General features: G+C 43.0%; 1 protein-coding gene across 1 annotated transcript; it reads right to left on the reverse strand.

Annotated features, from left to right (window-relative positions):
* Positions 1 to 24,930: 24,930 nt before the first annotated feature.
* Positions 24,931 to 42,906, reverse strand: LOC126329804 (brachyurin-like). Its single transcript, XM_049996875.1, has 7 exons — positions 42,806 to 42,906; positions 41,842 to 41,935; positions 38,173 to 38,332; positions 35,521 to 35,699; positions 30,993 to 31,091; positions 30,752 to 30,909; positions 24,931 to 25,244 (listed from the first exon to the last, which is right to left on the reverse strand). Exons 1-7 carry the CDS (start codon positions 42,872 to 42,874, stop codon positions 25,071 to 25,073), a joined length of 933 nt encoding a protein of 310 aa, XP_049852832.1. The 5' UTR covers positions 42,875 to 42,906; the 3' UTR covers positions 24,931 to 25,070.
* Between the last annotated feature and the right edge of the window lie 29,183 nt (positions 42,907 to 72,089).

The following is a 72,089-nucleotide window of genomic DNA, read 5'->3' on the forward strand; positions in this document are numbered from 1 at the left end:
ACATTTCTACGTGTAACTAGCGCCACTTTCCGAATCACAACGTTTATCGTGAATATGATTTATGGAGCTCGGAAACTGACTAATAAAAGGGCAAACCGGTTCAATAATGGCCCTGAGCACTATGGTACTTAACATCGGGGCTGCGGGGAGGGCAGTCGATTTCAGAAATGTCATATCTGCAAACGGTTGTCTCACAGATTCTGTTTTAGAGCGGTGTGCCTTGTCATGCTTATGCAAACAATTATGCTCTCCGAAATGTTCCTCTACTGTACACAACACATAATGCTGCAACATCTCTTCACACCATTCTTCACTCAGCATTTTCTTGAGCCCCATAGGGGGACAACAGCCGAAGTACGAAACACCACGTCCTCCGTGCTTAACTGTTGGCACTACACATCAAGGCAGACCCAAACCCTCCCACCGGATTATCACGGGGTACAGCGTGATGCATTACCCCAAACCACTCCTTTCCCGTTATAGACTGCTCAGTGGCGCCGCTCTTTGTAGCACATTAAGCGGCGCTCGGCACTGACTACAGAAATATGAGGTTCCTAAGGAGCTTCTCCACCACGTACGCCCGCATCTCGTGGTCGTGCGGTAGCGTTCTCGCTTCCCACGCCCGGGTTCCCGGGTTCGATTCCCGGCGGGGTCAGGGATGTCCTGTGCCTCGTGATGGCTGGGTGTTGTGTGATGTCCTTAGGTTAGTTAGGTTTAAGTAGTTCTAAGTTCTAGGGGACTGATGAGCTAAGATGTTAAGTCCATAGTGCTCAGAGCCATTTGAACCATCCACCACGTACCTTGTACTTCTTAACTCCCTGCATAGAGTCACGTGCTAATTGGTATGATGGTAGCACTTCAGAACTCACGGATGATTCCTTTCTTTGATTCCATGCGATTTTTTTAGAATCATCTTCCGCAATGCTCTATGGTCCCTGGTCGTCAGAAAATGAGGTTTGACTGGTCGTGATTCAGCTGTGATGGTTCCTTCGCTTCCATGTCACCAATACTCGACTTGGAAAATTTCAGAATGGTTGAAATGCCCCAGATTGATTTGTTAATTCAACTGGCATCTAATAACTAATCAACGTTCGAAGTAACTGAACGCTGCTGACCTACCCAGTCTGCAGTTGCTGTTTCTCCGACCCCTTTTACACTGGTGCGTCCGCCTCTCACGACATCTGGTGCTTCAAAAATGGTTCAAATGGCTTTGAGCACTATGGGACTTCACTGATGAGGTCATCAGTCCCCTAGAACTTAAAACTACTTAAACCTAACTAACCTAAGGACAGCACACACATCCATGTCCGAGGCAGGATTCGAATCTGCGACCGTAGCGGTCGCGCAGTTCCAGACTGTAGCGCCTAGAACCGCTCGGCCACTCCGGCCGGCATCTAGTGGTCAATTCCGCTTTACATACGAGTGTTTGCTGATGTAGTGCAATTAATTGCCTGATAGTCTGACAATGACTGAACCTACAAATTCATTCGTGATGAACTCTGTTGGTTATAACACCAAAAGCCTTCTGATTTACTGAAATGGACGGAGATAAGAATCAATTGATTTACCTTCAGTTATATTGTCCTTAGAAACAACTGTTGTATGACTCAGCCGTCTGTCTTCTTTTATATTTATTTTGTGTCGTTTCTTCTCTCTTTCTCTACGCTTTTTATTTTATTCGGATTATGTGCGAGCCTATTGTATGGAATATTGATGAACTATGAACCTCCTTTACTGCTACCTTTTAATGAAGCGGATATTCGCAAAACTTCTACGTAACAGCTGCGTTGATGAAGAAGTACGATGTATGTACAATATTTGGACTCGGAGGCTGTAAAGTGAATTTCAGTAGCTCTGTATTTTACGCTTCATTGACTACAGTCCGCATAATACATTGACATAAATGTGTAAGGTTTATCTGGGTAGTTTATCGCAGCTCTGCGCTGCAGCACTGTTTAATTTTGAGCACTGCATCACATTTTCTGGTTCACCGACGACACACTTGTTGTCCGCTTCTGGGATTAAATTCATTGCGCGCTAATCGCTTCTGTCAGTCAAGTGGAGTTCCATGCGATTTCCTGTGACAGATTAGAGTGACAATGGCAACGTATTCACAGTTCGTTACAACTTCTTATCTGCGTATCTCTTTCACTGTGGGAAAGTTCACTGCAACGTTATCAGAGGTGAGACACATGCCTTACAGAGAACGGATGACAAAACAGATTTCATTCGGTGCTTTGACCTCTTATCTTTAGCGTGAAGAGCAAAACTGGAATTCAGGAATACTATCTTTGTTACATCCTCGCAATAACATAGCTTTACTGTGATATGTCCACACGGACAGAACTGTAACTACACATAATAGTGCTGTGAGACGATTCACTGTGCAAAATGAAATAGACAGCATTGTACGGCCGCTGTCATACAGTAACTCCTTAGCATTGTTTCCATTGCTATCAGGTAGCACATGTTGTGGAATAAGCGGGCGAAGTAGCGCGGTGGATAGCACACTTAGACTTGCGTGCGCGAGGACGACGGTTCAAACCCGCGTCCGGGCATCCTGATTTAGATACTCAGTGGTTTCCCTAAATCGCTTCAGACAAATGCCGCCATCCATCCCTAATTCTAGCTTGTGCTTTGTCTCTAATGACTTCGTTGGAGACGTTGAACACTAATCTCCTCCTCTTCCTCCGTGCTGAAAAGTAATGCCTCCGATTTTTTTACGTGTGAACTCTCAAGTCCTTCTAAGTAAAACAAACGTTATTAACACTCTGTATCTTTCTTGTTCATGATTACATATTTATTTATCGGCTTAGTCATGCTGACAACTGAAACGTCCCCTTAGAAAAATTATAAATGACTGTGCTTAAACTGACACACAATATTTTTAGCGCAACTTAATCTAACTTTCAAAAATCCCTACAAAATAATGGCCCTGACTAACAATAACCTATACCTTTCATGAATCACTTACCTCACAAAAATCTTCGTTACTCGAACTACTGAAATACAGTGTGCGCCAATGCTGCCAGCTAAATAACAGATTTTAATTACTGAAGGCACCAACTACTGATAGGCATAGTTAGCAAATGAAAGATTTTGGTAGAGAACAAACAATGTATTTACCTTAATAGTGTCAAAAGGTCATAATATATTTGTCAGTTCAAGACATCCAGTCTTACAAATTTACTCTTTCTGATGGACACACGTCAGATCTTCCGCTCTCAAAACACCCCCATCTCACGCCCCACATCCACCACTGCTGGCGGATCACCTCCAACCAGTGTTGCCAACTCTAAAAAACCCGAGTCGCTAGATTCAATCTCAAAAGTCGCTAGAAAGTCGCTAAAACTGATTTTACTGGGGGTGTACTGAAAATTTCAAGCTGTGAATGGTGCAATAAGCCAGTTGGGGCGGGGGGGGGGGGGGGGGGGGGGGGGAGAAGAGGTAATAAAATATTAATATCGCTTGCAACAACATACATATAAAATACGCTAACGTTTAATAAAACATGTCATCATAATTAACGCAACACATAAGTTGTTGTTTCAATCACAGTAGTCAAATATACCAGAAATATATAACCTTATTTATAACAAAAGAAAGCAAAAACTCAAATTATGTTACAAAATATATATATACCGATATGTAAGCTATTCATCGTCGTCACTCAGAAGATCGAATAACTCATCTGTTTCATGCTCTGGCAGAACTGTAGTTGATGTAGAGGGTTGAATGTCGCTCAAAAGATGATGTTGCAGTTCGACTGATATTGTCGCAAACGAGTAACTTTTGTTCGTTCCAATAAGCTCCAATACCTCTGACGGTATGTCAAAAGATGCACAATCTATATTTTGTTTCTTCAGCTGGTCTCTTAATATGATCAAAGCATTAATTGTCTTTAACGATAATCTGTTACGTTGTTCAGTTTTTATAATGTTCATAGAACTGAATATTCTTTCCACGTCTGCATTTGAATGCGGTAGGCATAGAACAGTCATTGCTAGCTGTGAAACTAAAGAAAAAGTATTCTCCCCTGCGGCATTTTTATACTGCAAAACCTCACTCCAAAACTGTTAGTAGTGTTATTCCACCTAATGAAGTTGATATTGTGCCATTCTTGCAGCATACCGTCTATGAAATCGCCACTAAAGCCCAATTCTTTGGCTACATCCGCTACATCATTATTTTTATTCACTTTTAGCGTTTCTTCAACATTCAGCTTTGAAATTTTTTTCAGGATCGTAACGTTACTTGGCAGTCTTTGTTGAAATTCTTTTATGAGTTTCAGACTAAACTGAATGCATCTCTTATTCAAATAAACTTTATTTTCTTCAGACAAACTCGACTCAGACAATTTCTGTTCAAACATAAAGCCAAGGTTCGGATTTGCGTACATACATTCGCTTGGAACTGGTGTTGTCAACAAATCAACAGTTGGAAAAAAACTATGTTTTGTCCGAGTGACTGCATGAGAAATACAAATGTATCTAGTAATTAGTGGGGTCATTGTATTCTCCTTCAAAAGCTTTTATTGCTATTTGTACGTCTTTTAAAGCATGTTTAAGATAAAACATGTAAAGACAATTTGAGTCGTCACAATACACCTTGTACAAAAGATCGGCAGTGTAACAATTGTCTCAAACCACTGCAAGTGAAAAATGTAGCTTTAATTCTTCCCACTGCTCCAGAGTTCTTCGTATTGCTGGTTCAATTGAAATCCAACGTGTTGCACAGACCTTCAAAATTTTTAGTGGCTGTTTTCCACAATTTATTGTCTCATAAACATTTTTATATTCCTCTTGTCTTTTGGGTGAAATGGAGAACCAATTATAGGTTTCCCGTACAAGAAACGCTATGTTTCCAGGTATGGTATTCACTGAGGCGTGCGAAACTTCAAGCTGAAGACAGTGACAAAATCAAAGGATCAATACCAAATGCTTCAAACCATATTCTATCTTGAGTTGTTCGAAAAGCCCATTGTTTATTCCAACAATTGCAGAAGCATTATCTGTGCCAATTCCTACCATATTAGCTATTGGAAGTTTGAGATCTTTCAAAGAATTCACTAGAACAGAAGCCAGATTTCTTGCATTTGCAGTTTCTACTACAGCGAGTTTGACAAATGCTGATCTAATGGCTTGGTTGTTTACACTATAGTACCGTAATACGATACCTAGCATTTCAGATATTGATTCATCTGTGGATTCAACTGTTAGTAGACTGTATTTTTGGTTACCTATATCTTCAACCAATGATAGTATGAAATATGGAGCCAAAACTTCAGTTATAATGTTAGTGCACTTTGTACAATGTAATTGCATGGTTTTAGCGCCCTCGTCACTGGAAAACACATTCTTGCACAATATTCCTAAATGATCTACAGCTAAAATAGAGCAATGTTCAGCAATAAATAAAGAATGGGCGCCTTCCGCTCTGCTTGTTATTCTAACTGTAGTTTTCGGAACAATTTTCACAGGTAAGGTGGTTTTTGTTTTTTTAAATCACTTTTTTGTTTATGCGTAATAGTTTTCGAATACTTTCTAATATCACGCAATTTAGTATAAAACTCTGTTGCACATAATTGACATATTGCGTTGGATAAGTCTCCAACGTCTGGTTTCAGCCACCCATTGAATTCAGGTTCTACTTCCCACGCATCCCGATATTTTTGAGCGTACTTCTTCTTCCTCTGCGGTAAATCCATTATGTAAGCCACCACAATATAAGTTTCACAAATTTATGATCACTGAAAACACATTAAAACTCAGGCGAACTAGATGTCATGAAACAATCTACTCACTCGGTAACTCGATATCAGTCCTATTGTTCATGTCTGAGATACCCCCACCGAATTGTTCTTGCGTTGCCACTGTGCATGTGGTAATAATTTGACTGCGAGTTAACATTTCGAAAACTTAGATGTTGCTGGACAGAAATGTGTTTTATTATACTTATATTACGTATGTTTTTTGTCAATTCGAAAAATAAAGGGAGTTCAAAAGTTAATGAAATATAGATCGATACGCTATCGACAATAACAGGCTAGTGAGTAATGAATTGTTCTATAGTCAAGGTTTTCGTACTCTGTAGGCAGTTCCTACATTCAGGTTTAGTAAATGCTGAACAATGCTACATGATCTGCTAAGAACTTAATTTAACTTAGTAAATCTAGAACAAAGTCAGTGTAGTACCCATTCTTTAGTTAAAATCTTAGTTTTGTTGATGAAAATACTGGCCCAAAATAGTTTTGATTTGTACTTCAAAAGTCGCCAGTACTCCAAAAGTCGCCAGTTAGGTCGCTAAATAATTTTTGTCGCTAAAAAGTTTTTTTTGTCGCTAAGACGAAGGCAAAAGTCGCCATTTCTAGCGACAAAGTCGCTAAAATGTCAACACTGCCTCCAACTGTGCAACGCTACAAGCTGTTAACAACCAACTGCCTACACTACAATAGCAAATTCCAACAATGCAAACCAGCCACACACTGCACACAGCACAGCCAGTGATTTTCATACAGAGCGCTACGTCGCGTTACCAGTATAAAAACCTAAGCAGCCTACTTACGCAACAAGGACACTTCCAGCGAGAAACTGTAGAATGTTTGTCGACGGAGCCACAACCTCACCTCTGCTTGCACCGCTTCATCACTATCAATGTGTCTTCATCGAAGGTGTACTTCAAGTTTTGGAATCAGCTGACTGAATCCAAGGCGTAGGGTTGCTGCAGATGTTGCAACAATCGACTTTGGTCTCGCTTTGTCTTGCTGAAGAAGAGGGTGCTCCAACTGTGGATGAAATCTTCGAATTCGAAATTTGATTACAGCACACTGTTTCTGATGCACTGACATATTTACCTTAAACACCTCCATTTCACACGCTACAATTCGGAGCCCTCTGTCGGCAGAGAGCTGCTAGTATGAAGACATGATAAAAAAAGATGTAGACTGTCAAAAACGTTTGTTTTACTTAAATACTATAAGAATTTTCCTATAAAATGCACAAATTCTGAGGCATTACTTTTCAGCATATCCTGTATTACCTGAATGGCACCGGGACATAACTCTATCAACTGCACATTTTTACTCATAGCAAGTGAAATAAGGAAGCATTAGACTGATGCCTAAAGATGTTCAGATAGCTCTAAGCACTATGGGACTTAACATTTGAGGTCATCAGTCCCTTAGAACTTAGAACTTTGTAAACCTAACTAACCTAAGGACATCACACACATCCATGCCCGAGGCAGTATTCGAACCTGCGACCGTAACAGCATGTTCAGAAGCTAGGCCATGTAAAGACGACCACAGACAGGTAAGTTCCCAGGAAAGGGAATTAAAGCTGGCTTTGATATGTGCTACAGCTCCAACATCTAGGGCTCCAGGATAGTCCCAAAGTTTGACACCAACTTAAAATACATGAGACAAGACGCAACTGCTGCCAGTCACCGAGAGCGTGGAACAGCATGACACCCAGTTACAGTGTAAGAGACAATGGGCAACTGCATCCAGAGCCGCTGAGAATGCACTTACAGCATAAAGCATCATTGCAAGCCATGAGGGACTTAGACAAACACACAATTCAATTCACACAATACCAATGAAACAGTTGAAATGTATTCGAAGTCTGAATATGGACAACAGTCAGATGTATAATGGAATGACGACAATGAAACTTTGTACCGAACTGGGAGTCTAACTCCGATTTCCCGCTTATTGCGAATGGCCGTTTTACCATTGCGCTATCAGAGCACTCCCCACGGTCAGACCTACACTTCCATATGTCGTCAAATATTTGCCAATAATTTGTATATTTATTATGTATATTCTGAACAGAGGAGAGTTTTAATTGAGAGTCACTTGCCAGGTGTCTGCAGATAGATACCATAATGCAGTGCCTGTGTCGTCCAGACGTATAAGTACAATGCAACGTGTTTTCAGACATGCATGCTTGTCCGGAGGAATGGGCGCTACGGCGGCTACAGCCACTATGCCATTTTCATACAGGCACTACGAACCACATGACCGGCGATATGTTGCGTGCATTTTATTGTTGACACTCACAACTAATGCGATAGTTATATCGTTCTGAATAAGGGCACTAGGTACCTCAAACTGGCTAAGAAATTAAATATCTTTTATGCAACTGGTTGCTGATGATTTCAATATACAGGGTGTTACAAAAAGGTACGGCCAAACTTTCAGGAATAATTCCTCACACACAAATAAAGAAAAGATGTTATGTGTAAATGTGTCCGGAAACGCTTCATTTCCATGATAGAGCTCATTTTAGTTTCCTCAGTATGTACTGTACTTCCTCGATTCACCGCCAGTTGTCCCAGTTGAAGGAAAGTAATGTTGACTTCGGTGCTTGTGTTGGCATGTGACTCATTGCTTTACAGTACTAGCATCAAGCACATCAGTACGTAGCATCAACAGGTTAGTGTTCATCACGAATGTGGTTTTGCTGTCAGTGCAATGTTTACAAATGCGGAGTTGGCAGATGCCCATTTGATGTACGGATTAGCACGGGGCAGTAGCCGTGGCGCGGTACGTTTGTATCGAGACAAATTTCCAGAACGAAGGTGTCCCGACAGGAGGACGTTCGAAGCAATTGATCGGCTTCTTAGGGAGCATGGAACATTCCAGCCTATGGCTCGCGACTGGGGAAGACCTAGAACGACGAGGACACCTGCAATGGACGAGGGAATTCGTCGTGCAGTTGACGATAAGCCTAATGTCAGCGTCAGAGAAGTTGCTGCTGTAAAAGGTTATGTTGACCATGTCACTGTATGGAGAGTGCTACGGGAGAACCAGTTGTTTCCGTACCATGAACAGCGTGTGCAGGCACTATCAGCAGCTGATTGGTGTCCACGGGTGCACTTCTGCGAATGGTTCATCCAACAATGTGTCAATCCTCATTTCAGTGCAAATGTTCTCTTTACGGTTGAGGCTTCATTCCAACGTGATCAAATTGTAAATTTTCACAATCAACATGTGTGGGCTGACGACAATCCGCATCCAATTGTGTAATCACGTCATCAACACAGATTTTCTGTGAACGTTTGGGCAGGCATTGGTGGTGATGTCTTGATTGGGCCCCACGTTCTTCCACCTACGCTCAATGGAGCACGTTATCATAATTTCAAACGGGATACTCTACCTGTGCTGCTAGAACACGTGCCTTTACAAGTACGACACAACATGTGGTTCATGCACGATGGAGCTCCTACACATTTCAGTCGAAGTGTTCGTACGCTTCTCAACAACAGATTCAGTGACCGATGGATTGGTAGCGGCGGACCAATTCCATGGCCTTCACGCTCTCCTGACCTCAACCCTCTTGACTTTCATTTGTGGGGGCATTTGATAGCTCTTGTCTACGCAATCCCGGTACCAAATGTAGAGACTCTTCGTGCTCGTATTGTGGACGGCTGTGATACAATACGCCATTCTCCAGGGCTGCATCAGCGCATCAGGGATTCCATGCGAAGGAGGGTGAATGCATGTATCCACGCTAACGGAGGACATTTTGAACATTTCCTGTAACAAAGTGTTTCAAGTCACGCTGATACGTTATGTTGCTGTGTGTTTCCATTCCATGATTAATGTGATTTGAAGAGAGGTAATGAAATGAGCTCTAACATGGAAAGTAAGCGTTTCCGAACAGATGTCCACATAACATATTTTCCTTCTTTGTTTGTGAGGAATGTTTCCTGAAAGTTTGGCCGTACCTTTTTGTAACACCCTGTATACAACCTACAGTTGCTAAAGAAGATAGATGAAATACTAAGTGCAGGTAGTGTATTCACAGTTGCGAATATGGAAAACCATCAGCTCTATAATGGATGACATCAATGACAATTTGTGCTGGACTGCGATTTGTACGCTGATTACCTGCTTATCGGCAGCAGTAGCCATATCTGAGCACGACCTGCAGCGAGACCCATATTTTCATGCGTCGTCAGCCATGTGTCTACAACCTACTATCGTACGTTCTTATTGTATATTCCCATACAGGGGAGAGATGTTTCGTAAAATTCGCTTGACCGCGATCGGCGGATAAATATGATATTGTAGTGAAAGGTCTCTGTTGGATTCCTTTCATGTTAATTTCTTAAAACTGTTGTCATTTACGGCATACTTTCCACTTCTAAATTTACTGTGGTCTTTCTGACTATCTGGGAGGAGACTGAGCAGTGGAACGTGTTACTTTTACACATAAACAAGAACGGTTTATATGTAATTCATGTCACACAGTCTCATACAGAACCTACAACCGCTTTCTTTTATGTACTGTATATGATAAGATACTGTCATTCCCCTCCCCTTCTGTGTGAAAGTATGAATGAGAAAATGTACTTCCAGTTGCGTGCTTGATGGTAGCAGACAAGCCTGTCTGCTAGAGAACAGTAGGACCAATGTTGGAACAGGTAGCTACGCTTTCTAAAAGAAAAGTTGTTTCTATTCTTAGTATGGTTCTGTCAGTCCCTTGTCATGTTGGTATAGGAAGCTCCCTCTCTGGTCACTTCCGTTTGTATTTGTGAAGCACGCTCGGTAGCGGGCCAGGGCAGTCTGTCCGCGGCAAGCGTCTGAAGTGGTAAGACCTCCGGCTAAGAGCGTCTCTGCTAAGTCTGTAGGACAATGGATTTCTTAAGTTCAGCCCAACTGAAAATTTAATCACCTTTATTTCAGATTTAGATCTAAAATATGTTATCTTAAATTGCAACGCAGTGTAGTTCGAGTGTTAAGTTCAGAATATCTTCCAGCAGTTGCTTTGTCACTACTTTGTGAGTAAAGTGGTACCACGTGTGGATGATCCGTAACTCTAAGATCATCAATCTTAAATGCGTATGTGCGTGAGATTATAACGTCTCGTCTTGACAATATTTTTCAATGTAGCAACTTTTCTTTATGTTCAACCCACGTGGGGTGTACTTTGTGAGACCAATACCACGTGCTTATTTTAATTATCAAAATTATTGTGGAATTACACTCTTTCTGTAAACCAAGTTCACAACGTGAAGCATGTGGTGTAATCATCAAAGTAGCCCTCAGATATTCTTTTCGGGAAGATTTTACAGAGAGTTAGTATGAATTTAGTATACCAGTGTGTGGTAATTTCATGACGGACAGGATTGCGCTACGAACGTAACTTCTTTGGGCGAAAATTGAATCGGCTGGTTGTGGTTAATTTCCTCTTGCATATGTTTCAACGTTCTTCGTGTGTTATTTTATGAATAGAGTATTGTATGCAGTCTCCCAATCTTGGCTCCATATTTGATGTGTTCCGTAAGATTACAAAACTCAGTTTCACAATCGTATATATATAAGTCTGGTTGGGAATTTGGTAAAGCTAGACTGGATACCTGGTGAGACAGTTGCTCAGTAATGCACGGTTAACTTCCCCAGATAGCTCACAGCTTTTAACCCGGTTTTATTGTCTTGAATATCAGCACTGCTTTCAGAAGAACTTAATGCATCAACATTTGAGTAGGGCCTGTGTTGGTAAGAAGTACAAGGTAAGTACAATGTATCGTTTCTTCGGACGTACATACAAGGTTAGAACCACGGGAAGTTTATCTATGTTAGAGTCTATGGGAGCAAAGATATTCTGCAATACTACTCTCAGTCTGCTGTTTGATACTGCCTCCCTCCATTCAGAAATGTTCGTTAATAAAATACTCTTCCTTGGTACATACATCCCATGCCGGTGGTGAAATGCATTTTGTTTATGATGTATGGCCAGTCCTCCAGCATAGAAATGGAGTCAGATGTGCAAAAAAGATTACCACCAAGTGTCAGTGTACAACACGTCTGTCAGTCCCGTTTCTTAGTTGAGTAACGCTGTGTGTGGCACTGCCTCCTGTCACAGCTTCTGTATGTTCGTATTATCACAAAATGGCAGTAGCACTTCCTACATGTTTTTATACTCGAATGGCGTTAATCTTCGGTCAGTTTCGCTTTGTAGCAAGAGTAAACTTGTTACAGTATGCAAATTGTTAAATGCCAACGAAAGCCCATCGGCTGTTTGCCTTCTCACATCAGTCTCGACCTACCACATATTTATCGAATATGGACCGGTATTCGCACAGATCACATCTTTAGGCAGCCGGCCGCTGTGACAGAGCGGTTCTAGGAGCTTCAGTCTGGAACCGCGCGACCGCTACGGTCACAGGTTCGAATCCTGCCTCGGGCATGGTTGTGTGTGATGTGCTTAGGTTAGTCAGGTTTAAGTAGTTCTGTGTCTATGGGACTGATGACCTCAGATATTAAGTCCCATAGTGCTCAGAGCCTTTTGAACCCAGCAAAGGCATGCGATCGTTATAAGTAAACCATAAACTAAAAAAGGCGAACACAACATAACCGAATGAAGTATGGACAAACAGATTTTGTTCGTTCAATCACAAGCCGCCAGCAGACAATGGTTCTGTAGCATTTTTGAACTGTCGTTGCTGACCCAATAGAGGGAGAAAATGCGGACAAAAATCTGCATTTCCAAACTTCATTCGCTTATGATGTCTTCTCCTGTCTACTTTATTGTTTATTTATCAACTTTTACCTCTCGACACAGGTTCCTAGTTTCATTTTTTATTATATGTTTTCTACATAAATATTTTTATTGCAAAACCCTTTATGGATTCCAAACTCGTCTTTGCCATATATTGGTATTAATTTTCATTTAAAATGCATGAAAAAGTCTGTGGAGATTTTGTGTCAATTATTGTAATACGACGATGTATTGATGTACCACATTTCCGTGAGAGCTCTAATTTCCCTTGTTTTATTATGATGATTCTGTCTCCCAATATAGATCTACGTCAACAAAGTATTTTCGCACTCGGAGGAGAGTGTTGATGACTGATATTTCGTGAGAAGTTCCCGTCATAACTAGAAATAGCTTTGTTTTAATGATGTCCACTACAAATCCTATATCATGTCCGTGACACTCTCTCACGCATTCATCGATAGTACAAAACGTGCTGTCCTTCTTTGAACTTTCTCGGCGCACTGCGTTAATCCTATCTGGTAAGGGTCCCACACCGCACAGCAGTACTGAAAAAGAGGACGGACAAGTGTACTGTACGTAGTCTAGTAAATCTGTTGCATCTTCTACGTGTTCTACCAATAAAAAGCCGTCTTTTTCGACTTCCGCACAACTTTTTTTGTGTGTTCTTTCCAATTTAAGTTGTTCGTGATTATGTTTCCTAGGTATTTAGTTGAATTTCCGACCTTTAGATTTGATTAATTTATCATGTAACAGAAGTTTAATGGATTTCTTTAAGCACTCATATAGATGACCTCACACATTTTATTATTTAGGGTCAACTACCAATTTTCGTACCACATAGATATCTTATCTAAATCGTTTTGCAGTTGGTATTGATCTTCTGATGATTTTACTAGACGACAATCTACAGCATCATCTGCTAAGAACCTAATCGGCTGCTTAGATTGTCTCCTAAATCGTTTGTCTACATAAGAAACAGCAGATGACTTTAAACGCTACCTTCATGAAAGTCAGATATCACTTCTGTTTCACTCTACGATTTTCCGTCAATTGCTACGGACTTGACCTCTCTGACAGAAAATCACGAATCCAATCGGATAACTGAGACAATATTCTTTATACACGTAACCTGCTTATACGCCGCTTGTGAGGTACTATGTCAAAAGCTTTCTGGAAATCTTGACATACGGAATCAGCTTCAAATGCCTTGTCCGTAGCACTCAACACTTTCTGTAAGTAAAGAGCTAGTTGTTTCACAGGAACGATGGTTTCTAAATGTGTTAGCCGTTCTCTTTTAACAGATATTGAAATTACACTTATAGTTAGGTGTTTGCCATTTACAGCAGCTCCACAACACTTACGCCATCTAGCGTCTGAAAGATCTCTCTCATGTGGGATTCTCCGCCGCTCACGTCACTAGGCTGAAAGCAACTCACACACGTTAGATCATTAAGTTACTTGCTCTGTGGACAAGTAAACTTTATGTTTCTTTCGATGTTAATTGATGTTCTTTTTGTATATTCATTCCGTATAAAAGGGTATGTATCTTGTTTCAAATGTCTTTGATATTCACTCAAGTTTTAGCATATGTCCCCTTTTAAGGCACTCGCTTAATTTTGCAAGATTGAAATTTTTTTTCTGTTTTACCAATTTGTTACCAGGTCATCTGAAAGTAGACACAGCCGTAAACGCATAAGAAGTAATAAATGGGTCCAGAAACATTCTGTGAAATTTTGCTTCTGCCAGCCAACTATTTTAGTCATTTTCGTCACTCCTCACTTATGATGACAAAGAGAACCTATTCCTTGAGGCAGCAGATCAAGTTTTGTCGCATGATAGCAAAACAGTCTGATGAGTTATCGTGGCGATCGGTAAATGTTCTTCAACAAACATACAAAAACAGCTGTACGTTTTCTCTTTGAAACTTGATACAAAACACAACTTTTCCTACGCTTTTCTCACGCAACGGGTAGCTCTTGCGAGGATTTTCGCACAGTACGTATCGCCCATTTGTATGATCCGTTGCAACGGACACCACTGACTAAGATTATAGAACATCGATGATAGGCAATGAAAACCTAGTAACTCCAATTTGTTGAATTTTATAGAGGAAGCAAAAATGGTTTCTTAAAAATATATGAAGTGATACAGATAATGTTACTACATCTACATCTACATTTATATTCCGCAAGGCACCCAACAGTGTGTGGCGGAGGGCACTTTACGTGCCACTGTCATCACCTCCCGTTCCTGTTCAAGTCGCGTATAGTTCGCGGGAAGAACGACTGCCGGAAAGCCTCCGTGCGCGCTCGAATCTCTCTAATTTAACATTCGTGATATCCTCTGGACGTACAAGTATAGGGAAGCAATATATTCGATGCCTCATCCAGAAACGCACTCTCTTGAAACCTGGACAGCAAGCTACACCACGACGCAGAGCGCCTCTCTTGCAGAGTCTGCCACTTGATTTCGCTAAACATCTCCGTAACGCTATCACGCTTACCAAGTAACCCTGTGACGAAACGCGCCGCTCTTCTTTGGATCTTCTCTATCTCCTCTGTCAACCCGACCTGGTACGAATCCCACATTGATGAGCAATACTCAAGTACAGGTCGAACGAGTGTTTTGTAAGCCACCTCCTTTGTTGATGGACTACATTTTCTAAGAACTCTTCCAATGAATCTCAGCCTGGCACCCGCCTTACCAACAATTAATTTTATATGATCATTCCACTTCAAATCGTTCCGTACGCATACTCCCAGATACTTTACAAAAGTAACAGCTACTAGTGTTTGTTCCGCTATCATATAAACATACAATAAAGGATCCTTCTTTCTATATATTCGCAATACATTACATTTGCCTATGTTTAGGGTCAGTTTCCACTCCCTGCACCAAGTGCCTATCAGCTGCAGATCTCCCTGAATTTCGCTGCAATTTTCTAGTGCTGCAACTTCTCTGTATACTACAGTATCATCCGCGAAAAGCCGCATGGAACTGCCGACACTATCTACTAGGTCATTTATATACACTCCTGGAAATGGAAAAAAGACCACATTGACACCGGTGTCAGACCCACCATACTTGCTCCGGACACTGCGAGAGGGCTGTACAAGCAATGATCACACGCACGGCACAGCGGACACACCAGGAACCGCGGTGTTGGCCGTCGAATGGCGTCTGCTGCGCAGCAATTGTGCACCGCCGCCGTCAGTGTCAGCCAGTTTGCCGTGGCATACGGAGCTCCATCGCAGTCTTTAACACTGGTAGCATGCCGCGACAGCGTGGACGTGAACCGTATGTGCAGTTGACGGACTTTGAGCGAGGGCGTATAGTGGGCATGCGGGAGGCCGGTTGGACGTACCGCCGAATTGCTCAACACGTGGGGCGTGAGGTCTCCACAGTACATCGATGTTGTCGCCAGTGGTCGGCGGAAGGTGCACGTGCCCGTCGACCTGGGACCGGACCGCAGCGACGCACGGATGCACGCCAAGACCGTAGGATCCTACGCAGTGCCGTAGGGGACCGCACCGCCACTTCCCAGCAAATTAGGGACACTGTTGCTCCTGGGGTATCGGCGAGGACCATTCGCAACCGTCTCCATGAAGCTGGGCTACGGTCCCGCACACCGTTAGGCCGTCTTTCGCTCACGCCCCAACATCGTGCAGCCCGCCTCCAGTGGTGTCTCGATAGGCGTGAATGGAGGGACGAATGGAGACGTGTCGTCTTCAGCGATAAGAGTCGCTTCTGTCTTGGTGCCAATGATGGTCGTATGCGTGTTTGGCGCCGTGCAGGTGAGCGCCACAATCAGGACTGCATACGACCGAGGCACACAGGACCGACACCCGGCATCATGTTGTGGGGAGCGATCTCCTACACTGGCCGTACAACTCTGGTGATCGTCGAGGGGACACTGAATAGTGCACGGTACATCCAAACCGTCATCGAGCCCATCGTTCTACCATTCCTAGACCGGCAAGGGAACTTGCTTTTCCAACAGGACAATGCACATCCGCATGTATACCGTGCCACCCAAGGTGCTCTAGAAGGTGTAAGTCAACTACCCTGGCCAGCAAGATCTCCGGATCTGTCCCCCACTGAGCATGTTTGGGACTGGATGAAGCGTCGTCTCACGCGGTCTGCACGTCCAGCACGAACGCTGGTCGAACTGAGGCGCCAGGTGGAAATGGCATGGCAAGCCGTTCCACAGGACTACATCCAGCATCTCTACGATCGTCTCCATAGGAGAATAGCAGCCTGCATTGCTGCGAACGGTGGATATACACTGTACTAGTGCCGATATTGTGCATGCTCTGTTGCCTGTGTCTATGTGCCTGTGGTTCTGTCAGTGTGATCATGTGATGTATCTGACCCCAGGAATGTGTCAATAAAGTTTCCCCTTCCTGGGACAATGAATTCACAGTGTTCTTATTTCAATTTCCAGGAGTCTATATTATGAAAAGTAATGGTCCCATAACACTCTCCTGTGGCACATGTGCAGTACACAGAGAAAATGTTTCTACATGAATTGTAGAAATCTAGTTATTGACAGATTTGAGAAATCCATGCACTTTCAAATCTGTTTTTTGCAATGAAATCGCTGATTATAGCAATTAGAGGTTCTCATAGGCAGTTGGAGTTAAAAGGTTTTCATTACGTACCATTGATATGTGTGTCACTAGTGGCCATGTTCAGGCAGGAGCCCGTTCCGCACATGCGGCCCAGTCTTCTGCCAATAAAATCTTTTAAATGTAAATGAAAGAGAAACACAAATCTTTCTATCAAAACATACAAAGTTCACGAATAAGCACGAAAACGTTTACTCAAGAATTGGATCACACTATCAATATCCGTCAACTGAGACGCGATAACAAGTCCGAAGACGTTTCTAATCTATAGTATGAAACACTTTCTTGGCTTTCACCCGCATGTGTTGAGGTAATGACTGAACTTCGCTAGAGCGCTTGTTAAGCAATCGAGTTTTACAAACACGATGCTATCTGCTGAATAGGCCACGTTTCTCGGAGTCGATGGCCTTTTATCTTAATACGTCGCTGCATACTGCGTGGAATCTCGATATCTTGGTCGCAGGTGCTGGACCTGCGGGCACGTGCCGTCTTTGGCTGATACCTCACTTTGCAGTATTATCATTAGCGATCTTTTACAAAAACTCTATATTTAAAGTGGACTTCAATGAGAGATGCTTATAATAGTTCCCACAAGGAAACTTTGTCCCGAAACCTGGCAGAAAATAGAAAGTGATATTGTTCATGTGTGAAGTTTATTAGCGGCAAGGTACAATCAATGCCTTCCCTGCGCGATGGCAATGGATATACTATCAAAGACAGTGGTGCCAAAGCAGAGTTACTAAAATGCCTTCCGAAATGCCTTCACAAAAGAAGACGAAGTAAATATTCCAGATTTCGAATCAAGAACATCTGTCAACATGAGTTACGTAGAAGTAGATGTCCTCCGAGTAGTGATGCAACTTAAATCACTTAATAAAAGCAAGTCTTCTGGTCCAGACTGTATACCAATTTGGTTCGTTTCGCCGTATGTTGATGCAATGTCTCCATACTTAACAATCACAGCCAACCATTCGCGCGACAAAAGATCCATACCCAAAGACTGGAAAGTTACCCAGGTCTCACCGGAGTAATCCACTAAATTACAGGACTATATCATATATTGAGTTCGAACATTATGAATTACCTCAAAGAAAATTGTCTATTGACACACAGTCAACATGGATTTAGAAAACATCGTTCCTGTTAAACACAATTAGCTCTTTACCCACACGAAGTGTTGAGTGCTATTGACAAGGGATTTCAGATTGTTTCCGTATTTCTGGAATTATGGAAGGCTTGTGGTGAAGTTGTTTGCCTGTGGAATATCGTGTTAGTTATGTGACTGGATTCGTGATTTCCCCTCAGAGAGATCACAGTTCGTAGTAATTGACGGATAGTCATCGAGTATAACAGAAGTAGTTTCCGGCGTTCCCCTAGGAAGTATTATAGGCCCTCTGCTGTTCCTTACCTATATAAACGATTTGGGAGACAATCTGAGCAGCCGTCTTAGGTTGTTTGCAGATAATGCTGTCGTTTATCGACTAGTAGTCATCATAAGATCAAAACAAATTCCAAAACAAATTAGAAAAGATATCTGCATGGTCCGAAAATTGGAAATTGAAGCCATAACGAGAAGTGTGAGGTAGACCCCATGAGTGGTAAAAGGAATCCGTTACACTTCGGTTTCACAATAAATTAGTCAAATGAAAAGGCCGTAAATTCAACTAAATACCTAGGAATTACAATTACGAACAATTTAAATTAGACGTGAGAAGTAGAAAATGTTGTGCGGGAGGCTGACGAAAGACTGCGTTTTATTGGCCGGACACTTAGGAAATGTAAAAGATCAACTAAGGAGACAGGCTACATTACGCTTGTTCGTCCTGTTTTAAAATACTGCTGCACTTTGTGGGATCCTTACCAGATAGGATTGACGAAATACATAAAAAAAAGTTCAGATAAAGGCAATATGTTTTGTATTATCGCGGAACAATGTGAGAGAGTGTCACTGAAATGATACAAGATTTGGGATGGACATCATTAAAACAAAACGTTTTTCGTTGCAGAGAAATCTTCTCACGCAATTCCAATCACCAAGTTTTTCCTCCAAATTCGAAAATGTTTTTTTGATGTCGACGTACAAATGGAGAAACGACCACCATGATAAAATAAGGGAAATCAGAACTCCTACGGAAAGATATAAGTGTTCGTTGCTTCTGCGCGCTATACGAGATTAGAATAATACAGAATTGTGAAGGCTGTTCGATGAACCCACTCCAGGCACTTAAAATGTGATGCAGAGTATCGATGTAGATGTAGATGTAGATCACACTCACTGCGGAACCTTCTTCTACTTACATTGTAATGGCCCGGTTACGTTCAACGTACATTCGCTTTTTTATTCACCGGTAAAGTGTTACCTCAAAACCTGGTATTGAAGCGGAGCACTGAAAATGTTTGCTGAGTGGTGGGATTAAGGACTTGCAAGTGGAGGAAGTTCCGCTTACAAGTGCAGGAAGTTCCTATTATTAATTGCTTCTGGAAAACCTGTTACATGTTGAGTTTACGAGCTGCCGCGCAGCAATCCAGCCTGGCAGACTGAGTACTTAGACGGAGGATGCTTCAGTGATCGAGGCGATACAACAATAAACCGTACAGCACGGAGTCTAGAGACACAGACGCCGGACCAAAAGAAGATATAATTAAAACTTCATATACGCCAGTCGTTATTCTGTTACCATTCCGGTCTAACGTTGGTTTTTTATTTCTCCAGGCCAGAAATGATCAAATTTAATCTTGACTGATTCTCATTTCAAGGCAGACAGTGGGATACTGAAGGAAAAAGCACCTGTAAACGTGTTTTTGTAACATATGCACGAATTGTTTTGTTGAAGTAATTGGTTTTGTTTTATACACCGGTGGGAAAAACTTAAGACCGAAAGTAGCTTTAGCATGATGTGTCACTGCCCAGTCAGATATGTTGATAAGACTTAGACCGCACGTACAAAGAACTGCAGCGGTGTAGTATAAAAGGCAGCTGAAAGTAATACTGAATGAGAGAAACAGAAATGATGCTTTTATTTAAAAACAATAATTACAAAGGAGTCATGCCCTTTCATGTTGGTCCTCCAGACATTACAAAAGACGGGGCTTTGTTCATAGCAGTGTGTCTTATCATCACGGACCATAATGCATGCTCTGAAAAATGTTCCCACACTGGTCGTAAGCTTGGTAAGGAGTTCTTGTGGAAAGGTGTTTCATTCCCCAACCATTGTGCTCGACAACTGCTGGATGATCGAAGAGTATCTCCACATGTGCAGTTTCTCCACATTTGGATTTCGATGTGGTCCCCACTTGACATCCATAGAAATGAAGTAAGGGCAGAATGCACCCCTGAAAAGACGCACCTGGAGAAGGAGTTCAGTGTTACAATAGCGTTGACTGTACCATATTCGAAGACTGGAGGTCAGTACATCTTTGCAACATTATGTCCTAGAGTACCTGAACCACAAAACCAATCATGTTCGACACCGTACCTGGGTACATTACGCATCCGCATATCGCAATCCGTTGCTGCATGTATCCTCATATACCAAAAGGTAACGCACCCATTAACGTTGTGGAACGTCTTCGTTTTGTGTGTCCTGCCCCACCCTGAGGACATACATTTATTACGCTAACTTACCTTCACATTTTGGTAAGTTTCATAGGCTCCAGTTGTCAAAAGACAGCCCGTGGTGGCCATACTTTAATTACTCTAACCTACTTTCATCTTTTGGAGGTTGTCCTCAGCCGTGAAGCAAGAAACATTAAGCTCGAGGGTGTAAGGCTCTATGTTACTTCACAACAGCGCCTAAGTACTCTATGCTTCGAAGCTTCAAGGTCTTGAGTTCGACACCTGGCAGTTCGACACCTGGCAGTTCGACACCTGTAGTTTCTAAAATTTCGGCACACATACTATCACACAACAATTATCGCACAGTCCGCAAGTTATGACAGCGTATTTAATAGCCTACAGCCCAGGAACCTACATACACCTAAACTTCGTAATGAAATGGTTCTCTGTTCGACCGCTGACGTGCGTGATTTCCAGCGACTTTCGACACACGTGCTATTACAAACTAATTACTGAACAGCCCCTACGTTGTATGGCAACATACTTTAGAGCATACCACTGCAGAGGGTTTGGCAAGATAGTGATGCAGTCGCAAGGACCTGGGCATGTCGGAACAACTTCTAAGCTTCGGAGCGTCAAGCCTTTTGGTTCAATCTCTGGCAAGCGCAATTTCATCGCAAAAGACAAAGAAGCACCCAACTAAAATCAAATGTCAAAAGCTTTGTAGTAGGATTGCTTTTGTTTGACGTCTGGCAAGAGCAATTTTCTTTAATTTCAACCAATTTTGCTGAAATTTCGCAGTGCTAACACTTAATACACCGTGCAATTTTTGTAAATTTCATCCAAAATTTTGGGTGGTGCGAATAATTGCACTACTGTAGCACGTCTGTGTCGGCGCTCCCAAGGTCCAGACCTGTAGCCTACGAGTCGTGTCCTGTAATTTCATAACAAACCTCCGTCATTCTACGCTACCCCCACAAACTTCCGCCGCCAACGCCGTCGAGCGAAAAATATGACGCCGACCCCCGTTCTAAGTAATGAAATTGAAAGTCAACGTTATCCAGTACTGGTATAATCACATCCTGGAGAAATATTCACTTCTCACTCTGAACATCATTTCCACTCGGTACTGATTAACTGCATTCTTCACAAAACTTTACACTTAGAAATTCACTTTTACCTGGCACTGGCGTGTACACTAACGACAATCATACTACAAAACTTAGTCAATGTATAGCCTTCCAGCAGGAGCTATACCTTTCCAAGAGACAGCGAAACGTATGGTTTCTTAAAAGAAAAACAGCCGTTTCCAAGCAAAGGGTTCACTTTTATTACACTCGTTCACACATACCTATTCCATACAAGCGAGTGTTGACTGTTTACAAATGCCTCTGATTCTCATGGCCAAGTGCTTGAATTATCCGGAAACAATTACGACATTAGCTGTGGACTGAAAGATGGATCAAACAGTACGCTCACTGCAGACTTACGTTACGAAGATTTTTTAGACACATATCTAACTACAGTTTTCTGTATTCCATCTTCTGGACTCTATAATAATTACGTCCGCCGGAGAGTAGGTCATCAATTTGAAGGTAAATTTAAAACTTCTACTGCATACCGTGTGTTTCGTGGTAGTTATATGAATCGATTTTATTTGTTGCTTATTTGTAACTACGAATACCATTGGAAATCTAGATAGTATCTTTTATTAGAGTCGATTTGAATACAACATTTGACACAACGTTCCAAGTTGTCTTTCACTACAGCACTCCTCCTTCAGGCCACAAATGACCCATCTGGACTATCCGACCGCCGTGTCATCCTGAGCGGAGACTGCGGAGAGGAGGGGCGTGTGGTCAGCACACCGCTCTCCCGGTCGTTATGATGGTTTTCTGTGACTGGAGCCGCTACGATTCGGTCGATTAGCTCCTCAGTTGGCTTCACGAATCTGAGTGCACCCCGAAAAATGGCAACAGCTCATGGCGGCCTGAATGGTCACCAACCCAAGTGCCAGCCACACCCAACAACGCTTAACTTCGGTGATCTGACGGGAACCAGTGTATCCACTGCGGCAAGACCGTGGCCTGTCTTTTACTGTAGTCTACGATTTTTTTTTCTCTGAATGTGAAACATCTGTTGACTCTCTTGATAGTCAGACATGTTGCTGATACCGTCCCTTACCACTGCATTTGAGTAATGTTGAAACGTGTATTAGAAGACCTCTCTTTGTGAATCTGAGCTTTAAGATGACTGAATATATGATAAATATGTTCTGAGGCAAATAAACCTTCCTTGAAATTATATATTTATACTAGGAGTGTCTACACGGAATCAATAGATAGCATCACAAACGTCTAAGCGAGAAGAAGAGGGAAATATGTGCAACATTTTAGTCATATGTGAGATAGTGATGTCACATGCAGAGTGGTTCCAAGGTACTTGGACATGAGAATCCACTGATACAGAAGATACGTATACAGCTGTATAACGAGTATAAAAACGATTGAATTCACGAAATCCAGACATTTATGGCTCTGTATGACATTTTCATTGTTTGAAGAGAAGCATATGGGGCCTGAAGATTACGCAGCTGTTCGTGAATTTCATTGACATTGACAAATGGTTTATGGTTGGTAACTAGTTTGAATTTCCTGCGAAACAAATATGGTCCTAAGTATTATACAGCCCAAAATATCGCGTGAACTTCTTGCTCCACCGTACTAAAATTCTGCTTGGCCATATTAAGAGCTCTTGATATAATAGATACGGGTAAATCCTTTCCCAGTATTCCCTGACTGAGATGCTCTTCGAAGGGCAAAGTTACTAGCATACAGTCATTATTAACTCCTTTTCAGAAGTTGGGTAGTGCAATAGTGGCAAACAGATCAAGTTTTATTTTAGTTGTTGTAATGCCTCCTCTTGTTGCACTCCCGGGTTATAAGAAACTCTTTAACAAGTCATGCAATATTTTCGCTACGTTACTGAATCTTCTTAAAAATCAGCGATAATGTCCGACGAGACTAAGGAGGGCTTCCATCTTTGTCGTGGCCTTCAGCTGAGGATATTTTTTTCATAATTTCCCCTTTGGTGAGTCAGGTTGCAGTCCTGAAGCTGTTAAGACATACCCTAACAATTTGACTGATTTCTGCAGGAATTCACACTTAATCACTAACAACTTCAGATTTTATAACACTTTCGCTCAACATACCTTCCCATTCATAGCCCATCTGTTGCTCTGAATCTGCCTCCAGAGTAACGTCGTTGCTGAGGCTAACAAAACAATCGACGTTCGAGGTCTGCAAAAGGCGACACAGACATTGGTGACTGGGTACTGCCGTTATCTACTCTGATTTTATGAGCTGATGTATTCCTATTTATGTGGACCGTAGGTTCACTGTCACAAGAAGGCTTCCAGAACACTCTGTGATGCCCTAGGCGTGACTGTGTCACGTGCACAGAAAGCTTTCATTACCAAATTAGGCTGGGCTTGCAAAATTCCTCCTTATGCTACGCAAGTGTCGGCATGCTGAGGGTCACATAGCCCCGTGTGAAGTTCTGTTTGACACATGGCGCCACAAAGTCGTCGCTCGCTGGTTTTTGTTTCAAACGCTGGGGTAACAATTCGTGCTTCCTCTGTAGTTGGTTTCTGTGTTGCTTTAGTAGAACAATTTTCAAGTTTTCTAATGAATCTGTCTGATGAGACTCGCAACACTAAATTCCGTTCCTAATCGATTACATATGGAAACATTTCTGTACATCTATCTTCTATTCACAGTGCCAGATTAGCACCTAATCAATTTCCCAGCATACATCGGATCTGCATTGTCGTGTTACAATATCTACTAAGTTTCGCTGTCATATGATATTTATAGCCGACACTGGATCTCTGTGAATAGCTGCACTTAAATTGTAACCACCCGGTACATTTTTCTTACCAAATCTTTCTTGCTCATAAGGTACATTGCCAACTGAAATGTATGAGTGTGCACAGGTAACTGATATTCAAGTGAATTTTTGCTCAAAGATGTTCTGTGCACAGTATTCCTCTCCTTCAAATACTTTTTTGAGCAAGAGTTGTACCTGAGTTGAAGTTCACTTCACCCAGGTTTAGATTGTACAGATCGTTCCTGTCATTACAATGGTATAATTATGTCATAGTGCTGCCTTACAAAGAGGCACAATTAAATAATTAGGTGTCATGAGCATTGAGAAATGATATCCATACTGCACTATGGGTATAAAAATTGTTTATTTATTTCTATTGATATATATACATATAAATACTGTACATTAAATACTGCAAACAATATAAATACTATAACGCATAAATTAACGTGTAACTATCTTTCAGGTTTTCCAGCAGAAAACAGAGGAGTGTCACTGCCTCAGAGTGATGCCAGTGTTGTCGGCTATCCACTGGAGGTGTGAGGTGACCCTGGCGTAGACGCTGGGGAAGTGACTCTCGCACGAGCTGATGCCGAAGGACACAGCACCCACCAGCGTGGGCTGCCTGTCTGACTCCACCACTACGAGGGGTCCGCCGCTGTCTCCCTGCACAACACAAAACAAACACAACCTGGTTGAGAAGTGGAGCAGCAGCATTCACAGTTAACACGCTTATTAGCGCAGTTGTTCATTATTTTGCGATATGCCGGCTCGTAGCAAGGCTATCCACACACTGGTTTTCTCCATGATATAGCGACTGTGACTATCTAGGTAGGTTCTTCGTGCCCATAAATACGAGAAGTCCATTCTAGCTCGGAAAGCGTCAAGTTTAAAGTAAATAACTGTAACAGAGAGCTCCTTTTTATTTGAAATTTGGATAACATAGTAGAAAGTTGGTGTATTAGATAGTAGATCTAGCATTTCGTGTATTCTTGTCTGCGTCGACAGGCATTTGTCTGTAGTCATCTGGCTGTCTGCTAGAGTAGCTTATCCTTGGATCGGAACTGGAAGAAATGTCTTAAGCAAGTCTCCTGATGAAGTGAGCCAGCCAGTAGGCTTATGAAGAACAATTGATTAGAGGGTGTCGCATGACCAAAAGACAAAGTATTCCTCTTGATGCCGTGAGGATGTCCTGATCTGTTTAGAACAGGCCCTTTGTGTTGTGGTACAGAAATGGGCACATTTGAAGCAATATCGTTCTAGATCATGGTGAAATAGTTGCTTGCTTGCTTCGCATTTGCGTAGTTTATTTTGTGGAAGATTAGATTTACACTACTGGCCATTAAAATTGCTACACCAAGAAGAAATGCAGATGATAAACGGGTATTCGTTGGATAGATATATTATACTAGAACTGACATGTGATTACATTTTCATGCAATTTGGGTGCATATATCCTGAGAAATCAGTATCCGGAACAAACACCTCTGGCCGTAATAACGGCCTTGATACGCCTGGGCATTGAGCCAAACAGAGCTTGGTTGGCTGCCCATGCAGCTTCAACACGATACCACAGTTCATCAAGAGTAAAGACTAGCGTATTGCGACGAGCCAGTTGCTCGGCCACCATTGTCCAGACGTTTTGTGTTGGCCAGGGCAGCAGTCGAACATTTTCTGAATCCATAAAGGCCCGTACAGGACCTGCAACATGCGGTCGTGCATTATCCTGCTGAAATGTAGGGTTTCGCAGGGATCGAATGAAGGGTAGAGCCACGGGTCATGGCACCCCATACTATCACGCCGGGTGATATGCCAGTATGGCGACGATGAATACACGCTTCCAATGTGCGTTCACCGCGAAGTCGCCAAACACGGATGCGACCATCATGATGCTGTAAATAGACCCTGGATTCATCCGAAAAAAATGAGGTTTTGCCATTCGTACACCCAGGTTCGTCATTGATACACCATCGCAGGCGCTGCTGTCTGTGATGCAGCGTGAAAGGTAACCGCAGTCGTGGTTTCAGAGCTGATAGTCCATGCTGCTGCAAACGTCGTCGAACTGTTCGATAAACAGCATTCGCGATACTCTACAATCCAACCTTTATCAAAGCCGGAAACGTGATGGTACGCATTTCTCTTCCTTACACGAGGCATCACAACAACGTTTCACCAGGCAACGCCGCTCAACTGCTGTTTGTGTATGAGAAATCGGTTGGAAACTTTCCTCATGTCAGCACGTTATAGGTGTCGCCAGTGGCGCTAACCTTGTGCGAATGCTCTGAAAAGGTAATCATTTGCATATCACAGCGTCTTCTTGCTGTCAGTTAAATTTCGCGTCTGTAGCACGTCATCTTCGTGGTGTACCAATTTTAATGGCCAGTGGTGTGCTTACCTGAGATACTGTGCAGTCATGTTTAAAGTGAGCAATATTAATTCTGTGAGTTTACTGCTTTGTTGGAGTTGTTGGGTGTCAGTAACCAATTTCTATTCAATCATCCTGACTTGCAAATTGCCATGCGAGGCCACGCTTTCTTAGGCGCCTTGTCACTGTTCGGACGGCGCTCCCCGTTAGAGGTTCGAGTCCGCCCTCGGGCAGAGGGATATGTGTTGTTCTTAGCATAAGTTACTTTAGGTTAGATTACGTAGTGTATAAGCCTATGGACCGATGACCTCAGCCATAGGAACTTACCACAAATATCCAATTTTTTCTGACTTGCAAGTTGATTCTGCCATTATTTCCCACCCCTTAAATACGAATAATATGATTTTTATTGGTTTACAGTCCATACAGCCATTTCAGCGATGGAAAGTCAGTTATGAAGTACGAACGTCGTAACAATACAACACCTAATCCTAGAGCGAAGAAAATCTCCGACCTAGCTGGGAATCAAACCCGAGCCGCTTCAGTTAGCAATCCACAACATTCACCGCTTAGCTACCGAGGCAGACAAGTAATATCATGGGCGTTCATACGAATATAGGTGGATTTTCTCTCTTTTTTGCACATGTGTAACCAATGAAAGTCACGTGGTCCGTTGAGGGGTACTTTCGTGTTAAACGTGAGATTTTGCATTCGTTTTCATAAAAGTATATTTTTGCAGTATTTATATAATGTGAGAATCTTGCTCCTCTGATTTTTATGCTAATATTTTACATGTATTTACTTAAGAATTAAGTTCTCTAATGTACTACGTTTTGATTTCACTGTATTTCAGACAGAGAATTAAAAAAAACTACCTTCAGTAATTATTGTACTTGCTTACTTTTAAATTAAGTATTCAGCTAGTCAGTTAAGTTCAAGTTGCAGTGAAACTTCAAGGCACGTGGTTGCAGCGGTAGAGATTTCGGTATTTAGCTGGCGTACTAGTGCAAATATTTTCTGTTCATTATGTGTTTTAGGGCACAGAGTGCATACACATTTGTAGCGTACAAGTCAGACGTATAAGCTATAATTGAAAGAGATGGTCAATAGCCATTAGCAAGGGATCTCTTATACGGATTATAGTTTCAGTTTTGTCTCGACTTAGCTTATTTTAAGCTTCCTATGATTGAAAACTTGGGTCGTTGTCTTTTATTAAACCACAGGCTGGCAAAAAATAGTGATAAGCTTTCAAAGTGTACTGTTAGCAGACGAGATGGCAGACAGGAAAAACGGGTAGTGTACGAGGTGACAGAGATACTGGACAGTGTGTCGAGAGGGAAGCTATGATAATGCCAACAAATAAAGTTTCCATCTCGTCTCGAATGCAGAATGCTTTCGGATAACGCATGCGTTACCACATAGTATCTTGCAGAGTAGTACGGAGGAAACAGAGTGTGAATATCGCGTCACCTATCCGGTTCCATCCACCCTCCGTGCGTATGGAAAGGACTGGCGATCAACCAACACAATGTTACACATATCATACGCAAGCACTTTCGGCTAACTCGAGTTGTCTCCAATTTTCACTATTTGTACCATGCTGAATAACAACACAGTAGAAAGATTCGCCATGAGTCATGGAAGGAAAACTTTTATCCTCTTTAACGTGCAAGTACTGCAGTTTTGGAAGGTATGAACGACATTTCCGCACAAGGCCTTATTTAGATTACTTCACAAATATCTCACTGTGGTATCTTTGTAAGAGGTGAGTCAATTTTTATGTTATAAGCAAAAATTTCTGTCAGATTTGGGGCACATAAATTTTCTTCATGGTTCAATCACACTAAATTGACCACCTGTCAAAACCACGAATAACCAACTTTGCAACGTGGACGTTCAGTAAGCATGTCAGTGAGGTTCTGCAAGGTACCGACAGGGAGATGGGCCTCACCGCCGTGCACCTTGTGGTGATTTGCGGAGTATCTATGTAGATGCAGATGTACCGACTTCAGTGCCGTAGCCAGCTGCACTACGTTTCTCGGCTGAGCCGGCAGCTATGACCGAGTGCTTCTAAGTGCTTCAATCCGGAACAGCATGACTGCTACAGTCGCAGGTTGGAAACCTGACTCGGGCATGATGTGTGTGATGTCCTTAGGTTGGTTAGGTTTAAGTAGTTCTAGGTTCGAGGCGACTGATGACCTCAGATGTTAAGTCCCATAATGCTCAGAGCCATTTGAACCATTTTTTCGGTTGAGGATCCATGGCGCAAATAGCGCGATAGACTTCTGCTGCAAAGGCCCATACGCAGCAACATTTGCTAAACAGTAGTTGAGGAGACACTGTAGGTACATGTGGGTGATAAGTTGCTCAACAGTTGCATGTCTATTTGCTCATACACATCTCCACGGCCGTCGTTCAGGCGAGTCAACTAGGGTGCATGTTGCACCACTGTTTTCTCGGTGCCTGTTTTGGATAGCGTCATTTTGCACTGTGTACTATAACGACTGCGGTACACGAACAATTTACACCTTTAGGCGATTCGGAAATGCGTCCCCCGCCCTCTCCCTCGACACGCTTTATATACACACTCCACTTCCAGTGCCGCCATCTTCTGTCTGGGAGTGCCTGTTGCACATAATGTTCGACATAGGCGGTATTCACATCAGTGTGACTGAACCGTATACATCGGCTGCTGTGACCGAGCGGTTCTAGGCGCTTTCGTCCGGAACCTCGCTGCTGCTACGGTCGCAGGTTCAAATCCTGCCTCGGGTATGGATGTGCGTGACGTCCGTAGGTTAGTTAGGTTTAAGTAGGGAGTAAGACAGGATTGTAGCCTGTCCCCGATGTTATTCAATCTGTATATTGAGCAAGCAGTGAAGGAAACAAAAGAAAAATTCGGAGTAGGTATCAAAGTCCATGGAGAAAAAATAAAAACATTGAGGTTCGCCGACGACATTGTAATTCTGTCAGAGACAGCAAAGGACTTGGAAGAGCAGTTGAACGGAATGGACAGTGTCTTGAAATAGGATATAAGATGAACTTCAACAAAAGCAAAACGAGGATATTGGAATGTTTTCGAATGAAGTCAGGTGATGCTGAGGGAATTAGATTAGGAAATGAGACACTTAAAGTATTAAAGGAGTTTTGCTATTTGGGGAGCAAAATAACTGATGATGGTCGAAGTAGAGAGGATATAAAATGTAGACTGGCAACGGCAAGGAAAGCGTTTTTGAAGAAGAGAAATTTGTTACCATCGAGTATAGATTGAAGTGTCAGGAAGTTGTTTCTGAAAGTATTTGTATAGAGTGTAGCCATGTATGGAAGTGAAACATGGACGATAAATAATTTGGATAAGAAGAGAATAGAATCTTTCTAAATGTGGTGCTACAGAAGAATGCTGAAGATTAGATGGGTAGATCCACAACTAATGAGGAGGTATTGAATAGAATTGGGTAGAAGAGGCGTTTGAGGCACAACTTGACAAGAAGGAGGGACCAGTTGGTAGGACATGTTCTGTGGCATCAAATTTAGCATTGGAGGGCAGCGTGGAGGGTAAATACACAAAGCAGATTCAGAAGGATGTAGGTTGCAGTAAGTACTGGAAGATGAATAAGATTGCACAGGATAGAGTAGCAATGAGAGCTGCATCAAACTAGTCTCAGGACTGAAGACAACAACAACTGCAACAAGTTCTAAGCCTAGGGGACTGATGACATCAGATGCTAAATCCCATAGTGCTTAGAGCCATTTACCATTTTTAGATCAAATACATGTGACACATTAGAGTTTACTGGAAACAGCTACTCACGTCGCAAGGGCTGGCGTACTCCGATTCACTGGGGCTGATGGTACAGATCTGGTTGGTCTGCACGCCGTACAGCAGTGTCAGGTAATACACCTGGCACACTGGAAGTGACGTCACTTTCGTTTGTGCCGTCTTCAGCACGGGGCTCATATAGTCGACGGCTGCACAGACGAGAGTAAGCGTAATTCGAAAATCAACATTGTGGTGTAGCTATTGGCAAGATCAGCTTACTCTGTATACTTACAGTCATTGTATTTGCCCCATCCGCTGACAGTAGCAGTCTCTTCTTCGAAAGTTAGGGTACTCTGACTGATACTTGGCAAACGGACTGTCTTGATTTTTTCTGCAATGAGAGAAGGTTATGAGTACACTTGACACAAGATTTTACAATGCTTATTAAGCAGTGGATAGTATACAAGGTCGTCCACAAAACAAGTTCCGTTTGGTTATATATAAAAAAAAACATGTACAGATACAGACAAAAATATTTATTGCACAAAATTCTACATCTGTTACACTACTTTTCTATATAGCTTCCGAAATTTTGTAGGCACAAGATTTTGTATGCCTTCTTCGTAGAAGGTTGCCGCCTGTGTATTTTTTCAGCTCGTCAAGTGTTGACCACCAAGAACATATTTTAGGTGTAAGAAGAGATGAAAGTCGCTAGGAGCGTGGACCGGGTTGTGCTTAACCGTCTCTCCAATTGTGTGAACCAATTCATCAGTAACCACAGACGGGCGTCCATTGCGTTCTTGATAGTGCACTCGATCACGTCCTACATTGAAAAGTCTCACCCATCTTATAACCATTGAACCACTCATAGTATTTTGTCCGTAAACCTCGCAGATTTGACGATGAATTTCCTATGGTTTAACTTTCTTTGCATTTAGATAACGAATCACAGATCTGACTTCACACGCGACGGCATTTTCAATTACGGCTGACATTATAAAGAAGCGCTACAAAGCACACGTGTGCAGCAGCGATCTGACAATGCCGTACATGTCTTCTCCTTGAGTCAGAGTAACTGGAGCAAAGGTCGCGACTGCGATCGTAGAGCTGCCGCGGATGGAAATAAAAACGGAACTTACTTTGTCGATGGCTCTCGTATTATACAGAAACATAGTAGAAATGTAATATTTATGCATGAGCGATCGAAACATGTTAGATGATGACTTGGTGCTCAAGTTGCGAAACTGCGGCGTCGTTCGTCAGAAGGTAAAGTAGGAGAAATGTGAATGGTCAGTGATGTGGAGGAGAGAGCAGACGCAGATCAGTAAAGGTATCTTGTGGGGAGGGCAGACACATTCACATTCACCGACAAAGCATATAGTCTTCAAGAGTCTCTATCGGCTACCTATGGCGATAATATACAGACAGAAGGAAAAATTAATCACTCTCAGGACAGATGTCGCTGATGCAACGTAACATCGTTTCTAGCCTTGACAGCAATCTTAGTTTGGAGAGGAGAGGAAAAAGTGGCTGTGAAACGTATACCATACACAGCTGAAAAATTGGAAATGAGCGTTTGGCGTCATTGGCTGAGAGGCCCCTTATGGGGCAGGTCTGTCCTCCTTGGACTTATCACATTCGACGCCACATTGGGCGACCTGCGCGCCGGATGGGGACGAAATGATGATGAAGACAACACCAGTCCCTGAGTGGAGAAAATCCTCGACCCAGCCAGGAATCATCCCGGGCCTCTTAGGACGGCAGTCCGTCACGCTGACCATTCAGCTTTTTCTTTTTTTTCAGTTTGTTCGTAATTGTTCGTTGTGTTCGGTCGTAGCAGTCGTCACATGACACCCGTTCAAGTTCGTTGTTGATACCTTCACTCAGTTTCTTGGTTACAGAGCCCAGCCTGCTCTCTGACCGAACACGCTGAGCTACGTGTCGACATAACTCTACCCACTGCACCAACTGCACAGCACAACTATCGTGGCGGACATATAGCTGAAGACACTTGGATTCTGTAGGCTACCAAAATTTGAGGTTGTTGATTCTGACGCTTCATCCGCTCTTCCAATTAAAGTCAGCCATTTCCTATGGGATCCAAACAAATCGTTTACCGGCCTGGTGCATGAGTATTCGCCAAAGTAGGATTACACCCTAAAACATAAATACAACGCTCCTCGAAGGAGTTATGTAAATTGCTCAAAAATTGATATTTGTGCTTGTATCGACGGAAAATGCAAAACTAAACATTGGCGGCCGAAGTATAAAAGTGTGACGCTGCAGGCAACTTGACCGCGCATCTGGCAAGAATAGTAAACAGTGGCCAGTTCGATGCCAGGGCATAAAGTGTTTGCGAACTTCATTCCGTGTACTCAGTTGGACAGTAACTATGCCTCGCAGACAAGTGCGTGAACAATATACACTGATGCTGTTGTCTGAGAGAGGACGTGTAGCTGGGCTCGAAGAAGCCGGTTGCAGTAAGCGGCAAATCGCTCGACATTTTAGTAGGAACTATTCGACAGTGTTGACAGGAATGGGTGAACCATGGCGGATCACAGCGTCAAGAAGCAAGCTGTGGACCTAGAGAGAACACAGGACGTGAAGACCGAGAAATCGTCAGAGAGGCACTCAGAGCTCCGGAATCATCATTACCATCGATCCGACGTGCAATTGGTGCTGCATTGACCACAAGCACCATTAATAGGCGGCTGACAGAAACGGCGCTGAGCTCACGGGGCCCCTAGCTCCGACTACCATTGACCTCTGTGCACCAAGAAGTCCGTTTGCATATTGTCGGGAAGATTCGTCCTGGTAACTCATTGACTGGAGGAGAAATGTCTTCAGTGATCAGTCCAGTTTCGAAATGAGGTTCGATGGTGAGCGGAGACGTGCACAGGCAGCGGTGGGATACCAATCCGATTCTCGCCCGCCGTAAGGCCTGGCAGCCACGAGTGGTTGTCTGGGGTGCCATTTCATTTAATAAGTACACCCTTGTTGTTCTCATCCGCGGACCCCACAGCTCAGCGGTTCGTCCACGATATTGTACACCCTGTTTTGTTGCCCTACATGGCAAGCCCTCAGTGGCTATCATTTCAGCGAAATAATGTCCACTCGCACACGGCGAGAATTTCTGTTGTTTGTCTTCGTGCTTGCTAAGCTTTGCCTTGGCCAAAAAGGTCGCCCAGTTCAGAATATTTGGAGTATTATGGACAGGTTCCTCCAATCAGATGGAGACACTGACGATCGAATGCAGCAGTTCGACAGAAGACAAAATTTGGCATGACATCCCTATCAACGAAGCCTTGCGAAAGGATCTGTTGCCATCTCGGAAGACGAGGGCGTCCACTGCACACTCTTCATAAAGATGGAAGATGTGTCAGAAAGAACAACACCGGGGTGTGGAAATAAACATCTTGGTTCATATTCACGGTAGCAGTTTCAAGTAGTGATATGAAAAATAAATTAATCAATAAATAAAATCCTCGCTACATCACAGAATCGCATCAGGCCCTCGTAACAAGGCCGGTTCAATGTCTCAGTGTTCTGTCAGTTCACTCATTCCCCGAATCGAGAATCTGGAATCTCGATGAGATTTATCTGTTATCGACATTAATACTCAGAATATAACGGTCCCGGGTATTCCAGAACTTTCGAGAATGTTTCAGTTTCAAGCTTGAAGTCGAATAACAAATGAGAAGAGAAATATTTTTTGTTGCGATATCATTATTAGTTAACAATTTTCTAATTGTGATGCTTGAGTTTCTCCCGGCGTATTTGATAATCAAAATATCCACGGGTATACTGCCGGTCTATAGTGTCCAACGGGCACAATATTTCGGCGATCAAACATGTCGCTGATGATGGCGACATGTTTGATCGCCGAAATATTGTGCCCGTTGGACACTATAGACCGGCAGTACACCCGTGGATATTTTGATTAATTTTCTAATTGTTCTCATTTACTTATACCGTAAAAATTTCCTTCTGGTCTAATTTCGTGATTCTACGTCCACATAGTTTTAATGAGTGAGTTAGCAAGTATCAATATATGTGACATAACTGGCCGTATGTTTTGATTTCATTGACTTATAAGCTTACGTCACCATAGGACCACGAACTTCAGAAAGAAGCATAAATTTCAGCATGACTCGTCTATCCGTTTGTGAGAAAAAAAGAATGTTAACACACGGAGGGACGAACAGACAGTAGGACAGGCAACAAGAAATCTTTTTTCTTGTGATGTAATTACAAACTGACAATTACGGATTTTTCTCCTTTACTTGATCTGTAAAACCTTTCTCTTTGTAAAATTTAATTATTCTAGACCAGCGGGAAGTATTCAGTAGCTTTTGATGAAAGAGTTTGTATCAAAATATGTGACATAAATCGCAGTATCTTTTGCCTGCACGACTTACAAGCTTACATTTATTACACAGCCAAGGGAATATAGACCTTAGTAAGCGACATAAATTTTTACTTGATACGTCGACCTATTCGTGAGAAAAAGTATCTTTAACACACGGACAGACATAACAGAGACGGGCAATGAATTGCCCATATGAGGATTACGTTTTTACAGACTGAGGCACGGAATGCAATAAGTTTAATTTTCTGGCGGATACCGGCATCGGGAATGAAAACTTAAAATGTCAACTGCAAACAGCTCAGAAGCTTCTTGCGCAGTTTAAGTATGTTTCTAGCGCAGGCCGTATTGGAGAGAGGTGGTGAGATGGGGCAGAAAAAATTTGTGTTCTTTTCAGCGAGTCGCTTGGAGTTTCACTGATTTTGGAAACGCCCTGCTGGTGGTACCGTCTTACCTGAGAGAGGAACTGGTTCCGAGAGCTTGAGGAGGGCGATGTCGTTCATTTTCTTCCTGGCGACGTACTCGGGGTGGACAATTGCGGCGCTGGAGTCCATCGTCCTCGTAATGTGGTTCACGCCATCGGACGCTTCGAAGATGCGGTATCCACCCAGGATGACTGTGTACTCAGTAACGCTGAAAAGATATTTTCCGAGTACTCATTCGTGTGTGCGTCATGTCATGAGAAAATACCGAGGCTCTTTTGACCCGTGTACTGTGTCAGTGAGGAACGCACATTTTACTCTTTCAGCAAGGAGTCCCGTCATTGCCTGTCTTGATGCCTTGTACATTTTGCGTGCCGTATAATATTCTGATGGAGATAAATGTTTTTTTAAATTCCGAACAATAATTATTGTGTTGTAAACACTCGAAAAAGGAAGATAAACAGTTAGACCAGAAGCATATATGTAGTGTATATACGTCAGTTATGCATACGATGTTCCATCTGTGGAACAACATCTTGTTTTACGTTATAGAAAAAGACGGGTAATATGCAATGTGTACAATAAGAAGAGGCAACAATAGGAATGGAGAACCAAGAACTAAGTGCTAAGATTAAAAAGGGTGTAAGATAATAAGTATTTCGCTTATAGTGCTCAATCTGTATATCGAAGAAGCAATGACGAGTAAAGGAAAGGTTCAAGAGCGGAATTAAGATTCAAAGTGAAAGGATATCAATGATTGCTACTATTCTCCGTGAAAGTGAAGAAGAATTACAAGATCTCTCGAATGAAATGAACAGTCTAATGAGGACAGAATGTGGATTGAGAGTAAATGGAAAATACGAAAGTAATGAGGAGTATCAGAAATGAGAACAGCGAGAAATTTATCAGAATTTGAGGAGCGCCAAGTAGATGAAGTTAAGGAAATCTGAAACCTTGTCAGCAAAATAATCCATACTGACGGAGAAAGAGGACATAAAAAGCCGACTGGCACTGGTAAAGAGGGTATTCCTGGCCAATAGAAGCCTGCTAATACCAAATGCCTAAATTTCAGTAAGAAATTTCTGAGAATGTACGTGTGGAGCGCAGAACTGCACAGCAGTGAAACACGGTCTGTGGGAAAAATTAAGAAAAAGAGGATCGTAGCATTTGAAATATGGTGCTACTGAAGAATGTTGAAAAGTGGGTGGAGTGATAAGATGGAAGGAATGAGGAAGTTGTCCGGAGAATCAGCGAGGAAAGGAATATATGGAAAACACTAACAAGAACAAGGGATATGATTGTAGGACAACTGTTAAGACAGCAAGGAATAATTTTCAGGCCGGCCGGAGTGGCCGTGTGGTTCTAGGCGCTACAGTCTGGATCCGCGTGATCGCTACGGTCGCAGGTTCGAATTCTGCCTCGGGCTTGGATGTGTGTGATGTCCTTAGGTTAGTTAGGTTTAAGTAGTTCTAAGTTCTAGGGGACTGATGACCACAGCAGTGAAGTCCCATAGTGCTCAGAGCCATTAACCAATAATTTTCATGGTACTAGGGGGATCTGTAGAGGGTAGAAACAGTTGAGGCAGATAGAGACTGGAATATGTAAATAATTGAGGATGTAAGTTGCAATTGCTGCTATGAGATGAAGAGGTTGGCACAGGAGAGAAATTCGAGGTGGGTTGCATCGAAGATTGATATAATGATCACTTACAAAAAAAAAAAAAAAAAAAAAAAAAAAAAAAAGAGTTTGATGGACATAGTTCTTCAAACACCTGAAAAATTAAATCTGGGGTCACGAACTTCTCGTCCTTCAGTAGCTTCTGCAATGGATCTGATGGACGCTATCCGCGGTTTCTTGCCATTCCAGTAGTACGTGGGAAAAAAATCTTCCTGGCGGATTATAACTGAGTGACGCGCCGAGGCTCGAACTCGGGACCTTTGCTTTTCTCGGAAAATTGCTTTGCGAACTGCGTTATCCTCGCATTACTCGCGACCTCTTCTCAGAGATTTGCTGGTGGAAGTGAAGCTGTCAGGACGCGTCCTGAGTTGTGGTCTGGCATCTCAGTTGTTAGCACCCTTCCTCTCGAAAAGCATAGATCCCGAGTTCGATTCTCGGTTCGTCACACAGTTTTAATCTGTTAGGAAGTTTCATGTCAGAGCATATGCAGCTGCAGAGGAAAGAGTCATTTTGGAAGAGGGAAATACTTTGTTGTCAAAGGCAAAAGGTTTCAGAAATTATTGTTAAACAATGAGGTCGTTTGGGTGTATCACACATTTGGCTCTTAGTAAAACAGCCGTAATGGGGACGCTGTAGATCGGAAGTTGGCATATGCAATTTTGTAATAGGAGAAAGAACGTGATGGAATGAAGAATTTAGTAGAATGAGATTTTCACTCTGCAGCGGAGTGTGCGCTGATATGAAACTTCCTGGCAGATTAAAACTGTGTGCCCGACCGAGACTCGAACTCGGGACCTTTGCAAAGGTCCCGAGTTCGAGTCTCGGTCGGGCACACAGTTTTAATCTGCCAGGAACTTTCAAGAATTTAGTATTTTGACGTTTGTTAGGAGCAGGAATAATGTCAGAAAAAGAATATAATGAGGACGGCAGACTATGTGGATGAGAAGAAGTGTAGCTGCGAGTTGAGGAGCATTTAGAGCAGTGAGGGAGTTGTCGAAGGTACTCACTTGACGGTGCAGTGCGCCGCTGTCAGGACGAAGCTGGGCGCGATGAGCGAACCACCGCAGAAATAGTCCAGGCCGCCGATGGTGAGGTAGATGGCTGCCTGGTACGGCACCGACCCTTCAGCGGCTTCGGAGCCGCCCACTACTCGGGAACTTCCCGTGTCTGGTATCAAAAGATGTTCCATGTTGTCGGTAAGGAATTCGAATTTACTGGCGTACTTTGAACTAGGTAATCATCATTTTGGTATAAGAAATCACGAAGAATCTTAACTAATGAACCAAAACATTATCACTGTTACTCACTGCGAGATAAAATATTAGTCAGGTGTCGTTGCAGGCACATGAAGCAGTGAGGGAAGTACACTGCCTGGAGCAGTAAGAAGACATGAACTGATGTCGATTGTACCTTCGTAGACACATACACACACTACCAGAGGGTATGCTGTGCTCCTTGACAGAACGGCCGCTACAGTGCATTAGTGTTGTCCATGTTTACTGCTGTTACCAAGCCTACTAGGATGTATAAGGACGTGAACAGCGCCACATATTGACTGGTCACTGTAAAGCCCGCGGAAATCAACTTAATCGTGTGAGACAGCATTATCAGCACCTGACAAACTTTGAAAGCGCTCTCATTTGTGGTCTCCATTTGGCCAACTGTTAGAGCTATGCAACATCTAGATTTGTGGGGTATTCAGCTGACATAATGGCCTGATGTTCATGGCAACGTGAGGGCAGGCATACTCCCCATCATGTGGAGCTGGCAACGAAGAACAAATAATGAACTCTCTGAAATAGCATCTGACATCTCGTACCATTAGTCAGAGACTAGCTGCGACTGGACTATGCCGGCCGGAGTGGTCGAGCGGTTCTAGGCGCTACAGTCTGGAGCCGCGCGACCGCTACAGTTGCAGGTTCGAATCCTGCCTCGGGCATGGATGTGTGTGATGTCCTTAGGTTAGTAAGGTTTACGTAGTTCTAAGTTCTAGGGGACTGATGACCTCAGCAGTTAAGTCCCATAGTGCTCAGAGCCATTTGAACCATTTTTTTCTCGAGCTACATAAGTGAAATCTCAGGACAGCTTCGGTCACACTCCTCCATATTCAGAACTTGAGTTCCGCGTTTCACGACCTCACCTCCATTGTGACGTTAAACTATAATCTGCCGCCCTTTTAAGCTTGAAGAGCTGCAAATCAACTTACGGTATGTGGTGGCGTGCAGCCGGTGTACCACTGTCACACACCCTAAACCTAATTTCCTGTTCCAGTCACGAAAGGTATGCAGTATGAACGACTGTTGGTAAAGCGTGTGATGTCAGATCTATCTAATTATACCTTCACAGCTTTTTCGCGAGATGTGTGTGGGGGAGAGAAACAACTGGTTTGTTCTACTAGGAACGTACCCTGTCGGAATTGGTTCAAATGGCTCTGAGCACTATGGGACTTAACATCTGTGGTGATCAGTCCCTTAGAACTTAGAACTACTTAAACCTAACCAACCTAAGGACATCACACACATCCATGCCCGAGGCAGGATTCGAACCTGCGACCGTAGCAGTCGCGCGGTTCCGGACTGAGCGCCTTAACCGCGTGACCACCGCGGCCGGCCTGTCGGAATTCAAAGTGAACCATAACAGAAAGCGCAAAGTCTCCTCTGCCATCTGCTTCTGAAGTGGGACGAGCATCTTCGTGAAGCTTTCACATTTACAAAAAGAACCCTTGTCGAAACTAGCTACTCTCCTCTGGAACTTCTCTATTTCCTCTATCAATTCTAAATGTCTTGTATGCTCCCTCCTGCTTGGGTGGTCTTCAATTCCAGAGAATTCTTCCACTGAATTTCAGTCTGCGACGTCCCTTTCGTTCTGTTAGTTCCATTTGTAGTTTCATTTTAAGTCTCACCAGTCTGTCAATCGTACATTCATACAATGACGGGGCTTTGTGTGTCTTTACGCGCAGTATATTAAGTTTTTTCATGCAAAGAAACAAGTGTCGATAGCTTCATCATGCGACGATCCTCTGTCGGTTTCCCTACATTTCACTAGCGTTGTGATGACTCTGTATACGACAGCTTCATCAGCGAAGAGCGTTATACGCTGCGTCATGCATACAAGGCCCAATGAAATGATAAGCAGACAGATGGAAAAATGTTCAAACGTGCGTGAATTCCTAAGGGATCAAACTACTGAGGTCATCTGTCCCTAGACTTACGCACTACTTAAACTAAGCTAAGGAAACACACCCGTGCCCGAGGGAGGACTCAAACCTCCAGCGGGAGAGGCTGCAGACAGATAAAAAGGTAAATAAACTGTTTATTATTTCAAAAGCATTCGCCATAATTGTCAATACATTTTATACCGCTGTGAGACAATATGGTCAATGTCTTCATGAAAGAAACAGAATGTTCCCGATTGCCTACGGAACGATGGTTGTGCCATGGCGAGCCTCTTCGTCCAAAGCAAATGCCTTTCTTCATGGCTGCAACAACACGGAAATCGTATGTGGGGAGATCAGTACAGTTAGCAAATGTCTATGGGTCCCTATCTAAATTTCTGGAGCATACTCGAGACAACATGCCAACAAAATGCCTGCCCACTTTAGTCATGGTTCTTTCGACTTTGCTGCTGAAGTTTCGCTGAAAACCCTTACACATCTCCCATACAGCACCGATATCTGACAGTGCGATTTCCGTACTTTTCAAGTCCTGAAGAAAGACTTTCGTGGACGTCGAATCGCTTCGGAGGAAGAGGCGCACGCCTTGGTACAGTCATGGTTCTGTAGGCAGTGGTAAAGATTTTCTCATGAAGTCATTGGCCATCTTGGGTCCCAACAGGATAAATGTTTTAGTAGTTATGGAGATTTTTCCACTCGTCCCGTTTCATTTGACCATCTTTACATAATTGTACTTCACTCCGCGACCTGTGGTGAATGCTACAGCAATAGAGCAGCGCTGCTCACTCGCTGCTGGAGTACCAACGCTGCTCACTCGCTACTGGAGTACCGGTTATTCTTTCTGTTTCACTCCCTCTGTTGATACGTATCTATAAAACAAATATCACACTACACTAATAAAGGAGCACTGTATCAAATGGCTGATTTAACATTCTGTTTTATAAATAATTTTGTTTTTAACGGAAAACAAATCGAAGGTTTCTATAGACATTGGGCGTGGCATGAAAGACGTGATGAGCAGTACTTTTTTAGGGTGTATCCAGCTACACATTGCTAAAGCGAAGTTTCAAATATATTCAGAAACATCGGAGAAAATACGCCTCACTTCTTTTAGGAAGTAGACCTAGTACATATATATTTTGACCATTAGTAGATCTATAAAAGTCCCTTGACATTCTGTATAAACCATTACGTTTTCTGGTTGCAGCCTATTATTTGTTCGTTGTAGGAACATGCTGGATCGACTTGTCAGTTTGAGGATGTTAGTGTACCTGCATTTTACTAGAACTGTTTAATAACTCTTAGGTAACTACGAAAGTATAACACTTTATGAGGTTTTGACTCAGACATTATGAGTATCTTCATGAGCCATTATTTGATACTGACGTCTACAATACATGTGAGTATATACGTTGTCCTAATTCACAGCGTGTAGTACACGCTGATCAAATGATAATAGAAAGTGACCACTCAATCAGATACAGCGGAGACTGTGTCTACTCACCTCTGCTTACACCCGGCAGGTGAATGATGGGCGCAATGTCTGGGTACAGAACGGAGACAGGCCGCGCTCTCTCTATGTCCACTCCGCGACCCATCTGCAATAAAAGTGTACGACACTTGAGAAGTCGCTGCACACTTCAGAATTAGCTTACCTGGAGTACATTGCCGTGCCATGTCACTTAACATAATAATATTTCGTATGAATTCTTTGCGATGTCAGTTATATTGCAAGGAAAAAGAACAAGTTTTTTTCGAATTAATCTGGTCTAACTGTACATATTACATTTCAAGAAAAGTGCCTGAAATATAAATAAACGCTAGTTTATAACAAAGAACTGGATCGTCAGAGAACATTTTTAAAGGCAGGAAATATTAGTAGACACCGTACAAACAAAGTCGGAACTGTTTTTATGAAACAAATAAGGTCGCACAGATTTTTCGCTAAAGGAACATTTGACACGGTAATTGTGTTCTAAGTTGGGTAAGACTTGGCGAAGGTGCGAGCTCTCTAATTGTGTGGCTGGAGAAGTGGGTGTTTGGAAGACAGTTTTGCATTGAAGTAAAACAGATGACCATTGAAAAATCAGTATAGAAAGTGAAATGAAATACATCAGGATCTGATACTAGGAGAAAATGTTAGGAATTATGTGAACAAATAAAAGTGCAAATGGACAAGCCTGTAGAAAGAATGGCGAGGTAAAGCGTTTTTGTGTAATAAAGGAAGAGTTAATACAACGTGCGCCAATGCGTTCCTGAATCAGGGCTGTATACAGCCTGTTAAGTGTAAAATTATAGGAAGACACAAAGGTTAGATTCCATGTTTCCGTGAAAGAAATGTGCAGGAGCTACACACACCAAAGAAGTTGAGCACAAAAGAGAGTAAGGTGGAGGGCGGTATGCGCTACTCACTGAGCTACGTCTGGCAGGAACAATGGCTGTGCTGATGGCGGGGAGCTTGTGTTTACCTGTGCAGACGCGACAAGCATCAGGGCGAGCTGCAGTGCAGTCCGCGACAAAGTGCAGAGGCTGTCCATTGTGACGGCTGCAGTGAAGGCAGTGTTGCTGGTAACCAGTGAGAGCAGCCTTCCCGTTTTATAGGGCCACACACGGCTGATGTAAGCGCGGCTGTCGCCGTGTTCGCAGCGCGTGATTTCGCGTGATTTACGACGGGGGCAGCGCATCGACCTATCACAGAGCGCGTCACCCAGATACCCACGGCTGCGCTACGTCTCTCCAGCCTTCTCACTCATTGTCCGGCCGCTGCGTGGAGAGTGGTGACCTCTCCAGCTGTCAGAACGTACACTTGAGACCACGAAACCGTCGTCTGAGGATTCTAGTCTCTATATGATTCCGTTTTGGTATGGGCGTTGCCTATCTTTTCGATACCTTCAGCATCCTCAAAGAGTTCCCATAAGTAATAAACACATTTTTTCCGTAAACATGACAGAAATAAAAGAGCTGGTGATACTGATTCATCTTGTTAATTTGGGCCGGCCGGAGTGGCGGTGCGGTTCTAGGCGCTACAGTCTGGAGCCGAGCGACTGCTGCGGTCGCAGGTTCTAATCCTGCCTCGGGCATGGATGTGTGTGTTGTCCTTAGGTTAGTTAGGTTTAATTAGTTCTAAGTTCTAGGCGACTGACCTCAGAAGTTAAGTAGGATAGTGCTCAGAGCCATTTGAACCATTGTTAATTTTGTGAAGAACAGTATCCGATGAAACGTATCCGGACGCCTAGGAGGGGCGTTCAATAAGTAATGCAACACATATTTTCTCAGCCACTTTCGGTTTAACAATTGCGGATTTTATTGTGGAACATTGTGGAGTATTCCCGCTTCACTTCCGATCTGTGCCGGCGTTATGGTGATCAAAAGTGTCCGGACACCCCCAAAAACATACGTTTTTCATATTAGATGCATTGTGCTGCCACCTGCTGCCAGGTACTCCATATTAATCAGCGACTTGAGTAGTCATTAGGCATGCCCCTCTATATCCGCATCCAGTGACGCCTGTGGGATGAGGATGACACGGCGGCCGGTCGGTACCGTTAGGCCTTCATGGTCTGTTCGGGAGGAGTTTAATTTAAACATCCCTAGGTCCACTACTTCCGATGTGATAGTGAAGTGGACACGTACAGCACAAAAGCGTACAGGCCGATCTTGTCTCTTGACTGTCAGAGACCGCCGGCAGTTGAAGAGGGTCGTAATGTTTAATAGGCAGATATATATCCATATCATCACACAGGAATTCCAAACTGCATCAGGATTCACTGCAAGTACTATGACAGTTAGGGCGGAGGTGAGATAACTTGGATTTCATGGTCAAGCTACTGCTCATAAGCCATACATCACGCCGGTAAATGCTAAACGACGCCTCGCTTGGTGTAAGGAGCGTAAACATTGGACGATTGAACGGTGGAAAAACGTTGTGTGGAGTGGCGAATCACGGTACACAATGTGGCGATCCGATGGCAGGGTGTGGGTATGGCGAATGCCCGGTGAACGTCATCTGCCAGCGTGTGTTGCGGCAACAGAAAAATTCGGAGGCGGTGGTGTTATGGTGTGGTCGTCATTTGATGGGGGGGGGGGGGGGGGCTTGCACTCCTTGTTGTTTTGCATGGAACTACGACAGCACAGGCCTACACTGGTGTTTTAAGCACCTTCTTGCCTCCCAAGAGTTATTCGGGGATGGCGATTGCGTCTTTCAATGCGATCGAGCACCTGTTCATAATGCACGGCCACTGGCCGAGTGGCTACACGACAATAACATCCCCGTAACGGACTAGCCTGCACGGAGTCCTGATCTGAGTCCTATAGAACACATTTGGGATGTTTTGGAACGCCGACTTCGTGCCAGGCTTCACTGACTGACATCGATACCTCTCCTCAGTGTAGCACTCGGTGAAGAATGGTGCGCCATTTCCCGAGAAACCTTCCAGCACCTGATTGAAGGTATGCCTGCGAGAGTGGAAACTGTCATGAAGGCTAAGGGTTGGTCCCACACGATATTGAATTCCAGCGTTACCGATGGAGGGCACCACGAACTTGTAAGTAATTTTCAGCCAGGTGTCGGATACTTTTGATCACATAGTGTACGTAGTCTTCAAAATGCAGTCTGCGTTCCAAGCAGAGAGCTGTAATTGAGTTTATTTTGGCGGAAAAGCAGAGCATCTCATACATTCCTAGGCACTTGCGGAACATCTACGGAGTCCTGGCAGTGAACAAAAGCACGTGAGTCGTTGGGCGAGTTGTCTTTCATCATCGCAACCAGGTCGCGCCAACGCGTCCGATCTCTCGCTTGCCGGCCGGACACTACGCCTGTGATTCCTGCAATGCTGAAACGTGCGGACACTCTTACTCTCGGTGATCAACGGATCAGACTCAGGTACCTAACTTCACAACTGGACGTCTCTGTTGGTAATGCTGGCACACTCGCACTCCATTTGGGTCACCCACGCTACAGCCCAGATCTCGCAACTTCCATCTCTTTGGACCAATGAAGGAAGCACTCCGCAGGAAGCAGTACGTGGATGACGTGGAGTTTATTGAGGCAGGAAGGCGTCGACTCCGATGTCGACCAGTAGAGTGCTACAATGTCGACATACAGGTCTCTCAGTAAGGTGGCGTAAGGCCGTCACATTGAACGGAAATTATGTTGCAAAATAGGGTTTTGTAGCCAGAAGAATGGGCAATAATGTTGTATATTGAAATTCTGAATTAAACCAACCCGCTTTCAGAAAAAAATGTGTTCCATCATTTATTGAACGCTCCTCGTATTATACTAAAATGCCCACCCTTAGTCGTCGACCGCTGTGGCCTAGCGGTCCTAGGCGCTTCAATCCGGAACCGCGCTGCTTCTGTGGTCGCAGTTTCGAATCCTGCCTAGGGGATAGATGCGTGTGATGTCCTTAGGTTAGTTACGTTTAAGTAGTTCTATGTCTAGGGGACTGATGACCTCAGATGTTAATTCCCATAGAGCTTAGAGCATTTTGAGCCCACCGTCTTTATGAGAGATTGAACTTCGCTGAGGTTCGTGATTGTCTGTGCAGGGATGGCAGTCCATTCTTCCTCAAGAGCTGAAATAAGTGAATGGAGGATGTTGCACACCCTGGTCTAGCTAATCCCAAAGATGTGCTACACTGTATACAATGTTTCATTACTGAAAATCACACGTTTCCGATGGTGTGTTCGTATATGAAGTTACACTGAATTCCAGCATGCCTTTTGGCTGCTTCACCCTTCTTTCAGGTAGTGTATGACAAAGTAATTCAGCCGTCTGCGTTCAGATCTCGTCCAATTGGCGGAACATTTCGGCAAATGACCACGTTCTCATCACCAACGCTCTTGAGAGTGGCAGCTTGATTATTTGCCGAAATATTTTGCCCGTTGCATGCCGAGGTCTGACGGACCTGTGAATCAATATGTCATCAATTATGCCGAGAGAAATTGAAGAGTGTTATCATTGTACGGAAACAGATTTTAACAATAAAATAACAGAATACCTTTACACATTACAGTGGAACTTCAGTGTGGTCAGAATATCGGAATGTCAGCAGACATGAGTGGTACTGATTATAACCGCCCATGACAGACGTGCATCATAAATGGAAGCCGCTGTGTTGGACAGAAGTGTTTGCAGTTATCCAATCCTACACAGTTGATGAAGTGGCCGGTCACAATTACAAAATTTCCAGTTAAATGAACTGGGGTGCTCTATTTTCGTGAACACGAGACAAAGCGTATAAATTAGAGCTTTGCGTTCCCAAACCACTCAATTTTGATGATGAATTATATGCAGAGTCTGAGAACGTAATGACGTAGTACCAGCCATTGTCCTGGTTAACCTTGGTGCTGAATGTTTACAATCAGCAATTAACATTAATCGTAATTATGAATTCAATAAAGCTAAATCTTGTTTGCTCCAGTTCGACAAAACATAGATTAAAATATAATTCATACGGCTACCTTGCATTTTCTGAGTGTTCTGAAAGTGTCCACTTTGCTTACATTTCCGCCATTGTACAACACTAGGTAAGGTTTACTAAAGGGCTTCAGTACTTAATGTTAGTTTGTTAATTATGTCTATATCCGCAGGGAGCGAATGTGTATTGTGTGTGTCTTTACTTGAATACGTGAATTAATGTGACATTTTCATTTCAGCATATCGTATAGTAAATATATAATCGTCGCATGACCTTTCCCTAACGAAGCTGCTTTGTTCTTCTAGCAGTGACACTTTCGTAATAATTTTTAATCTTGTATGGAACACACCTAAATTTCTTTTTGTAGGCAGTGTTTAACATACCTCTGTTTGTACCTCTAATTTTGCTGTGCTAGTGGAAACACATTTGTAGTTAGCTAGTATTCCGGAATTTTAGTGTTCAGGCAACGTGTATTGGTTAGATGTAAAATTCGGAACTTAAGCAATAATCTACCATGTTTATGAACTCTACATTAATATCGTTAGTTTCTGGGCATTTCTTGCATATTTGATTCTTAATTATGTCTTCCATTTATTGTAAAATAAGTAAATCTGTGTACACATGATCAATTCTATTTTGGTTCAAATGACTGTGAGCACTGTGACACTTAACGTCTGAGGGCATCAGTCCCCTAGAACTTAGAACTACTTAAACCTAACTACCCTAAGGACATCACACACATCCATGCCCGAGGCATGATTCGAACCTGCGACCGCAGCGGTCGCTCGGTGCCAGACTGTAGCGCCTAGAACCGCTAGGCCACCCTGGCAAGCCAGTTGTATTTTCATACTGGCTTTTTGTCTCTAGATTATATCACAGATTCTTCGAATCTGCTGTCCACTCTTCCTGACTTATTACATACATTTTTGCCAAATCTCTGTCTAATGTTTCAAGTATCTTAATATTCTGAAAGAGGGTTCTTGTACACCATGCTCTAATCACTCCTACAGATTTAGACGAGCTATCTCGATAAGCCTTCCTTTTTGGTGACTCTTCTGTATTTCTTATCAGCCTATAACTTCTTCTTGTTTGGTCTCTAAGACATTACAGTAAATACTCGTACTCTCTTTGCTTTACTTTAATTATTTCTTCAGTTTCTTCATTTCAAAATTAAAGCAATTTCTTCCTTTGCCATTTAGACTGATTTCCTTTGGTTTAGCTTGCTGTTTTATGAATACAATGCATGTTGTTTTCCCACTAAGAATCCATATAACTTTGGGTAGGTGTGTTTGTTATACGACCAGCATTCAGTGCAAAGCCTCTTTTTCCTAAGTGGGAACACATATACAAAGCAGTCTCATTTACATTTGCAAAGTAAATGAAGGAAAATGATTTTTCGTACACTGAGATAAATTTGAAAACCTTGTACAAGGGTTTTCGATATTCAATATTTTTTATCTTTCCGTTTTCTACGAAAACCAATATATTTTCGGCTGTTCCACTCGTGAGACAAATATGGCTGTTGGTTCTACACTACTGGCCATTAAAATTGCTACACCACGAAGATGACGTGCTACAGACGCGAAATTTAACCGAGAGGAAGAAGATGCTGTGATATGCAAATGATTAGATTTTTAGAGCATTCACACAGGGTGGCGCCGGTGGCGACACCTCTAACGTGCTGACATGAGGAAAGTTTCTAATCGATTTCTCATAAACAAACAGCAGTTGACCGGCTTTTCCTGGTGAAACGTTGTTGTGATGTCGCCTGTAAGGAGGAGAAATGCGTACCATCACGTTTCCGACTTTGAGAAAGGTCGGATCTCGGCCTATCGCGATTGCGGTTTATAGTATCGCAACATTGCTGCTCTCGTTGGTCGAGATCCAATGACTGCTAGCAGAATATGGAATCGGTCGGTTCAGGAGGGTAATACGGAACGCCGTGCTGGATCCCAACGACCTCGTATGACTAGCAGTCACGATGACAGGCATCTTATCCACATGGCTGTAACGGATCGTGCAGCCACGTGTCGATTCCTGAGTCAACAGATGGGGACGTTTGCGAGACGACAACCATCTGCACGAACAGTTCGACGACGTCTGCAGCAGCATGGACTATCAGCTCGGAGACCATGGCTGCGGTTACTATTGACACTGCGTCACAGACAGGAGCGCCTGCGATGGTGTACTCAACGACGAACCTGGGTGCACGAATGGTGAAAGTCATTTTTTCGGATGAATTCAGGTTCTGTTTACAGCATCATGATGGTCGTATCCGTGTTTGGCGACATCGCGGTGAACACACATTGGAAGCGTGTACTCGTCATCGCCATACTGGCGTATCACCCCACGCGACGGAATGGTGTGCCATTAGTTAAACGTCTCGGCCACCTCTTGTTGGCACTGACGGCACTTTGAACAGTGGACGATACATTTCAGATGTGTTACGACCCGTGACTCTTCTCTTCATTCGATCCCTGCGATTCCTACATTTCAGCAGGGTAATGCACGACCGCATTTTGCAGGTCCTGTACCGGCCTTTCTGGATACAGGAAATATTCAACTGTTGCCCTAGCTAGCACATTCTCCAGATCTCTCACCAATTGAAAATGTCTGGTCAATGGTGGCCGAGCAACTGGTCACATGCGCCAGTCACTACTCTTGATGAACTGTGGTATCGTGTTGAAGCTGCATGGGCATCTGTACCACTACACGCCATCCAAGCTCTGTTTGACTGAATGCCCAGGCGTATCAAGGCCGCTATTACAGCCAGATGTGGTTGTTGTGGGTACTGATTTCTCTGGATCTTTGCATCCAAATTGCATGATAATGTAATCACATGTCAGTTCTAGTATAATATATTTGTCCAATGAATAGCCGTTTATCATCTGCATTTCTTCTTGGTGTAGCAATTTTAATGGCCAATAGTGTATAATGTATGTCTCGTTCGCCAGAAAATGATTAAGTTGGGTCTTGTGATGGTTGTAACATGTTTTAAATAGGCTTTGACTGTACAGCTTATTAACAGAAGCCTCATACTGAGACAGGGAAGCAATGATCGGAACGTTCCACGATTAACGCTGACAATGTGGTGGCAGGATGTATACAAATCGCAGCTGATTTCTTAAATAGGGCGTCAGAACGTAGGAAATCGTTTAATACAATTTGTGACATCTGCTAAATCCACAAAACTGGTTACAACCAGAACTGTCACGAGCGGCTACATTTAAGCGCAATGCATCTTTAGATTATCTTTGTCTGTCTTATCAAGCATGCGTCGCAAGCTGTACGTTGATATATGAAATCGAATAAGATAATGATATAGGACACGAAACGGTTTTTGGTACGAAAGACGCTTAATTCAGCATCAGCTTCCTTGTACGACGTAGCTATGAAAAATTGTTTGGCCTGTTTGCCTGTGAATCATTTATCAAAACTTGGACAGAATAAAATAATTCTAGGGAGATGAGTAGAACGTTATTCAGTCCTAGCCATAGACGCTCGCATGCACATTTTGTGGTTTTAGAAAACGTTGAAAGAAAGTGAGCAAGGTTCTAAGAAATAGGGTTGAGTGACATCAGTGGAGATCTCCAGAATTTGAGCGACTGTCGTCCCTGATGATTGCAGACGATTTGCTAACCACTTCCTGTCATCAGTCATTTACTTTCATCAATCAATAAAAACAAGAGTGGTATGAACATACATTCACAAAACTACAGTGACACGCAGTGCTCTGTTAGGAAATAGTATGTATTATAAATTTGAATAGTTGCATCCACTGGGCAAACATGTTAAAAAGGTGAGAATCGGGACGTTTACTTTTTTAATTTAACTAACTTAATAAATAATTAGTATTACAATGTCGATGTCTGTGCATGTATTCGAAAGGAAGGAAGTTAAAGATTTCGATTACAGTTTCGTTGATTAGGTGATGCTAATTTCGCTCTAAATACAAAATCCTTTAGTTTTACGTTTACTTCAGGTAATATCTGCTGTTTTCAGCATGTCTCTTGTTTAGCGCTTGCAATGCTACAGACGTGCTCTCTGCATTCCGTGCCGAGGCAGCTTGCCACATGCAGGCGAATGTGCTGGGAGACGGCGTTCCGTCCGATATGAAATCATCCGAGCTATCGAAAACTATAAGGTGAAAAACAGATTTTTGCATATATTACAGTCTCATACCTTTACTCGATAAAGAACTGAATTTCTTTTCGTTACTTACGTACTGCGCTGTATCGAATTAAGGAAAACGTTACAGAGTTTTCAGAGGTAAAAACACGCTGCGTAAACTTCGCGTACGGTTGGTTTTAGCTCATGCATTACAATAAATGAAAGTTAGATATCGAAATTTGATTTAAAATTGAGTGCAGAACGACATCTCATTTCTTTTTCGAGTTATTGGGGTTTATTCACGTCCTTGCGCATCGCGAATCATGTGGTCATAACAATCGCATACCTCATAAAGGATTAACGATATCGATATGAGTTTCCTTTTACCAAATGATAGCAAGTAGTATGATAAGTACTCGAAACTTTGTTATTTACTGAGATAAGGAACTCGTCCGCAGCAGTGAGAGGTCAACGACTCAGGGAGCGTACAGACGTCCATAGCACTGTACGAAAACGCAAGCGTCGCAGTATACACGTCCGCAGCACGTGGAAAACGGTGCGACAGGACGTGTATATACGGGCATTTGAAAAGTCCGTGCCGGGGCCGAGAGATGGCACCACCGACGCGTATCTAGGTGATGTTTAGATAGTAGCATCTTTGAAAAGAACGCACACCACGTTCCAGCTATACTGGTCTATTTCTTTGTGTTTGGCATTAATGTGAATCGAGGAAGTCGATTGATTGTCAAAAAATGGACGAAAAAGAACTTTCGTGTGGTGATCAAACATTACTTTATGAAAGGCAAAACGCCTCAGGAGACTACAGAGAAGCTTGACAAACGTTACGGTGATTCTGCATCTTCGACTAGAACAGTTTATAAGTGGTTTCAAAATTTTCGAAGTGGCCACATGGGCACAAGTGATGCTGAACGTTCTGGACGCCCTGTGGAGGTTACGACTCCAGAATTCATTGATAAAATCCATGATACGGTGATGGCTGTTAGAAGAGTTAAGTTGCGTGAGATTGCTAGTGCTGTGGGCATCTCGAATTAACGGGTACATAATATTTTGCATAAACATCTGGACATGAGAAAGCTATCCGCAAGATGGATTCCGCGATTGCTCATGCTTGACTAAAGACGGTATCGTGTCAAGTGTTGCAAGGATGGTTGGCGCTGTTCAGGAAGAATCCGCAGGACTTTATGCGTCGTTTCGTCACTGTGGATAAAACATGGATGCATTAATATATTCCTCAGATCAAACAACAATCTAAACCATGGGTTACCAAGAGAGAATCTGCACCAAAATAGGCGAAGACCATTCCTTCAACCGGAAAGTTTTTGACGACTGTCTTTTGGGATTATCAAGGGATAATGCTCATCGACTATCTGGAAAAGTGTAAAACTAACCCTGGTGAATATTATTAATCGTTAATGGATCGTTTGAAAACCGAACTGCAGGAAAGACGCCTGCAATTGGACCGCAAAAAAGTCCTTTTCCATCACAACAACGCACCAGCACACACCTCAGTAGTTGTGGTCGCAAAATTAATCGAAATAGAATCCCAAGTCGTTTCACATCCTCCCTATTCCCCAGACTTGGCTCCCTTGGACTACAATTTGTGCCCTAATTTGAAGAAACGGCTGGCAGGACAAAGATTTTATTCAAACGACGAAGTGATTGCAGCAACTAGTAGCTATTTTGCAGTCTTGGACAATTGGAAGGGATCAACAAACTAGAACAGGAGTCTATGTCGAAAAATAAAAAAGGTTTACCCCAAACACATAAGTAGTTTTTTTAATTTTTCCTTGGAGTTTTCAAACGCCTCTATTCGTTTTCGTTTACTTTAGATGTAGTTTCTGTACCATGTACTTAATGGTTATTTACAGGTCGCACAGTCGATATCACTTGTACGAAGAAATGATGAAGACGTTCATGAAAATTTTTGAAAGTTGCGTTGAAAACATCAAGAAAAAGATTATAACTCCAAGGACTGTATAGAATAGCAAAGAAAACAGGCCTATTGATCGACATCGGAAAGACTAAATTCATTACAAATATTAAATACGCTCTTAACACGATGGGAGTCAGCACTACCAGACATATCAAGGGGCCCAAAACAGTGAAGTACCTCGGAGAATTGATCTCAGTGGTGTGGTGGCTCCCGAACAAGGGCAGACAGGGCACATTACGCTTGCAAAAAAGTACCCTCGAAACATCTATCGCTGAATTTTAATCTAAGACAATCAGACCTCTTTCCAACAGGGTGCCGACCCCTACCCAGGGTTACCGGAACAATAGCTCTCGAATTCCAAGAGAGTAAACATGTGAGAAAGGCACTAGAACCAAGTATCCTGATAGAAGAAGCTGCACTAACGTAATCGTGAACTCAATGAGTGCCATGAAAACCTAATCAGTTCCTTCAAAAAAAAGGCGACTAGCTACCTATGGCCAACTGCACAGAATGGACAAACAGAGGCTGTCTCACAAGATCTTCTAGTAGCCACTGAATCCCTGTGGGCCATTCAAATGGGATAAATATGTTTTAGAACATCATGTAAGGCAAGACGTAATAATTAGCAGTGTTACTATTATTTAGCTATTGAAACCAGATCCCTTCTAATATCCCTTACAGAAATTAATCAGAATTAGATCAGGAAATGGTTCGAAGAACGCAAGGTAGAGTTAAGCAGGGACATAAAATATTACTGGACTTACGTAACATCTCTAGACGCTAACAATATAACAGTTAGTAAACTTCAACAGGAACGCCAGAAGTGGTAGAAAACAGCAAAATAAATAAATAGATGAATAAATAAAAAAGCGCCGTGGTCCGCAGGTGATCCAAAGGAACATTTTATTTTTTTAAATAAAAAGAACTATGTTATTTGATCTCATGTTTTGATTTTAGTTAGCCACTTATTTTACATCTCAGGTAGATGCCATTTTCCTTCACTTCCGGAAGGCGTTCGATACAGTTCCGCACTGTTGCCTGATAAAGTAAGAGCCTACGGAATAGCAGACCTGCTGTGTGACTGGATTGAAGAGTTTTTAGCAAACAGAACACAGCATGTTGTTATCAATGGAGAGACGTCTACAGACGTTAAAGCAACCTCTGGCGTGCCACAGCGGAGTGTTATGGGACCATTGCTTTTCACAATATATATAAATGACCTAGTAGACAGTGTAGAAAGTTTCATGCGGCTTTTCGCAAATGATGCTGTAGTATACAGAGAAGTTGCTGCATTAGAAAATTGCAGCGACATGCAGGAAGATCTGCAGCGGATAGGCTCTTGGTGCAGGGAGTGGCAACTGACCCTTAACATAGACAAATGTAATGTATTGCGAATACATAGAAAGAAGGATCCTTTATTGTATTGTTATATGATAACGGAGCAAACACTCGTAGCAGTAAAATATCTGGGAGTATGCGTACGGAACGATTTGAAGTGGAATGATCATATAAAATTAATTGTTGGTAAGGCGGGTGCTAGGTTGAGATTCATTGGGAGAGTCCTTGGAAAATGTAGCCCATCAACAAAGGAGGTGGCTTACAAAACACTCATTCGACTTAGAGTATTTCTCATCAGTGTGGGATCTGTACCAGGTCAGGTTGACAGAGGAGATAGAGAATACCCAAAGTAGAGCGGCGCGTTTCGTCACAGTTTTATTTGGTAAGCGTGATAGCGTTACGAAGATGTTTACACTCAAGTGGCAGACTCTGCAAGAGAGGCGCTCTGCATCGCGGTGTAGCTTGTTGTCCAGGTTTCGAGAGGGTGCGTTTCTGGATGAGGCATCGAATATATTGCTTCCCTATACTTGTACGTCCAGAGGATATCACGAATGTAAAATTAGAGACATTCGAGCGCGCACGGAGGCTTTCCGGCAGTCGTTCTTCCCGGGAACCACTAGCAACTGGAACAGGAAAGGGAGGTAATGACAGTGGCACGTAAAGTGTCCTCCGCCACTCACCGTTGAGTGGCTTGCGGAATACAAATGTAGATGCAGACTTTGTTGTGCCCTACATACTTCATTGTCGCAAATATCATTTTCACTTATAAGGTACATCACAGCTCTGAATCAGTGTTTTTTTCTTGTTGCCCTTTAGGTTGCGTAGCATGATACAGCACCAGTTAGTGTACGTATGTTTCACACCTCCTCCTAAACCACTAGACTGATTTCAACCAAACTTGGTACTTGTTGAGACGTGGCGACTGGCGCTAGTTATGCTCCTCTTGCGTCGCTGATATCGACACTAGTCTTGTCTTATATATCTGACTTGCGCCTTTGGTTTTCCGGCTTGGTGTGTGGCCAAGCTCTCTCGCTGGTCGGTGTTCAACGAGCCAACATGTTTTGGAGGCAGGCACTCGTCTGTGTCCGCTGTGCCTGGGCCCCGCCGTCCTCACCGTTTCGCCGCGAGCCGGTTGTACGGTGCTGATTAGCCGACGCGTTTACGTGCGAAACGGTGGCGGATACGTCATCTCAGGCTGGACATCTTCTCGTCGCGTAACTGGAAGCATTAAGTTACGTGTGTTTCATATGCTGCTGTTAACCTGTGAAGATTTGTGAAACTTATGGTGGCAAGCTGTGTCTGCCGGAGATCAGCTAAGGATGGTTTTAAATAAGAGAGTGTTATACTGAACTTACCAAGTCTAAGACTTCCAAGTGTTGTTTACGGCTTGTTCTAAAGGTTCCTTGCAGTGTTAATTAGTGTGCTCTCCTCCCAGTTTTGGTTAGCCTTTCTTTTAATATGAAGGGCAGAGCTTTGTCATTGTAATTTCAATTGTTCTTTTATTCGGTAAATGTCTCAGTTTGGTTGTCAATTATGTTATAGATAGTAGGGCGGCCGCTGTGGCCGAGCGGTTCTAGGCGCTTCAGTTCGGAACCGCGTTGCTGCTACGGTGGGAGGCTCGAATCCTGCCTCGGGCATGAATGTGTGTGATGTCCTTAGGTTAGTTAGGATTAAGTAGTTCTAAGCGTAGGGGACGGATGACCTCAGGTGTTAAGTCCCACAGTGCTAGAGCCATTTGAACAGATACTATGTGACTATGTTAGTAAGCCTTGCATGGTCTTGAAAAGGTGAATCACGAGTTGAATTTGTCTGCCGAGTGAATTATTTGGTGTTGCAGAAATGGTCTCGTATGTGGGGCAGATGGGGTTTGTCGACTTGGCGGGCACGCTGAGATGGTGTATGTGTTCGGCTTGTTTTCTGCCCTGGCTTGCAGCCTGATCAACTGATTGGCTGTTGCTTTCTACTCTTTTGTTTCGAGTACCGCCGCGTATAAGCCGCGCTTCCATCCTTTAGTTAAATATCCGGCCTGTCCACCAGGACGTACGAGATCTTTTCATAAGCAGCTCAAGATGAATCACTAGTGTTGTGTAAATTTTGGTTACGTAAGCAATGACCTTGATAGTGTGCATCTGGTGGTGACTGTGATCATTTTGCAATCTGGTCTAATTATTATCTTTAAAATACTGTTTGTTATATTAATTCATGATCTAATCACATAGTTTTCTAAGTTTGGTGAAGGACAAGCGTCCGAAATTTAAAGTCTTGACCTTTGGTAATTCCATTTGTATCCTTTTTTTTTTAAAAAAAAAGGCTGGGGGGCAGACGGTTGTAGTCAGCTGTATATTTTTTTAAGCGTCTAATGTAACTAAACCAAAGGTTTCCGTGAAAATCAAGTTTTAAGTTTTAAAGAAAGTGGAGCTAAATAATATTTCTAGAAAGCCATATTTGGTAAAAATGTGCCTAGGGAGGTCAGAAATGGGTGGTGCAAGTTTCAAAGTAAAAGAATAAAAATTACAACCGGAATCTATGTTTTTTTTTTTTAATAAGGGTACTAAGTATTGGACTTGGAAAAGTAAAAATTTGTTTTATGTTCAGTTCATTTCCCCTTTCCAATTTTCTAGCTTCGTTGCCACGTTCAAACCTTTACGGCCGGTGAATTAGATGGTCTAATAGGAGAATGGGATAAATGGTAACCGGGTGACGCCGGTACACAGCAAGTCCTCAATAAAATACGCCAACTTATTCACAAATGTTCCTTTAATGAGGGTTTTGTAAATGAAACTAGGTTATTGGTGTACGATCTGGAGGTGAAGAAGGGTACGACATTTATTCCTATTATGGACTCTTTTGTTTCAATATCAGCTTGTTCAATCATTTTGTTAGCGCAGTATAACGCCACTGTTATTACACTTTCAACATATGACAAGTTCTGTCAGTCAAGCTTTATAACGCCGTCTTCTCATCAGTTGATTTCTGATGCTGACTGCTCACACATCTGACACCATATTTTGTATGACGACTTTTACTTTTGGTACATCCAATTCCACGAACATTTCTTGTAACACTTAACACAAGTAATTTGTCGAGAAGAAATTAGTTTTAAACTCCACATGTTACTTTTTCCGTAAAACCCGTCAGGGAAGCTGAGAGCGGTAATGCGCTGCTTCCTGGACTCGCGTAGGTGAATACCGGACTGGTCCCCACGTTCCGCCTCAGTTGCACGACTCGCAGGCATTTGAAAACGTTCGCACTATTCCACGCCTTACACTAGACGCAGACAGCTGGGGTTCGTGGTGGTGGCAGGAAGAGCATCCGGCCACCCTCTGCAACTAACACTGCCAAATCGATAGTAACACGGTCGATCCCGCGTGCAACGGAACAAAGGTCCTAAGAAAGAAAAAAGTCCCCAGGGGACTTTATCTAGAATGTCGCAGGTGGCATCTGTGGGGCCCCGAGCTGGGTCTGACATTGCTTCCACTTGTGTCAGACTCCTCCTGTTTCCTTTCCTGTCGGCCTCCGTTGGCCAACTCTTGTTTTTCGACCCCAATGGTATTACGTTTCGAGGCCTGAGGGTGTCTTTCAGTTTCCTATCTCTCTCACCCCAGTTCTGCGGGGTTTGATGCAGGACCCTAGCCCAGGGTTGTGGGTGAAGTCCCCAACGGCAGCTGCGGTGGAGGAGGGGATCTCTGGTATGGTGCATATGCTTGGCGGATGGGGCAACGGATCCGGAGTACTGTAGGCGACAGTAGGGATCAACCTGAACAAGTCGGCAACTCCTGCAACCCACTCAACTCCACACGTAGTGACCCATCACTCCTGTGGAAACAGTTGTTTGGGTCGAGAGAAAGCTATGAACGCTGGGCAAATTCGTGGCTTTTAAATACGACCCAGGCGATGCAGTGCCTGTGGAGAGGACACTCCGCCTGTGCCTGCAAAGGAGCAGATAACAACACGGGGAGTCGCAGTTACCGGTTTTAAGCCTTGCGCTGAGGGACGTGAGTGCCGGCGCCAGGGGTGACTCTCTTCGGTGGGATAGCCCATTGCGGCTAACTGACTGGTTACCGCCCGCCTCAATCTGGGCAGACCCCAGCCAATAAGGTACCAGTCCGTCCCCCACCTTGCACTTCTATGGGTGTATGGAGCAGCAAGCATCTCGCAGTGCTTGATAAAAGGTGGGTTACTGAGGCACCTGGAAAAAACAACAATAAAGTAGCTCATATGAGCTAAACCAACTATTCAATAACCCGATTTGCCACCTGGAATGTCAGAACTATGTTACCTGGGTATGACACTCCTACAGATGCTGCCCCTACAGTCAGAAAAACAGCCATAATTGACAGAGAACTCCTGCGTCTTCGGGTTGATGTGGCTGCATTACAGGAAACTCGTCTCTCTGGGGAAGGCAGCCTGCGTGAAGATAATTACACCTTTTACTGGAAAGGGAGAGAAATTGGAGAAAGACGTGAACACGGAGTTGGCTTTGCAGTGCGAAACAGTCTTCTTAGCTGCTGCGAACAACCAAAATCTATATCTGAACGATTAACAGCTTTGAGATTAAAAACATCAGGCCCTGTCACATTAATCTCTGCACATGCTTCCACTATGAAAGCGCCACCTGAAGTCAAAGACATGTTCTATGAAGACCTGCTGAAATGCCTGGAGAATGTTCATGGATCAGATAAACTCATGTTACTGCGAGCCTTTAATGCCAAGATTGGGAAAAAACGGAAAACTGGACCGACTGCATTGGCCCATACGGCATTGGAAATATGAATGAGAACGGTCAGCGACTGCTGGAACTTTGCACCTCGCTCTCTCTCTCTCTGCATCACTAACACTTACTTAAATAACAGAGACGTGCACAAAGTAACATGGAAACACCCATGTTGAGGCCGTTGGCATCAGCTCGACTTCATCATAACCAGAAGAAGCGACCTACGTTCATGTCCTTAATTCCCGCACTTACCTCTGTGCTGACTGTGATACTGATCACTCTTTAGTTATGACCAAATCACGGTTCACACCAAAGAAGATTCACTCAGCTGAGAGCGTTTGTCGAAGAGTGAAGAACAACACCAAAGCCATTCAAGATGAAGCGCTGTACAAAAATTTCAGTGATGAAATTGGGATGAAACTGAATCCTGAGCAATTTATAACTGCACAGAGCCCCGAAAATATGTGGCATCTAGCTAAAGAAAATATTATGCAGACAGCTATCGGAACATTTGGGATGCAGGGTAGGACTCAAAGTGACTGGTTTACTGAACGTGAAAGTGAGTTGCGTCCATATATAGACAAGAAACGTAATGCTCATACACAGGTTATGAATAATCCTAAAGACCAACGAGATATAGCTGAATACAAGGCCTGCAAAGCAGATCTACAACGGGTGTCTCGCCATTGGCCAATAGATATTGGACCAACCTTTGTAAAACTATTCAGATCTGCCAAGACAAAGGAGATTATAGTGGCATGTATCAAGGCATCAAAAAGGCCATTGGATCAACAAGCAGAAAGTTCGCTGCAATAAAAGATCTAAATGGAGACCCAATCAACAATAAAAACCGGCAGCTAGATAGATGGATGCAGTACTATGCTAAACTATATTCAGAAGAGGTCAACAGTTCTTCAGAAACTCTGGGTACTTTACCCAGTTATGTCTGAGCTTGATGATCCTCCCACTGCTGACGAATTAAAACTCGCACTTCAGCAGAAATCAAACTTGACTGCGTTTTGCCAATATTGTATGAAACCCTACTGCAGTGCTGGGAAGAAGGCACAGTACCCCAAGACATGCGAGATGCAAATATAGTAACAATCTATAAGGGAAAAGGCGACAGAGGTAATTGTAACAACTATAGAGGAATATCTCTCTTGAGCATTGCTGGAAAGGCATATGCAAGGATGATCCTGAAGAGACTGGAAACCTTGGCTGCTCGGATCTACCCTGAGTCACAGTGTGGATTTCGATCTGGCAGATCCACAAGTGACATGATATTCACCTTGCGCCAGCTACAAGAGAAGTGCCGCGAACACAGGGTGACATTATATGTGGCTTTTGTTGACCTCAACAAAGCCTTTGACACCGTCAGTAGGGAGGGACTCTACAGCATACTGGCAAAAAATGTATGTCTCCCAACTTTGCTGTCTTTAATAAGATCTTTTCACGACAATATGCGTGGCTCTGTAATCTTCGATGGCAGTACATCTAAACCATTGAGTATGAGCTGTGGCGTAAGACAAGGCTGTGTGTTGGCACCCACACTTTTTGGAATTTTCCTCTCGGGTCTGCTCCAAGTGGCTTTCGAGAATTGCAATGTTGGAGTACATCTGCATACTAGGAAAGATGGAAGGCTTTTCAATGTCAGTCTTCTGAAGAGTAAGACAAAGCGCTACGAGATAGTCGCTCTTGAACTCCCGTATGCTGATGATGCTGCAATTGTTGCGAACTCCGCAGAAGAGGTGCAAGAGCTAGTATCAAGATTTAGTCACGCATGCCTCCTATTCTCGATGAGTGTAAACAGCAGTAAGACCGTAGTTATGGTTCAGGGTACTAACACAAAGCCGAATATTACACTAGATGGCACTACTCTGCAAGTCGTAGATATCTTCTGCTATCTTGGATCTACTATAGAATCAAACATGTCTGTTGACAAGGAAATTGATGCTCGCATTGGAAGAGCTGCGACAACTTCTGGCAAACTCTCTACACGTGTTTGGAAAAACAACAAACGCTCTTTGATTACCAAAATTCTTGTATATCAAACTTGCGTCTTCAGCATCCTTTTGTATGCATCGGAAACATGGACTACCGATGCCAAACACGAACGTTGCCTTAATGCTTTCCACATGCGGTGCCTGAGATCCATCCTCGGAGTAACGTGCAAGGACCGAGCGACCAACGAAACAGTGCTATCTAAAACTAACTGCAACAGTATTTCAGCTATCTTGAAGCAGAGACGACTCCGCTGGCTGGGACACGTCCACAGTATGGATCCTGACAGATTACCACGTGAGGTGATGCTTGGAGAGATCTCCATAGCCAAAAGATTTGTAGGTCGTCCTGTATTGAGATTCAAGGACTCCTGTAACCGAGATATGGAGAGCTTTGGAACCGACACAAACAGATGGGAGGCACGGGCTAGCATGAGACCAGAGCGGCGTGATGATATATCATTTGGAATGTCGAAGCATGATGAAGGCTTGTTAGACAGATTAAGGCAGAAAAAGCTTCGCAATGCTACCACTGCTCCTGCCTCAGCAGCCAGATACACTTGTGACAATTGCGGCAAGAGATGCTGTGCTGCCATTGGCATGACAAGTCAAATGAAAAAATGCAACCCATAAACACACAGACACTGCAATAATTATCTACCAAGATGTCGTGGCCAATATATACACGTGACGATGTAATTCCGTGAAGATGGTTCAAATGGCTCTGAGCACTATGGGACTTAACATCTTAGGTCATCCGTCCCCTAGAACTTAGAACTACTTAAACCTAGCTAACCTAAGGACATCACACACATCCATGCCCGAGGCAGGATTCGAACCTGTGACCGTAGGAGCAGAGCGGTTTCGGACTGTAGCGCCTAGAACCGCTCGGGCACAACGGCCGGCTCCAGTGGAGGTAAGACAAGAATATTAACACCCACGTATTACTCATGTGTACAAGCAGTCCTTGTCGTTATGCTCCATCCAGAGAAATTCAGTCTAAGTATACAGCATAATAAGATGAGCCCTCTGTTAAGCTATGGAAAATTATATTTTCGCATACCGTCGATATCTAAGTCATTAAAGCCGAAAGCTAGCTCGACTGCACAAAGCTATGTACAGTAAGGCAGCGACTCAAAAATACACTGAAGCGCGAAAGAAACTAGTATACGCATGCGTGTTCAAACACAAAGATATGTAAACAAGCAGAATACGGCGGTGCGGTCGGCACGCCTCTATAAGACAATATGTGTCTGGCGAAGCTCTTAGAACCGTTACTGCTGCTGCAATGGCAGGTTATCAAGATTTAAGTGACTTTGAACGTGGTATTATAATAGGCACGCGAGCGATGGGACACAGCGTTTCCGAGGTAGCCATGAAATGCAGATTTTCCCGTACGACCATTTCACGAGTGTACCGTGAGTGTGAGGAATCCGATAAAACATCAAATCTCCAACCCCGCTGAGGCCGAAAAAGATCCTACAAGAACGGGACCAGCGACGCCTGAAGAAAATCATTCAACGTCACAGAAGTGCAACCAGTCTGCAGATTGCTACAGATTTCAATTCTGGGCCATCAGCAAGTGTGAGCGTGCGAAGCATTCAACGAAAAATCATCGATATGGCCTTTCAGACCCGAAGGCCCACTCGTGTACCACTGGTGACCGCACGACACAAAGCTTCACGCCTCGCCTGGGACCGTCAGTACAGACATTGGACTGTTGATGACTAGAAACATGTTGCCTGGTCGGACGAGCCTCGTTTCAAATTATATCGAACGGATGGACGTGTACGGGTATGGAGACAACCTCATGAATTCATGGAGCCTGTATGTCAGCAGGGGACTGTTTAACCTGGCGGAGGTTCTGTAAGGGTGTGGTGCGTGTGCAGTTGGAGTGATATGGGACCCCTGGTACATCTAGATACGACTCTGACAGGTGACATGTACGTAAGCAACCTCTCTGATAACATGCATCCACTCATGTCCATTGTGCATTCCGACGTATTTGGGCAATTTCAGTAGGACAGTGCCACACCCCACACGTCCAGAACTGCTACAGCGTGGCTCCAGGAACACTCTTCTGAGTTTAAGCACTTCCGACTGGCCGCCGAACTCCCCATATTGATGAGTATATATGGGATGCCTTGTAACGAGCTGTTCAGAAGAGATCTCCACCTCCACGTACTCTTACGTGTATATGGAAAGTCCTGCAGTATTCATGGTATGAGTTCCGTACAACAAAATTTCAGATATTATTCGAGTCCATGCCACGTCGTGTTGTATTTCAGCGTTCTCGCGGGGTCCTTTACGATATTAATCAGCTGAACCAGATTCTTTGGCTTTTCAGTGTATCTCAAGATGTAGTGCCTGTCACTAAGTGTTGACGTAGTACGTGTCTAAAATATCATTATCAACAAACTTCTCTTTAAAACTTTTAAAGTAGGGACAGATCCTCACAGCAAAGCATATAACCAAGGTTGCTGAAACATCACGCCGTCCGGAGTGAGCGAGGCGCTACAGGCTGGAACCGCGTGACCGCTACGGTCGCATGTTCGAGTCCTGCCTCGGTCATGGATGTGTATGATGTCCTTAGGATGGTTAGGTTTAAGTAGTTCTAAGTTCTAGGGGACTGATGACCTCAGAAGTTAAGTCCCATAGCGCTCAGAGGCATTTCAACCTTTTTTTTTTTAAATCCACAAAAATTTTTATTATGGAATTCAATTTCATGGTGTATAATTATCAGTCGCTTTTCAATGTGGTGATACAGCAGAGATATTATTATCAGAGGGGTAAGTCTAGTAAGTAAGTAATGGATACTGAATCGAATAGGGGAGGAGGTAGGTTGATCCCCTAGATGGATTACATTCACTCATTGTAAAGGGCAAGAATTGTGGAGGGTGACCAAGGATAAACTTGTAATAAGCAGATTCACTTGAATGTAGCTTACACTAGTTGTGCGAACACCAAGTGTTGCGCGAGATAGACCAGCATTTCATAAATTAAAAAAGGGCTTTTTTTAAATTGTGTCTTTACTTCCCGTAGATCCCCTATGCCTTCTAGCTGCCCTTCTTATCCCGTAAGCCTTCTAGCTGCCATTCTTATGCTTTCCCCGTGTTTTTCCTCTTCCGTTTCTTTGTTTTTGCTATACGCTCCGAACAGTATTGACAGTTAATATTTTGCGTAAGATGTATGTTTACGTTGTAAAACGCAAGGCGTCTGATCGGATTTGAAAGAGGAACTTCACGTCAAGATAAAGGACTGCTGAAACAAATAACAAACGATCGTAAATCGTAGGAGATAGTTGTTTCTGCCTGTAGTGTAAGGCAGCGTATTATAAACATATTGTGTCTCTCAAGGACGGTACAGGATCCGGTCTGCTGACGATTTTACTGTTTTCGGAGAAAGGAGATTGATTGAGCAACAAGAGATCGCGGCCGATGGCCGCTTATCTGGGCACGTGTCGGCAGACGGCGTGGGACCTCGATATCCTTAAGCTGTCCGTGCAGATTTAGCTCCATATCTCGATGCAACTGTCACTCTATAAGTACCATCTGTACGCTGCTGATTATCTGACTCGCGTCTGTCGTCAGCCATTCACGATGAGAGCTCATTAGCGAATGAAAGTGCCGGGTGATCAAAAAGTCAGTATAAATTTGAAAACTGAATAAATCACGTAATAATGTAGGTAGAGAGGAACAAATTGACACACAAGCTTGGAATGACTTGGGGTTTTATTAGAACAAAATAATAATAATAATAATAATAATACAAAAGTTCAAAAAATTTCCAACAGATGGCGCTTCATCTGATCAGAATAGCAATAATTTGCGGGACAAAGTAAGACAAAGAGAAGATGATGTTCTTTACAGGATATGCTCAATATACCCACCATCACTCCTCAACAATAGCTGTAGTTGAGGAATAATGTTGTGAACAGCACTGTAAAGCATGTCCGGAGTTATGGTGAGGCATTGGCGTCGGATGTTGTCTTTCAGCATCCCTAGCAATGTCGGTCGATCACGATACACTTGCGACTTCAGGTAACCCCAAAGCCAATAATCGCACGGACTGAGGTCTGGGGACCTGGGAGACCAAGCATGACGAAAGTGGCGGCTGAGCAAACGATCGTCACCAAACGACGCGCGCAAGACATCTTTCATGCGTCTATCAATATGGGGTGGAGCGCCTTCCTGCATAAACATCCTACGTTCCAGCAGGTATTTATCAGCCAGGCTGGGGACGACGCGATTCTGTAACATATCGGCATACCTCTCAGCCGTCACGGTAGCAGTTACAAAACCAGAATCACGCATTTCCTCGAAGAAAAAAGGGCCGATAACGGTAGATGTGGTAAATCCAACCCATACCGTGACTTTCTCTTCGTGAAATGGAATTTCCACGACAGTTCTAGGAGTTTCGGTAGCCCAAATTCTGCAGTTGTGGACGTTGACAGATCTTTGGAGCGTGAAATGATCTTCGTCGGTCCACAACACGTTACTCAACCAATCATCATCTGCGGCCATCATTTGAAACGCCCACTCCACAAATGCCCTCCGCTTCAATAAATCGCCAGGTAACAGTTCATGATGCCGATGGGTTTTGTACGGATAGCATCGGAGGGTACGCCTAAGTGCCAACCTAACAGTAGTGTATGGAATGCCGGTGCGACGTGCGACTGCAGGAGCGCTGACTTCCCCGTGCATAGAAGAACCCGCTACAGTCTCAATTTCTTCCTGAACTGTCTCAGCAGCATTACGCCTTGTGCTCGGTGAGCCACTACGGGGATCTGTCGTCTAAACAACCCATGGCTTCGAACTTCGAAATCATTCTCGCCACCGCTGCATTTGTCAACGGACCTTACCCGTTCGAATCCCCTTCCTATGGCGATAGGATCGTAACGCTGAACTAGCACATTCCCCATCCTGATAATACAGCTTCACTAAAAGAGCCTTTTCAGGTAAAGTCAACATGCTGCGACTGCTGGCGCATTTGAGCCTCTCTCTCATTACAGCACCTTTTATTCACGATGCTCATGCTCTCTCACTGACGTTTTGCTGTCCGGCGCCATCTGTCGGACATTTTGTGAACTTTGTTTTTTTTTTGTTCTAATAAAACCCCATGTCATTCCAAGCATGTGTGTCAATTTTTACCTCTCTATCTACATTATTCCGTGGTTTATTAAGTTTTCAAATTTATACTGACTTTTGATCACCCGGTAAATAAGTAATACTATCAAAAATTTGCAAAACAGTGAAGAAGGGTATATAAAAAAAGAAAGACATGTTAAGAAAACTGATTGAAGGAGCACAAAAATCAGCTTGGGAGAAATTTGGAAGCCAAACTGAGAATCGCATTCATGAAAGGCAGAATTGTTTATACGAAATCTTAAGACACATCAACAAGAGCAAGATGTACACAGTGATGTTTCAACAGTACAAAGACCTATGGTGCCAGCGGCGAGAACAAGATCAGTCAGGAGGAGAAGAAGAAGAAGACGGCGAACACGAAGACGTTGCTACTCTATTGCAATGGAAGAGCTTCACAAAACCCTAAGAGAAATGGAAAACAGGAAAGCAAATAGAACGGATAGAATGAATACAGAGCTATTAAAATAAGGAGAGGTATGCTAAATAGAAGGATATAACACGTAGTCCGCCAGTGGTAGCAGACAACTGATATACTTCAATCACGGAAAACAGCGAACTACTTTCTTGTTCATGAAAGATGACCGGAAAGATTGTAAAATCTATAAAAGTGTAAGTGTTCTCGACTAAGTCTATAAGTTATATTCAATAATTATAAACAGTTCACTTAAGACTAAACTATTTCGGACGTTCTCGTTACTGAAGAAGACACTGGATTTAGAAAAGGAAGATCTGTCACAGACAATAAGTCATACATAAGAGACGAGAATGTGACGTACAAACACACATAGCATTACAAATCTGGTAAACGAATTTTACAATGTGAACAAATACAAAATTTGAATCGTAATGAAAAGCAATGGATATCCCAGAAAATTTGTAAAGGTCACATGAAGCCTACAGAGAGAATCAAAACTTATAATAAATGCAGGCGAAACTACAACAGATGAAATTTTAGTAAATAAAGGAACACGTGTAGGGTGTCCAATATCGCCAAAAATTTATCTTATTTCTTCTTTTAATTTTTTAGTTATCGTACTCCAGTTTCTTGGTAACGAAATTGTTTCGTTTGATATGAAATTACATGCGTGTGAGTTTCCTTGACAATCTGTTTTCTTCTTTCTTTCAATTATCAACGCTAAATTATGTTGAGACATTAACAATAATATTTTTTCTTACCTTCATTTCTTTTTACTAATCACTCCAACATTTGGAAGCCTACTTTACGCTTGTAGTTTACCTACGATATCTTTTTCAACTCTTAGTCATGCCTTTCTTTATTCTGACAGAAAAGGAGCCATGGGTTTCCGATACTTTAAATTACACTGAACAACTTAACAAGTTATCTTTATACCTTCTGCCATTAATACTGTTCAACAACGCATAAAATTACTATAAAATTACTACAATAACAAACTATGTAACTATTTTAATCATGAAAAGTGCATAATATTACCCCACCATCTTGATTTTTCTTCAGCAACTACAACTACTACAGAGAAGTATGTTACTAATACTATCACTGATACCAATCTTTCAATAAATACTAATGTATATATGAGTTACTAACCTTAAGACGATAAGTAAATAGCAAATTGTCTTGATGTTCTTCACTTCTTCTTTTTAATATTCTCTGACATCGACACACATAATTTACTGCCAAAGGGATCTTACACATTAGTATTTGATATAAACCAGAAATTTTCCGTTTTTTTTTTCTTTTACATATACCAAGAAAACCTTGCTTCTTTTCAAACTTCTTCGTTGTAGGTCAACGGGAAGTCCCGGTAGGTTTTGGTTAATGAGTTTGCGGATATCGAACTATGTGACACAAGTGGCCGTATCTTTTGACAAAATTACAAATTATAAGCTTACATTTTTTCCACTGTCAAGGGGCCTTAGATCTTTCTACATGACACTTTTTTTCAACTTGATACCTCCATCCGTTCCGGAGAAGAAGGGGTCTTAACAGACCGACAGACAGACAGATGACCAACGAATGGCAAAATGTTTCTTACATTATGTAATTATAAATTAAGAATTTTTGGATTTCTCGTTTACTTGTCGAATTACATGATTCTAGGCAAACAGGGTCTATCCCGGGTACCTGAGTGGTCAGCGCGACAGATTGTCAATCCTAAGGGCCCTTGCTCGATTCGCGGCTGGGTCGGAGATTTTCTCCACTCAGGGACTGGGTGTTGTGTTGTCTTAATCACCATCATTTCATCCCCACCGACGCGCAAGTCGCCGAAGTGGCGTCAAATCGGAAGACTTGCACCCGGCGAACGGTCTACCCGAAGGGAGGCTCTAGTCACACGACATTTACATTTAGGCCAACGGGACGTACCCTATAGGTTTTGATGAGTGAGTTCGTGCGTATCATATACGTGACATAAATGGCCTCGATTTTGACTGCATTGACTTAGAAGCTTAATTTTTCCACCCCTCCAAGAGACCGTTGGTCTTAGTGCGTGACTTCAGATTGAGTCCTCTACCTGTTCCTGAGAAAAATGAGTCTTAGCCGTCGAACACACAGAGGGATGACAAAGTGATCCTATTAGGTTCGGTTTTTCCTGCTTGAGGTGCGGAACCATAAAAAATCTGCGCCGTGAATATTTTCTCTAGGAATGGCGCGAAACACACCAGGTTATCAAGTCTCTGTCCTGCTCGACTATGGTGTGCGACGGTGCATTCCTGACATTCTTACGTTGTAGCGTTTCGCATTTGCTTAGGAATGGAACGTAGCTTCATCACTTCACACTAAACATGAACGGAAATTGTTTTCTTCCATCTCCTCGTCCGAAACGATTTAAAAAGCCCTGTATATTGTTACTTATCACCGTTATGAAGGACTTGTAGCGATTGTATCTTCTATTGTTTAAAAAAACTTCGCCATAAAACACACCAGACAGAGGTATGAGGAATGACTAATTGTATCAAGGATAGGTAAGTCTAGGCCGACAAGATGAGTAGACTTCTCTGATATACAAGTAAGACTTTTCTGCATTCGCCCTGTCTCTTGTACGAGCTTATGGGGGTGATACGAAGACTTCCCTTCATAAACAAGTAGTCTCGTGAGACTGATTGCGCCATTGTGGAATGCTCTCAGCTGTAGGAAGTGCAGCGTCGAACTCTCAGCGAAAATCACGCTGCACAGTCGTAGCTGAGTTGCATCTGTTGAAATGGAGAACGAAAAATGCCTCTCGTCGCTGCATCATTTGGATTCGGCATACATTGGGTAATGAACGAGACATCTACATCTACATACATACTGCGCAATCCACCATAAGGCGCGTGGCGAAGCGTACCTCGTACCACAACTAGCATCTTCTCTCCCTGTTCCACTCCCAAACAGAATGAGGGAGAAATGACTGCCTATATGTCTCTGTACGAGCCCTAATCTCTCTTATCTTTGTGGTCTTTCCGCGAAATGTAAGCAGGCGGCAGTAAAATTGTACTGCAGTCAGCCTCAAATTCTGGTTCTCTAAATTTCCTCAGTAGCGATTCACGAAAGGAACGCCTCCTTTCCTCTAGAGACTCCCACCCGAGTTCCTGAAGCATTTCTGTAACACTCGCGTGATGATCAAACCTACCAGTAACAAATCTAGCAGCCCGCCTGTGAATTGCTTCTATGTCCTCACTCAATCCGACCTGATAGGGATCCCAAACGCTCGAGCAGTACTCAAGTATCGGTCATATTAGTGTTCCATAAACGGTCTCCTTCACAGAAGAACCACATTTCCCCAAAATTCTACCAATGAACCGAAGACGACCATCCGCCTTCCCCAAAACATCCATTACATGCTTGTCCCACCTCATATCGCTGTGCAATGTTACGCCCAAATATTTAATCGACGTGAGTGTGTCAAGCGGTACACCACTAATGGAGCATTCAAACAGTACAGGATTCTTTTTCCTATTCTTCTGCATTAATTTACATTTATCTCTATTTAGAGTTAGCTGCCATTCTTTATACCAATCACAAATCCTGTCAAAGTCATCTTGTATCCTCCTACAGCCTGCCAGCTGCGACACTGTCACCTGTACCGTTAGAAATACGAACTAGTAACTTACAACTGGCAAAAAGGTAACCGTTTACTTTAGATGGGCACTTTAAAATTTCGTTATTCATGTAGCACGTACGATCAAATGAAATCGGATGAATCTCTGTGTAACTCCCTGTATTTCTACGTTGTTTGCACATGTTGCAAAAATTAAAGTTAACGCACTTTGTCCCTTTTCCTGTAAACATATGAATGGACCATACACTTTTGAGAACAAGACGAGGACTAGAATGCCTTATCTTCAAACTCTTAAGACACTGTTTTTTTCCACAGTTTCAGGAACAGTGCAGTGGGTACATGCTCCACACTACAACGACCGACAGTTTCTCAATTAGGTACTGCTTCAACGATGGGTAGGGCGTACAAGACTCGTAGACGCTGCCCGGCTTCCTTGGTCTCCAAGAGTTCCAGATACGGTCGATGCCACTTTTCTTGTGACTGCATACAAGGATGTATGTTAACAACATAAATGAAGTCAGAAACAAAATTTCAGGGACGGTACCTTTCGATAACGAAAGAATCTATCGAGGAGTGTATGACAAACGTAGCTATCGTCTAGGTGACTTCTGTGGGTATGGTGGTGACAGCATTAGTATAAAACACACCAAACTCTTTCAGTGCCGTTTGGATATTTTACAGTTTTTCCAGATTTACAGCACGTTTCCATCAATAAATATAAACTGTTAAAATCAGGTCATCCTTTTTGGAACTACCTCTATTCCAATTGCGCTGTCGGCAGCGGAAGATGTTCCGTCATGATCACCGTGACCGAGCGCTACCATTCTAATACTCTAGTATTTCCAAGTCTTTGGGACACATTGATTAATGCCAATATTTTCAGTGATGAAAGAAATTATTACTGTAGATGAAGAAATGTGTACGTACGTGATGAATACTGGGTATGTCTACCGTCACTGAACGAACTATCTCACATTTAAAATTGCCGCAGACAGATAATATGAGATCACGAACCACGGAAATCATCGGTGCCAACAGATGTGGAACATGTAGTAACCTCAAATTTCTATTTGGACGTCGTTTACGACTATTCATTTGGACCGATAAACTATTTCCAACACCATTCGACTCCGCTTTAGGCATAACTCCTTTCCTCTACATCTACAAAGAATATTATGAGTATTTGCCGGTGTTGAGTGTGTAGTAAAAAGCTAATCCTAATCACATCTTTTTTTCTTATCCCAAATTTGACTATGAATGGTTGCAATTATTGAAGCCCCTAATAAATCTGGGATAACATGTTCTTGAATCAGTTTCTTCTATTTTGTTTACTTAAAACGTTCGCCACTATAAACAAATTTTTAGTTTTGTTAAGAGTCTAGCGTGAAACCTGTGGTTTGTGATAGTATACATATTTTCATCTCTCTGTATTGTTTATGATTAAATTTAACAAATAGCGTAAATTTGACACAGTAGATAACTAGCGGCTTGTAATCAAATTGCGTGCATATGAAATATAGTCTCGGCTATGCGACTGGATGTGATTTCCTGACAGAGAGGTCACAGCTCGTAGTAACTGACAGAAAGTCATCGAGTAGAACAGAAGTGTAGGTAGTGTTATAGGCCCTCTCCTGTTCCTTATCAATATAAACGATTTAGGAGACAGTCTGAGCAGCCGTACTAGTTTTTTTTTTTCAGATCATGCTGTCTTTTATCGCTTAGTAAAGTCAGCAGAAGATCAAAACCAGTAGTAAAATGGTTTAGATAGATGACGATTGACCCTAAATAATAAAAAGTGTGAGGTCACCCACATGAGTGCTAAAAGGAATCGGCTACATTTGTGGTACACGATAAATCAATCAAATATAAAGTCTGTAAATTCAGCTAAGGACCAAGGAATTACAATTATGAACGACGTAAACTGGAAATAACCCATGGAAATGTTGTGCGGAAGGTGAGCCAAAGACTACGTTTTATTGTCAGATGACTTAGAATATACAAAAGACCTACAATACGGCCTGCCTATACTACACTTATCCGTCCTATTTTGC

The sequence above is a fragment of the Schistocerca gregaria genome, chromosome 1 (assembly GCF_023897955.1).
Source record: "Schistocerca gregaria isolate iqSchGreg1 chromosome 1, iqSchGreg1.2, whole genome shotgun sequence".
NCBI lineage: Eukaryota > Metazoa > Arthropoda > Insecta > Orthoptera > Acrididae > Schistocerca > Schistocerca gregaria.

Coding starts and splice junctions, on each gene's coding strand:
- LOC126329804 (XM_049996875.1), bottom strand. CDS start 42,874: ATGGACAGCCTCTGCACTTTGTCGCGGACTGCACTGCAGCTCGCCCTG. Junction 41,936..42,805: donor TGCTTGTCGCGTCTGCACAG/GTAAACACAAGC, acceptor CTTTTATTGCAG/ATGGGTCGCGGAGTGGACAT. Junction 25,245..30,751: donor AGTACGCCAGCCCTTGCGAC/GTGAGTAGCTGT, acceptor TGTGTTGTGCAG/GGAGACAGCGGCGGACCCCT.